Genomic DNA, 65,463 nt, shown 5'->3' with positions numbered 1-65,463 from the left:
ATATAGGAGTATATAGAATATAGACTGCAGTGTTGTGGATATATATAGGAGTATATAGAATATAGACTGCAGTGTTGTGGATATATAGAAGTATATAGAATATAGACTGTGGTGTGGATATATAGGAGTATATAGAATATAGACTGCGGTGTTGTGGATATATAGGAGTATATAGAATATAGACTGTGGTGTTGTGGATATACATAGGAGTATATAGAATATAGACTGCAGTGTTGTGGATATATATAGGAGTATATAGAATATAGACTGCGGTGTGGATATATAGGAGTATATAGAATATAGACTGCGGTGTTGTGGATATATAGGAGTATATAGAATATAGACTGTGGTGTTGTGGATATATATAGGAGTATATAGACTGCAGTGTTGTGGATATATATAGGAGTATATAGAATATAGACTGCAGTGTTGTGGATATATAGGAGTATATAGAATATAGACTGCGGTGTTGTGGATATATATAGGAGTATATAGAATATAGACTGGTGTTGTGGATATGTATAGGAGTATATAGAATATAGACTGCAGTGTTGTGGATATATATAGGAGTATATAGAATATAGACTGCAGTGTTGTGGATATATATAGGAGTATATAGAATATAGATTGCGGTGTTGTGGATATATAGGAGTATATAGAATATAGACTGTGGTGTGGATATATATAGGAGTATATAGAATATAGACTGCGGTGTTGTGGATATATAGAAGTATATAGAATATAGACTGCGGTGTTGTGGATATATAGGAGTATATAGAATATAGACTGTGGTGTGGATATATAGGAGTATATAGAATATAGACTGTGGTGTGGATATATATAGGAGTATATAGAATATAGACTGCGGTGTTGTGGATATATAGGAGTATATAGAATATAGACTGCAGTGTTGTGGATATATATAGGAGTATATAGAATATAGACTGCGGTGTGGATATATAGGAGTATATAGAATATAGACTGCGGTGTTGTGGATATATAGGAGTAAATAGAATATAGACTGCAGTGTTGTGGATATATAGGAGTATATAGAATATAGACTGTGGTGTTGTGGATATATATATAGGAGTATATAGACTGCAGTGTTGTGTGTGTATATATATATAGGAGTATATAGAATATAGACTGCAGTGTTGTGGATATATATAGGAGTATATAGAATATAGATTGCGGTGTTGTGGATATATAGGAGTATATAGAATATAGACTGCGGTGTTGTGGATATATATAGGAGTATATAGAATATAGACTGGTGTTGTGGATATATAGGAGTATATAGAATATAGACTGCAGTGTTGTGGATATATAGGAGTATATAGAATATAGACTGCAGTGTTGTGGATATATATAGGAGTATATAGAATATAGACTGCAGTGTTGTGGATATATATAGGAGTATATAGACTGCAGTGTTGTGGATATATAGGAGTATATAGAATATAGACTGCAGTGTTGTGGATATATAGGAGTATATAGACTGCGGTGTTGTGGATATATAGGAGTATATAGACTGCGGTGTTGTGGATATATAGGAGTATATAGACTGCGGTGTTGTGGATATATATAGGAGTATATAGAATATAGACTGCAGTGTTGTGGATATATAGGAGTATATAGAATATAGACTGCAGTGTTGTGGATATATAGGAGTATATAGAATATAGACTGCAGTGTTGTGGATATATAGGAGTATATAGACTGCGGTGTTGTGGATATATAGGAGTATATAGAATATAGACTGCAGTGTTGTGGATATATATAGGAGTATATAGAATATAGACTGCAGTGTTGTGGATATATATAGGAGTATATAGACTGCAGTGTTGTGGATATATAGGAGTATATAGAATATAGACTGCAGTGTTGTGGATATATAGGAGTATATAGACTGCGGTGTTGTGGATATATAGGAGTATATAGACTGCGGTGTTGTGGATATATAGGAGTATATAGACTGCGGTGTTGTGGATATATATAGGAGTATATAGAATATAGACTGCAGTGTTGTGGATATATAGGAGTATATAGAATATAGACTGCAGTGTTGTGGATATATAGGAGTATATAGAATATAGACTGCAGTGTTGTGGATATATAGGAGTATATAGAATATAGACTGCAGTGTTGTGGATATATAGGAGTATATAGACTGCGGTGTTGTGGATATATATAGGGTATAGATGATAATGGACTTGATCTGGATTAGTGTTCCAAAACCTTGAGGTTCACCACATAGGAGTTGTAGTCTTGCAGTCCAAGGATAATAGACTTGGTCTGAATACTATTGCAAAACTACAACTCCCATCAGGCCCTGACATGGGAGTTGTAGCAGTATGAGCATGAGGAACCATTCCCACCGCTTAATGTTTTGGCTTCACATTCAGATGAATATATATATGTGAATGTATTTACTGTAGTCCACACACTTCCGCACTCCCGCCATAACCTTTTTACGGATCACGTGACTGACAGAGCCCCGCGCCAACAACCAAGGTGATTATTATTATTAAAAAAAATTCTCAATTTGGCGCGCTGCCGCCTTGACCGCCTCCTATTGGCTGGGAGAGCTTACACAACGTTATCCCATCCAATCAGCGCCGGCTTCATTGTCACACGTGCCTGCGCGCCAAACCTCGCTTTCGGCTTGGGGCGGAAGTGAATTTTATTGAATGTTTTTCCCGCGTACTCCCGAGTGAAAAAATAATGTTAGACCTGCCGCCTAAGTGGCGCACGTAGGTGAGGAAGGTGGTAGGGTGGGGAGGGGATTACTTGGGGTCCTATATAATTATTATTATTATTTTTTTTTAATCGTCAATGGAAGGTGCAGGATCTGAGGTCTTTTATGGTTAATTCCTGTTGAAAATAGTGTGTGTGGATTCTAGTCTAGTGCTGAGATAACTCCAGCTGTTGCAAAACTACAACTCCCAGCATGCCCGGACAGCCTTTGGCTGTCCGGGCATGCTGGGAGTTGTAGTTTTGCAACAGCAGGGGGCACCCTTGCTGGGAAACCCTGTCTAAAGAATGTGAAGCTTTCACATTTGAAGAATTGGAATGAAAACCCCTCTAATATAAGGGTATAGTCACATATATCCGCTGGCATTCCGAAGAAAACGGAATGCCAATGTATACAGTGGAGGCCATTTATTTTAATGGCTAAATAGTCACCCACTGAAAGGGGAGGCTGATATAAACAGTAAGGGTGCATGCACACCGCGTTTTTGTTATATAGTTCCCGTATACGGTTTCAAGTTAAAAACCGTATGGAACTGTATAGAAAACCGTATGCATTCACTTAACATTGTAAACTGTATGTCAAACACATTATCCGATTTAGTTCGTTTTGCGTCTTATACGGTTTTGTCTGTTTTTTTTTTTTTACCCGTACCCAAAACTGTAGTCTACTACGTTTTTTGGTCCGGGTGAAAAACTGTGTTAAACTATACGTTTAAAAAAAAAAAAAAAAAAAAAAGTTTTTACTTGGGAGTCATTGAGAACCGTACAGAACTGTATGTGTCTACGGTTCCATCCGGTTTTAGACTTTGCACAGTTTTTTGTTCTTGGAATTTCAATCAAACAAGTGAAACTTTATTCAAAATGGAGTGAAAAGTTAAAAACGTATACGCTTTTTTCTTTAAAAAAAAAAACGGATGCAACCGACATTTTTCAAACCGTATATGGTTTTCAACTGTGTATGGGTTAAAATTTGTACACACGTTTTGATACAGTTTAGTCAGGTATGGAGGAATCCGTTTTACATCAAAAACCTGATACTGGATTGCAAAAACGTGGTGTGCATGCAGCCTAACGCAGGGCAGCGAATGCCATTCGTTGCAATGGCCGAACAGAGTCGACAATCCGGTCTTATGCGACATTCCGCAGATTGCGGATGCGAGTAGCACATGCTGGCGATAGACTGCACGAGTATGGGCCGTCTGGTAGACGGCTATGCATTCCGTGCGGAGTCACTTCAACGGGACTCTCTGCAGAAATACAATGTGGAATTCTGGACGGAAATTCTGTGGCGTGAACATAGCCTTAAAGTGTGTGTCTGCATCCTGTTTTCGTCGGCGGATACGTTTAAGGCTGGGTCGACACCACGTTTTTGCAATACAATTCTCGTATACGTTTTCAATTTGAAAACCGTATGCCAAACAATGCTTCCTGTTGTGTCCGTTCCGCATTCTGTACGGTTTTGTCAGTTTTTATTCCCCGTACCCAATACCGTAGCCTACCGCGGTTTTTGGTCCGGCTGAAAAACCGTATTAAACCGTGTGTGTGTGTGTGTGTGTGTGTGTGTGTATATATATAGATAAATTATATATATATATATATATATATATATATATATATATATATATAGATAAATATATATATATCTATATATCTATATATAATTTATCTATTTAAGCTTTTGACATTAATGATGCAGAATCTCTCGGGGAAGTCATTAGAGATGAGTGAACTTACAGTAAATTCGATTTGATTACTTATCCTGCATAAATTAGTTCAGCTTTCCGGTGCTCCGATGGGCTGAAAAAGGTGGATTCAGTCCTAGGAGACTCTTTCCTAGGAATGTATCCACCTTTTCCAGCCCACCGGAGCACCTGAAGGCTGAACTAATTTATGCAGGAAAAGTCATCAACTGCCGAGCCGAGAAGTTTGTGACGAATCGAATTTACTGTAAGTTCGCTCATCTCTAGAAGTCATGTTACTTTATGTACGACTTTCAGATACAAAGAGTTATTTGTTACATGGTAGACAAAATTACTTGACCTAACCCAATGCTGCAGGGGTGTTGGCAGTATGTGGCTGTGTGCTGACATTCCCCAAGGACTGGGATGTGTTTATTATTTCTTGCATGTGAGCTGCATACCGGCTTATTATGGTGAAACAGCACAGATCCTTCTCCCTTCCCCCTCCTCTGCCTTCCCTCCCCCAGTTTGCATAATGCTTTAGTGTATAGTGCTCCTTTCATGTGTTTTGTGTTCTGCCCTTCCATGGTTTTAGACTTGCATGTGTGTGTTTTTATTTTAAAAAAAAATAAAATAAAAAAATATATATACGCACGTGTGTGTATATGTATGTATGTGTGTGTGTATATATGTATATATGTATGTGTGTGTATATATATATATATATATATATATACATATATATAAAATTACATACACACACACAACGTACAGCTGTAGCAGCCCTGAATTACAGTGAAATCTCCAAGACAGTTCCTCTTTGGTAAGACCCCCTTCCTTATATAGACCAGATTATGTGACAGATTTTTAGTCCACCATATGTATATATAGACCAATCTTGCCTTCTAGGAATTTCCCTATGCACTATGTCTGCCCCTGGATTGCAGTTCCCCCCCCCCCACCACACCACCACCACCACCACCACCACCACCACCAAACAATCCATATAAACAGGACACAAGTTACCAAATAGATAAAAATAAAGTTTATTAAGTACAGTAAAACTCATTCATGTATGAAAAATAAGATCCAGAAATAAGGAGTGGGGGAAGACTCTGGGTGCAAGGACAATAAATACCGTATATACTCGAGTATAAGCCGAGTTTTTCAGCACGATTTTTCGTGCTGAAAACACCCCCCTCGGCTTATACTCGAGTGAACTCCCCCACCCGCAGTGGTCTTCAACCTGCGGACTTCCAGAGGTTTCAAAACTACAACTCCCAGCAAGCCAGGGCAGCCATCGGCTGTCCGGGCTTGCTGGGAGTTGTAGTTTTGAAACCTCCGGAGGTCCGCAGGTTGAAGACCACTGCGGCCTTCAACATCATCCAGCCCCCTCTCACCCCCTTTAGTTCTGAGTACTCACCTCCGCTCGGCGCTGGTCCGGTCCTGCAGGGCTGTCCGGTGAGGAGGTGGTCCGGTGAGGAGGTGGTCCGGGCTGCTATCTTCACCGGGGAGGCCTCTTCTAAGCGCTTCGGGCCGGGCCTCAGAATAGTCACGTTGCCTTAATAACGACGCAGATGCGTCGTTGTCTAGGCAACGGCTCTATTCCGGGCCGGAAGCGCGGAGAAGAGGCGCCCCCGGTGAAGATAGCAGCCCGGACCACCTCCTCACCGGACCACCTCCTTACCGGACAGCCCTGCAGGACCGGACCAGCGCCGAGCGGAGGTGAGTACTCAGAACTAAAGGGGGTGAGAGGGGGCTGGATGATGTTGAAGGCCGCAGTGGTCTTCAACCTGCGGACCTCCGGAGGTTTCAAAACTACAACTCCCAGCAAGCCCGGACAGCCGATGGCTGCCCGGGCTTGCTGGGAGTTGTAGTTTTGAAACCTCTGGAGGTCCGCATGTTGAAGGCCGCAGTGGTCTTCAACCTGCGGACCTCCGGAGGTTTCAAAACTACAACTCCCAGCAAGCCCGGACAGCCGATGGCTGCCCGGGCTTGCTGGGAGTTGTAGTTTTGAAACCTCTGGAGGTCCGCAGGTTGAAGACCACTGAGGGCGAATGATGAGAAGAGGATGATGAAGGGGGGTGTGTGGGATGATGAAGGGGGGGTGTGGGGATGATGAAGGGGGGTTTGTGGGATGATGAAGGGGGGGTGTGGGGATGATGAAGGGGGGTGGGGATGATGAAGGGGGGGGGGTGTGGGATGATTACAAGGGGATGATGAAGGGGGGATGTGTGGGATGATAAGGGGATGTGTGGGATGATGACAAGGGGATGATGAAGGGGGGATGTGTGGGATGATGACAAGGGGATGATGAAGGGGGGATGTGTGGGATGATAAGGGGATGTGTGGGATGATGACAAGGGGATGATGAAGGGGGGATGTGTGGGATGATAAGGGGATGTGGGGGATGTGTGGGATGATGAGGATGTTAATGACGGGTCTGGATGATGACAGGGGGGGATGAGGTATTTCCCACCCTAGGCTTATACTCGAGTCAATAACTTTTCCTGGGATTTTGGGTTGAAATTAGGGGTCTCGGCTTATACTCGGGTCGGCTTATACTCGAGTATATACGGTAAGCCAAAAAGGGGAGATGCAATGAATAAATAAAAGTATACCCATAAAAATATGCAAAGGGATTAAACAGCTAAAAAAAAAAAAAAAAAAAAAAAGTCAGAGCATATCCTATAAAGGAAATCCATACAAAAGGCGGCCAAAAGTGCATAAGTGGATATCAATAAAAGAAACCACACAGAAACCTACCACCCCCCCTGGATTGTGTTCAGCTTTAGAACATAAGGATGCAGCAGTGTTTCCCAAACAGTGTGCCTCCAGCTGTTGCAAAACTACAGATCGACCGATATTGATTTTTTTAGGGCCGATACCGATAATCTGTGACCTTTCAAGCCGATATTCGGGTATAAGTTATCGGCTATTTCTCCCCCCGGCCTCACAGAAGCCATTGCAGATCAATGATTTAAAGCGGCGCTTTAAATCGATGAACTTCAGCGGCTTTTGCAGGGCCAGCATATCGGCAAGGTAATTCCTGATACCGATAATGTCCAAAATCATGAATGTCGGCTGATAATATCGGCCAAACCGATAATCGGTCGATCCCTACTGGGCATGCTTCAACTCTTTAAACGCCTTTTAAAAAAAAAAAATATATATATATATATATATATATATATATATATATATATTTTTTTTTTTTTTCCCCATGTATGTATTTTAATGAATTTTAACTGTGTGTCTGTTTTCTTTACTACGGTATATTAATAAAGTATTAGATTTTTGATTCATAAAACACCCTTTTCTGTTTTTCTAATATTCACACACAGAGAATTTCCACTGCAGCAAATCCCATTGCTGTGAGTAAAGGTGAATGTGCTGGCAAGTAGAATTTCTGTGACTGGTGCCGACCAGGACTGATCTGACATTTGCCATCTCCATTTACAGAAATGCACGTCCGAGCGAATTCCGCGGAAAGAATAAACCTGTTCGGATTCTGCTGTGTGCGCTGTGCAGCACAATCCCATCGGAATTTCCAAGCAGAATTTTGCACAAAATGGTGGCAAAGGCCACAGAAAGCTTAAAAGCGGAATGTATAACCAGGGCCAGACGCTGTGTATCAGTCCTGGATATTATACAGACTTGTGTAACATCCTGAATGAGATTCTGCAGAAACCTAATGATGTCTAAAAAGGCCTTTAGCTGGAGGCAGCTGCTGCACAATGTCTGCTGTGCCCAACCCTGCTGGGGGGAGGTAGAGACAGCAGCCACCTGTCCGGGTTATATAACACATTGTTCCTGCTTCTAGAACTATTCATGGTTTTGTGTTAAATAATCTTCTCATTACAGATGCTGTGGATTTTGGGACACATCCCCCGGCTCATCTGTTTTAAGAAGCATCTGGGACTTTCTCGCTGATGAGAAATATAAAGAAATTCATGGACGAGCTGCAGATACAACCCCCATTCAGATAAATGGAACTAATTTAAAGTCACAAAAATTTGTCAACATATCAGCTGCATGTGAATTAATCTTAAGGCCCCATTCACATGGCAACAATTCCGCAGGCACTGGCAGAGCAAGTCGGCACTAGGACTGCTGGAAATGCGTCATCTCTATAGATGGCAATGCATTTCTGAGTGGATTCCGACAAAATATTTGACTTTGTTATTCTTTTTGCCATGGATTTCGCTTAGGCTGGGTTCACATCACGTTTTTCAACTATGGTTCCCGCATACGTTTCTATCAAAAAACGTATGGGGAAAAAAAACCGGATGGAACAGTATGGGAAAAAGTAAACCGCATGCGTTTTTAAACCGTATACTGTTTTAAAAGTGCATACAGTTCCGTCCGTTTTTATACTTTAAAAAAACCATACGTTTTTGAAAATTCTGTCCATTTTTAACGAGAGGGGTCTTGGGTGGGGACTTTAGGATGCAAATGCGCATGTGCAAAGAAAAAACGCATACGGTTTCGCAGTATGGAACCGTATACATGTGCATTTCCCATTGACGTCCATGTTAAAAAAATAAATAAAAAAAAAGGTATGCTATTGCAATATGGTTTTTAACCCAGATTCAAAACTGTTGTTGAACACGGTTTGGAGTACTGTTAAAAACCGTATTGCAAGCAAACGTACGCAACTGTATGCATCAGGATGCATACGGTTTGCAATGCTTTGCCTATGTATACCATTTTCAATACCGTGCGGGAACCTTAGTTGAAAAACGTGATGTGAACCCAGCCTTAGAAATACGCAGTTTATGAGGTGACTCATTTCCGTGCGGTCCTAGCACCCCCTAAAAGTTGCGAGCATGGGAGAACAATCAGTCTGGAACAGCTACCTGAAGGGGCGACAGTAGGGCAGATGGAGGAGGGAGCTTCGCCACCACTAAAGGTTATGCTGGAGCAGTCAGCAAGTGTTATACGTCAATGGATGCACTAGCTTGACAAGTAGCCTCGATTGGGGTAGAAATATCCCTGATGAGGGATGGCCTTACAAATATAAGGGAGAGATACTCAGAAGTGGAGACTAGAGTTAAAGGGGTTATCCACCATAAGGTGATTTTAGTACGTACCTGGCAGACAGTAATGGACATGCTTAGGAAGGATCTGCGCTTGTCTTGGGGATAAATGGCTATGTTGTGAGATTACCATAACACTGTGGCTAGCTTTTTGCGAACTGTTATTTCCTGTTTGAGTTTTCTTCTTTTCCTACAAGTCCCATAATTCCATTTTCCTCCCTCCCACACATCATCCACCCCACCCATTGAAACATAAATGAGCTGCATCCATTCAAAAGACCTGTGGTTTTCAATCAGGGTGCCTACAGCTGTTGCATTAGTTGCAGATTGATCTCTCTCCCACCAAGCGATCCCTCCACCCATTGAAGCAGACAGGCTCCCTGTCATCAGCTGACTAGTGATGTCAGGTCTCGGCCGCTTTGCAACCTGGGAAAAATCTGAGACAAGTCATTTTGTATGCTGATAAAAATAAATATTGGGGTGAAAATCACAGAAGAATTGTGAGAAAACCGTCACACACAGGTACAGACACTATATTGTGAACTACACTAACTTTACAGCCCCTGTAGCATAGTCACAGTGTTTTCACATCAACTTGTGCCAGAAAGTTAAAGGAGTTGTGCGCTGCCCTGCCTTTTGGAGCTCCGCTCACAGCGTCTGGAAGTTCATTACTCCGAACACTGTGTGCGGGCTTCCGTGTTCGCGGCCGCCGGGTGTGACGTCACGCCCGGCCCCTCGTGATGTCTTGCCCGCCCCCTCTACCAAAGTCTATGGGAAGGGGGCGTGACAGCGGTCGCGCCCCCTTCCCATAGACTTTCGTTGAGGGGGCGGGCGAGACGTCACGCCCAGCGGCCGCGAACACGGAAGTCCGCACACAGCATTTGGAGTAATGAACTTCCGGACGCTGTGAGCGGAGCTCCGAAAGGCAGGGCAGCGCACAACCCCTTTAAAGATTTGTAAATTACTTCCATTTAAAAATCTTAACCCTTTCAGTACTTATCTGCTGCTGTATACTACAGATAAACTACAGAGAAATGTGTGAAGTTCTTTTCAGTCTGACCACAATGCTCTCTGCTGACACCTCTGTCCATGTCAGGAACTGTCCAGAGCAGGCGAGGTTTGCTATGGGGGTTTGCTTCTAATCTGAACAGTTCCTGATATGGACAGAGGTGTCAGCAGAGAGCACTGTGGTCAGACTGAAAAGAACTACACAATTTTTTCTGTAGTATACAGCAGCTGATAAGTACTGGAAGGATTAAGAGTTTGAAATAGAAGTAATTTACAACTCTGTTTAACTTTCTGGCACCAGTTGATTTGAAAACATTTGTGCTCCACTTGTTTAAAGGGGTATTCCGCTCCTAGACATCTTATTCCCTATCCAAAGGATAGGGCCTCAGATGTCTGATCGCGGGGGTCCCGCCTCTTGGAACACCTGTGTTCTCTCCTGCAGCAGTATCGTGACGTCAAGGCCCCGCTCCCTTGTGACGTCACAATACTCCGGCCCTTGTATCGCCCGTCATCAGGCACGGAGCGAAGTTCGCTCCATGCAGTAGATAACACGGGGTGCTGCAGGAGAGATCACAGGGGTTCAAAGAAGCGGGACCCCCGCGATCAGACATCTGAGTCCCTACGATTTGGATAGGGAATAAGATGTCTAGGAGCGGAGTACCCTTTTAAAGAAGAAAATCAATATTTAGTACAAAAATTGACCAACTTGGAGGATCGCTCGAGGAGGAGCAACTTAAAGCGCAACTGTCATGAAATTTTAGTGTAATAACCTGCACACAGCCTTTGTACTGTGTGCAGGTGTTGTGTACAGCAATTATTTTCGCTCATATTTGCAGACTTTCGCTCCCGCCGCCGTCGTCCTCCTCAGTGCGCCTGCGCAGGGCTAGGTGCAGAGAGCGCGGGAGCGATCACCCGCTGGATGACACACAGCAGCGCGCACGTTACATTAGTTGAAGGTCAATCACACAGCTGTCCCAGCACTGAGATACAAGGTGGGTGGGTGGGCGGGCGTGCCGGTGGCAGGGCATCACGTACCTCGCACCACGCCTATCCGACCGTCAGTGGCTTTGATTAAAAGCCCTTTTTAGCGTCACGAAAGCCTGCAAATATGATGTAAAATAATTGCTGTATACAACACCTGCACACAGTACAATGGCTGTGTGCAGGTTATTACACTAACATTTCTTGACAGTTGCACTTTAAAATCAATTGACTCTCCAGACGGTGGAGAGGGAAAGATCCCCATTTTTATTTTTTAAGATTTTAAACCCTCCTTTTTTGGCCATTTTATATCTCAAGAAACAGCAAAAAAAGATTCACCGTTTCCCTGCAGAGCAGCATTGCCTGCCATATGGTGACCTGCAACACTTCTCCATTCAGGTGAATGGGCCCTAGTTACAGCTCCCTGCATTTTTTGCTGACCCCTATAATAGAAGGTTAGGGCTATGAAATGATACTTTTGACTATTACCTTTTGCTCAAAAATGTAGCTGACAATTTTGACCCTTGATTCCTTATCTTGTAAGACATGAGATTATGATGTTTGTAAAGTTTAACCCCTTAACGACGCAGGACGTAAATGTACGTCCTGGTGATGTGGTACTTAACGCACCAGGATGTACATTTACGTCCTGAGCATAACCGCGGGCATCGGATCGATGCTGGCATTATGCGCGGCAGGTCCCGGCTGTGGATCGCAGCCAGGGCCCCGCCGGTAATGGCGGACACCCGCGATCCCGCGGATGTCCGCCATTAACCCCTCAGATGCCGTGATCAATACAGATCACGGCATCTGCAGCATCGCGGTCACTTAACAGGATGATCGGATCGCCCTCAGCGTTGCCGCGGCGATCCGATCATCCTGCATGGCAGACGGAGGACCCCTCACCTGGCTCCGCTGCCTTCCGGGAGTCTTCTGCTCTGATCTGCCTTCCCGCAGACCAGAGCAGAAGATGACCGATAACCCTGATCAGTGCTGTGTCCTATAAATAGCACTGAACAGGATTAGCAATCGAATGGTTGCTATAAATAGTCCCCTATGGGGACTATTAAAGTGTAAAAATAAAATAAAAGTAAAAAAATAAAGTAAAAAATATGTGAAAAACCCCCTCCCCCAATAAAAACGTAAATTGTCCCATTTTCCCTATTTTACCCCCAAAAAGTGTGTAGTAAAAAAAAAAAAAAAAAAAAGTTATATACATATTTGGTATCGCCGCGTGCATAAATATCCGAACTATTAAAATAAAATGTTATTGATACCGTACGGTGAACGACGTGAACGTAAAAAAAAGGTCCAAAATAGCTGCTTTTTTTATAACATTTTATTCCAAAAATTTTTTTATAAAAAATGTAATAACTTTTGTGTAAGCAAATATGGTATTAATAAAAAGTACAGATCTCGGTGCAAAAAATTAGCCCTCATACCACCGCTTATACGGAAAAATGAAAAAGTTATAGGTCTTCAAAATAGGGGGATTGTAAACGTACTAATTTGGTTAAAAAGTTTGTGATTTTTTTTTTAAGCGCAACAGTAATAGAAAAGTATCTTATCATGGGTATCATTTTAATTGTATTGACCCAAAGAATAAAGAACACGTCATTTTTACCGTAAATTGTACGGCGTGAAAATGAAACCTTCCAAAATTTGCAAAATTGCGGTTTTCTTTTTAATTTCCCCACACAAATAGTATTTTTTTTGGTTGCGCCATACATTTTATGGTAAAGTGAGTGATGGCATTACAACGGACAACTGGTCGCGCAAAAAACAAACCCTCATACTAGTCTGTGGATGAAAATATAAAAGTTATGATTTTTTGAAGGGGAGGAGGAAAAAACGAAAACGTTAAAATAAAAGTCCTTAAGGGGTTAAAGGATAACTTTGGTTTAGGGTATGCCCAAAGTATGTATGGTTATTGTTTCTTGGAAGAAATATGGTAGTATATGGGGGAGATTTATCAAAACCTGTCTAGAAGAAAAGTTGCTGAGTTACCCATAGCAACCAATCAGATCGCTTCTTTCATTAAAGAGGATTAGTATACTTATACTTGTCCTGGGTTGTTAACCGGTTAAGGTTTATCGGGTACTCTGCTGCTCAGCGTTTGGAGCAAACTGTTCTGAACACTGGACCCGGGAGCTTGTGATGTCATAGCCCCGCCCCCTCATGCTGTCACACCCTGCCCCCTCAATGCTAGTCTATGGGAGGGGGCGTGGCAGCTGCCACGCCCCCTCCCATAGGCTTGCATTGAGGGGGTGGGGCTATGACGTCACAAGCTCCCTGCTCCAGCGTTCGGAACAGTTTGTTCCAAACGCTGAGCAGGGGAGTACCCCTTTAAGAGTATGAGTCCCGAAGCTTCTGTTAGAGCCGAGCAGCGGTCATAGGTGTGTACCACCACTCCATTTATTGTCTGTGATGGTTACCAGAGATAGCTGAGCACTGTACTTGCTAATAGCTGTATTGCTTTTGATCTGAGCTGCAATAAATAGCGCACCGCTGCATACAGTACCGGATCCCTGACCCCATCACTTTACTAAAAAGAGTCCGTGCTCCTAGCAGGATTGAGCTTTGCCTGGTGCTATACAGCCACAGGTGCAGTTGGCACTTGGTAGGAGGTGTACATTGTATACCTCCTGCCCAGTCAGGAACGTGTTAAGTAGTGATGTTGTAATAGTTGAAATCTTGCCTAAAGATGAATCATTTTAGGAGGTTTAAGCAAAAGTTTATCTGTAGAAGATTTTGTAAGACCTGTGTACAGCAGACTGCTGTGTGCATAAGGCGTATAATCACAAGATGTAGAAATGTTTGTGAATGTCTTATTCGTCTGAGTGAGTCTTAAATGGACACTGTCAGAATCAAAAACTTTTTGATTGTTGTACAAAACATTAACCTCTTGGGGACGCAGGGCGTATGCATGTGCCTTGCATCTCCGATCCTTAAGGACTCAGGGCGTACCTGTGCGGTGAGCGGCGGAGACCGGACCGGGATGCCAACTGAAATCACTCAGCAGGCATTCCGTGACAACGCCCAATCAATTCAGATCGTTGATTTGCGGCATTTCCGGGTCAATCGGGTCCCCAGTAACCCCGAAAAATCGGACAGCACCTATCACCCTTGAGCAGCAGGAGTGAGGTAGCATTGGTGCCACCTCACGATCGGCCTGAATCAGGACACCTGCTGTGTGGCTGTCCCTAACTGCACCCGCTCCGCCCCTGTTCCGGAGGGCACGAGCGGGTGCCGGGAGGCCTTACCGGAGGTTGGGGCCCCCCATCCCCGCCATCGGCGGCGGTATCGGGGCCCCAGGAGCGGCGGCAGGTGGATCATCACAGCAGCAGGAGGTAAGGCTGGCCGCCTGCTGTTGCTTAGCAACAACTCCCAGCATGCACAAAAGTGCATGCTGGGAGTTGTTATGCAACAGCAGACTACAACTCTCAGCATGCCCTTTGGTTGTTTGTGCATGGTGGGGGTTGTAATTATGCAAAAGCTGGTGGCATTTTTGTGCCTTCAGTTGTTGCATAACTACAACCCCCAGCATGTACGGACAGCCAAAGGGCATGCTGGGAGATGTAGTAGTGTACCTCCAGCTGTTGCATAACTAAATGTCACAGCATGCCCTTCGGCTGTCAATGCATGCTGAGAGTTGTAGCCTTGCAACAGCTGAAGGCACACTGTTTGCGAAACAGAGTTTGTTACCTAACTCAGTGTTTAGCAACCAGTGTGCCTCCAGCTGTTGCATAACTACAACCCCCAGCATGCACGGGCAACCAAAGGGCATGCTGGGAGTTTTTGTAGTATGCCTCCGGCTGTTGCATAACTACAAGTCTCAGCATGCCCTTTGGCTGTCCGGGCATGCTGAGTTGTAGCTTTTTGCAACAGCTGAAGGCACACTGGTTGCAAAACACTGAGTTTGTTACCTAAATCAGTATTTCACAACCAGTGCCACACCAGCTGTTGCAAACTATAACTCCCATCATGCACTGATAGACCGTATATGCTGGGAGTTGTAGTTTTGCAACAGCTGGAGGAGCACTGGTTGCGAAACACTGAGTTAAATAGCAAACTGTTGTGCAAACAGTGTGCCTCCAGCTGTTGCATAACTACAACCCCCAGCATGCACGGACAGCCAAAGGGCATGCTGGGAGTTGTAGTTTTGCAAAAGCTGGGGGTTTGCCCCCATGTGAATGTACAGGATACAGTGAGTTTCTCGCTGCAAGTTTATGATGCAGCTCAAACTCCCAGCGGAAAACTCTGTGAACCCCCGCCCGTGTAAATGTACCCTTTTTAGGTTTTTACCACTACACTACACAAAATAAAAAGTAAAACACCACATATACACATACCCCTACACAGTTGCTCCCCCCCCCCCCCAAATAAAAAAGTCTGGTACGGCACGGTTTCCAAAACGGAGCCTCCAGCTGTTGCAAAACAACTGCCAGTATTGCCGAACAGCCATTGACTGTCCAGGCATGCTGGGAGATTTGCAACAGCTGGAGGCACCCTGTTTGGGAAACCCTGCCAAAGGGTAATTCTTGCATCTGGGTCCGCCCCTAAGCAAATCCCTCATTTAGGCCTCAAATGCACATGGCGCTCTCTCACTTTGGAGCCGTGTGGTATTTTTAAGGCAACAATTTAGGGCCACATATGGGGTATTTCCGTACTCGGGAGAAATTGCCTAACAAATTTTGGGGGATTTTCTCTTTTTACCCCTTATGAAAAGGTAAAGTTGTGGTCTACACTTGTATGCTATTGTAAAAATTACACTAATATGCTGGTGTTGCCCCATTTTTTTCCTTTTACCTCTTGTGACAATGGAAATTTACAGAAATACCCCATATGTGGGCGTAAAATGCTCTGCGGACATACAACAAGGCTCAGGAGTGAGAGCGCACCATGTACATTTGAGGCCCAAATTGGTGATTTGCAAAGGGGTGGCTTACAGCAGTTCTGACATAAACGCAAAAAAAATAAATACCCACATGTGACCCCATTTTGGAAACTACACCCCTCACGGAACGTAACAAGGGGTATAGTGAGCCTTAACACCCCACAGGTGTTTGATGATTTTTGCTAGAGCTGGATGGGAAAATGAAAAAAAAAAGGTTTTCACTAAAATGCTGGTGTTACCCTAAATCTTCACAAGGGGAAAAAGCCCCCCAAAATTTGTAACCCCAATTCTTCTGATTTGTGGATGTAAAGTGCTCTGCCCCAATTCTTCTGATATGTGGATGTAAAGTGCTCTGCGGGCAAACTACAATGCTCAGAAGAGAAGGAGTGCCATTGGGCTTTTGGAGAGAAAATTTGTCTGGAATGGAAAGCCACGTGTTTACATCTAAGTGTCAGTGACATACCGCACCATTGTTTCGGACATTTCTGGATATATGATGGTAGAATTGACATCCTGTATCAGTACAGGCCAAGAGCCTTGTGTTGCATTCATATGACTTCTGTTATGAGTCTTTTTGCTTCGTTGGTTTGATAACATTTCACTTATTTGTTATCCTTTTGGGAGAGGCTTGTAAATTTTTAACACTCATTATCATTAAATCAACAATGTAAAACCTGCCGGGTGGAAGGGAAGAAGTGATTCCAGTATTTGCCTAAAGTTTTCTGGCCCTATTCAAAAAGCGACTGCCTAGTAGGTAAGAACCACAAGACATAAAATACATGCTTGCATAGTATGGGGAGGAGAGATTTCACTCAGGTCCAGATTTATAGGATAACAACATGGTTGATAAATAATAGAGACGGTCTTCTGGGGGACAGGAAGATGATGCGGTTGTTGTATATGGAGATGTGAAGACAAGTCTAAGTGCCCATACAGACCCCTGTCCACCAACATAAGTGCCTACAGTGGGTACATGAGCATCAGAACTGGACCTATGGAAGAAGGTGACCCAGTCTGATGGATCGCGTTTTATTTTACAACATGTGTGTCACTTATCTGTGGAAGAGATTGCACTATGAGAAGAAGATGGTGGAGGCAATGTATGGCTGGAAACCTTGGTCCCTGGTATCATGTGGACGTTACTGTGACATGTACCACTCCCCTAATAACTTTACAGACAAAGCAGTGGGATTCTTTAAAGGGGTACTCTGCTGCTCAGCGTTTGGAACTAACTGTTCCCAATGCTGGAGCCTGGAGCTCGTGATGTCATAGCCCCGCCCCTTCATGACGTCACACCCCGCCTCCTCAATGCAAGTCTATGGGAGGGGGCGTGACGGCAGTCATGCCCCCTCACATAGACTTGCATTGAGGAGGCGAGGCGTGATGTCATGAGGGGGCGGGGCTATGACATCATGAGCTCCCGTCTCCAGTGTTCGGAACAGTTTGTTCCAAGCGCTGAGCAGCAGAGTACCCCTTTAATGTCTGGTCTTTTTCAGCAGGATAATTCCTGGCCCACACTGCAACAATTGTCCAGAAATAAGGAATGTGACAGAGATAAAAGTGGAGACTCTGCTTCCAAATTCCCCAGAACTCAATTCGATTGATCATCTGTAGGATGTGCTGAAAGAAAAAGTCTGATTTGTGGAATCTGCACCTCACAGTGTACAGGACTTAAATGGGCACTGTCACTTGAAAAAACGTTTGACCTGCCCTAGAGACAGGCGGAGTCTGAGTTTAGGCCCCCACCAATCAGAATTCCACCCTATGGCTAGGATTCCACTGAGGTTTTTTTCCTACTAGCAAAAATGCCAGGAAAAACTGCCAGTGAAACTGCCACAGATTTTTTCTGGCGTTTTTCCTGGTGTGTGGAAACAGACAATTTTGCCACCTGTGGCAGTTTTCTCACTGTCTTCAGGTACCACTCTGTGGGTTGGATGCTGAGCGTAAGGAGTGATGAACAGCATCACTACTCTCCTCCCCCGGCCGTATAGTATTCAGGGGGGCATAGTGTACCCATATATACTATACAGGAGCCGGGAATCCCGTCACCAGACTGACAGGACTCCCTGCTCCTATAGCCCCTTTGGGCAGTGTACACTATATACAGCTATCTATACAGGGTGGGCCATTTATATGGATACACCTTAATAAAATGGGAATGGTTGGTGATATTAACTTCCTGTTTATGGCACATTGGTATATGTGAGGGGGAAATTTTTCAAGTTGGATGGTGGCCATTTTGAAGTCTGCCATTTTGAATCCATCTTTTGTTTTTTCAATAGGAAGAGGGTCATGTGACACATCAAACTTATTGGGAATTTCACAAGCAAAACAATGATGTTCTTGGTTTTAACGTAACTTTAGTCTTTTTTAGTCTCTTCTCCCACTCTTCACACACTGATCGCAACACCGCAGGAGAAATGCTAGCACAGGCTTCCAGTATCCGTATACACTGCTATATACTACTATATACACCGCAGGAGAAATGCTAGCACAGGCTTCCAGTATCTGTATACACTGCTATATACTACTATATACACCGCAGGAGAAATACTAGCACAGGCTTCCAGTATCCATATACACTGCTATATACTACTATATACACCGCAGGAGAAATGCTAGCACAGGCTTCCAGTGTCCGTATACACTGCTATACACTACTATATACACCGCAGGAGAAATGCTAGCACAGGCTTCCTGTATCCGTAGTTTCAGGTGCTGCACATCTCGTATCTTCACAGCATAGACAATTGCCTTCAGATGACCCCAAAGATAAAAGTCTAAGGGGGTCAGATGGGGAGACCTTGGGGGCCATTCAACTGGCCCACGACGACCAATCCACTTTCCAGGAAACTGTTCATCTAGGTATGTTCGGACCTGACACCCATAATGTGGTGGTCACCATCTTGCTGGAAAAACTCAGGGAAGGTGCCAGCTTCAGTGCATAAAGAGGGAAACATCATGTAGCAATTTGGCATATCCAGTGGCCTTGAGGTTTCCATTGATGAAGAATGGCCCCACTATCTTTGTACCCCATATACCACACCATACCATCAATTTTTGTGTTCCAGCAGTCTTGGAGGGATCTATCCAATGTGGGTTAGTGTCAGACCAATAGCGGTGGTTTTGTTTGTTAATTTCACCATTCACATAAAAGTTTGCCTCATCACTGAACAAAATCTTCTGCGTAAACTGAGGGTCCTGTTCCAATTTTTGTTTTGCCCATTCTGCAGCACCTGAAACTACAGATACTGGAAGCCTGTGCTAGCATTTCTCCTGCGGTGTATATAGTAGTATATAGCAGTGTATACGGATACTGGAAGCCTGTGCTAGCATTTCTCCTGCGGTGTTGCTATCAGTGTGTGAAGAGTGGGAGAAGAGGGTTGCATTGACAATCCAACACAATGGGCAGCACATTGAACACATTTTATAAATGGTCAGAAACTTGTAAGTAACTCATGAAAGAATAAAGTTACGTTAAAACCAAGCACATGACCCTCTTCCTATTGAAAAAACAAAAGTTGGATTCAAAATGGGCGACTTTAAAATGGCCGCCATGGTCACCACCCATCTTGAAAAGTTTCCCCCCTCACATATACTAATGTGCCACAAACAGGAAGTTAATATCACCAACCATTCCCATTTTATTGAGGTGTATCCATATAAATGGCCCACCCTGTAGATAGCTGTATATACGGGGAGATTTATCAATATCTGTCCAGAGGAAAAGTTGCTGAGTTGCCCATAGCAACCAATTAGATTGCTTCTTTCATTTTGCAGAGGCCTTGTTAAAAATGAAAGAAGCGATCTGATTGGTTGCTATGGGCAGAGAACATCCCCTTTCCTCCCTCGCTCCCTGTCGGGTCTGTGGAGCCCCGCCCCCTGGTGATGACATAATCAGGGTGCGGAGCTAAAGATGGCAGGCAGAGTGGTAAGTGAGAGGCTCTGTTCACATTGTACGTTTTGGATAATGTGAACAGACCCTTCTGCCAGTGTCTTCCCAGACGGAGACTCCAGCTGTTGCTAAACTACAAATCCCAGCATGCTGGACGTTGTAGTTTTGCAACAATTGGAGGCTCTCTGTTTGGGAAGACATTGCATTTTGGGCGCTCTCCCCTGCAGACAGCGCCAAAAATGTACTAACCCATTTTTTGTGTTTCTTTTTTCTTCTCGTTTCAGATCTGTGTATGCAGAGGATTACGGCAGATTCGGTGGACTACTGCGGATGAACAGGATTTTTTTCCATTTTAATAAAATAGCTAATGAGGGCTGTGGGGAAGTGTTTTTTTTTTTTTTTTTTTTTTTTATAATTTTTCCAATGTGTCTTTTTTTTAATTGAATTTTTAGGCTTAATTGTGGAAGCCGTCAGAATCCATTACTAAGGCTGGGTTCACACTACGTTTTGTCCCATACGGGAGCGCATACGGCAGGGGGGAGCTAAAAGCTCGCGCTCCCGTATGTGACCGTATGCGCTCCCGTATGCCATTCATTTCAATGAGCCGACCGGAGTGAAACGTTCGGTCCGGTCGGCTCATTTTTGCGCCGTATGCGCTTTTACAACCGGACCTAAAACTGTGGTCAACCACGGTTTTAGGTCCGGTTGTAAAAGCGCATACGGCGCAAAAATGAGCCGACCGTACCGAACGTTTCACTCCGGTCGGCTCATTGAAATGAATGACATACGGGAGCGCATACGGTCACATACGGGAGCGCGAGCTTTTAGCTCCCTCCTGCCGTATGCGCTCCCGTATGGGACAAAACGTAGTGTGAACCCACCCTAAGCCGGGCTTAGCATTAGCCCCAAAAACAGCTAGCGCTAACCCCCAATAATTACCCCCATACCCACCGCCACAAGGGTGTTGGGAAGAGCAAGTACCAACAGGCCTGGAGTGTCAAATATGGTGCTCCTGGGCCTAGGCGGTAACAGACTGGTGTTATTTAGGCTGGGGAGGGCCAGTAACAATGGTCCTCACCCACCCTGATAACAACAGGCTGTTGCTGCTTGGTTGGTATCTGGCTGAGAATAAAAATACGGAGAACCCTATGCGTATTTATTTATGAAAAAAAAACACGCATAGGATTCCATGCAGCAACGTCTTGACGTTGTTACTGGCCCTCCCCAGCCTATATGAAGCCTGCCTGTTAGCGCCTAGGCCCAGGAGCGCTATTTTTTGACGCCCCTGGCCTGTTGGTACCGGCTCTGCCCAGCACTCCTGTGGCGGTGGTTACTGTGGTAATAATTGGGGGTTAGCGCTAGCTGTTTTGTTTTTGGCTAACACTAAGCCCCGGCATAGTAATGGATTCTGTCAATAAGCCTAAAAATTCAATTAAAGAAAAAACAGGACACATTGGAAAAAATATATATTTAAAAAAAAAAAACACTCCCCCACAGCCCTCGTTCACAATTTTATTAAAGGAACAGAGCCTCATACTTACCAGCCTGGCTCCTGTCTGTAGCTCTGCCCCCCTAATGATGTCATCACTAGGGGGCGGAGCTGCACAGACCCAGCCAGGACTGGAGTGAGGGAGGTAGGGGTACTTCGTCTTCTGTATACACTATATACAACTATAGATAGCTGTATATTCTGTATACCGCCCAAGGGTTAACCTACATTGTCTAGCAGTGTAAGTTAACTCTTATATTGCTGGGCTGGTGCATAGCACACAGCTCAGCAAGGGGTTAAGTGAGCCAACAGTAGTATACACACCTGCTCTTCTTCCTTCTCTTTCTAGTTACAGGTACATTTTAATGATTCACTGCAAAGATCTTGATGCCAGATACCACAGGACACCTTCAGAGGTAAAAGCTACATATTTCAGTGAGTGAAGGCTGTCCTCTATATTAGGCAGGGGTTTTTAACCCCTTCAGGACCAAGCCCATTTTGGCCTTAAGGACCAGAGCGTTTTTTGCACATCTGACCACTGTCACTTTAAACATTAATAACTCTGGAATGCTTTTAGTTATCATTCTGATTCCGAGATTGTTTTTTCGTGACATATTCTACTTTAACATGGTGGTAAATTTTTGTGGTAACTTGCATCCTTTCCTTGTGAAAAATCCTAAAATTTGATGAAAAATTTGAAAATTTTGAATTTTTCTAACTTTGAAGCTCTCTGCTTGTAAGGAAAATGTATATTACAAATAAAAAAAATTTTTATTCACATATACAATATGTCTACTTTATGTCTGCATCATAAAAGTGACGAGTTTTTACTTTTGGAAGACACCAGAGGGCTTCAAAGTTCAGCAGCAATTTTCCAATTTTTCACAAAATTTTCAAACTCACTATTTTTCAGGGACCAGTTCAGGTTTGAAGTGGATTTGAAGGGTCTTCTTATTAGAAATACCCCACAAAAGACCCCATTATAAAAACTGCACCCCCCAAAGTATTCAAAATGACATTCAGTCATCATTTTAACCCTTTAGGTGTTTCACAGGAATAGAAGCAAAGTGAAGGAGAAAATTCACAATCTTCATTTTTTATACTCGCATGTTCTTGTAGACCCAATTTTTGAATTTATACAAGGGGTAAAAGGAGAAAATGTATACTTATATTTGTAGCCTGATTTCTCTCGAGTAAGCACATACCTCATATGTCTATGTAAAGTGTTCGGCGGGCGCAGTAGAGGGCTCAGAAGGGAAAGAGCGATAAGGGGATTTTGGAGAGTATGTTTTTCTGAAATGGTTTTTGGGGGCATGTTGCATTTAGGAAGCCCTTATGGTGCCAGAACAGCAAAAAACCCTCACATGGCATACCATTTTGGAAACTAGACCCCTTGAGGAACATAACAAGGAATAAAGTGAGCCTTAATACCCCACAGGTGTTTCACGACTTTTGCATATGTAAAAAAAATTTTTTTTTTCCACTAAAATGTGTGTTTCCCCCCAAATTTCCCATTTTTCCAAGGGTTAATAGCAGGAAATACCCCCCAATATTTGTAACCCCTTCTCTTCTGAGTATGGAGGTACCCCATAAGTTGACCTGAAGTGCACTATGGGCGAACTACAATGCTCAGAAGAGAAGGAGTCATATTTGGCTTTTTGAGAGCAAATTTTGCTCGGGGGGCATGTCACATTTAGGAAGCCCCTATGGTGCCAGAACAGCAAAAAAAAACACATGGCATACCATTTTGGAAACTAGACCCCTTGAGGAATGTAATAAGGAATAAAGTAAGCCTTATTACCCCACAGGTGTTTCACGACTTTTGCATATGTAAAAAAAAAAAATAATAATTTCCACTAAAATGTGTGTTTCCCCCCTAATTTCACCTTTTTGCAAGGGTTAATAGCAGAAAATACCCCCCAAAATTTGTAACCCCATCTCTTCTGAGTATGGAGGTACCCCATAAGTTGACCTGAAGTGCACTATGGGCGAACTACAATGCTCAGAAGAGAAGGAGTCATATTTGGCTTTTTGAGAGCAAATTTTGCTCGGGGAGCATGTCGCATTTAGGAAGCCCCTAAGGTGCCAGAACAGCAAAAAAAAAACCACATGGCATACCATTTTGGAAACTAGACCCCTTGAGGAACGTAACAAGGGGTACAGTGAGCATTTGCCCCCCACTGGTGTCTGACAGATCTTTGGAACAGTGGGCTGTACAAGTTTTCATTTTCATGGACCACTGTTCCAAAGATCCGTCAGACACCTGTGGGGGGTAAATTCTCACTGCACCCCTCATTACATTCCGTGAGGGGTGTCGTTTCCGAAATGGGGTCACATGTGGGGTTTCGTTTTTTTTGCGTTTGTCAAAACCGCTGTAACAATCAGCCACCCCTGTGCAAATCACCTCAAATGTACATGGTGCGCTCTCCCTTCTGGGCCTTTTTGTGCGCCCCCAGAACACTTTACACCTACATATGGGGTATCTCCGTACTCGGGAGAAATTGCGTTACAAATTTTGGGGGGCTTTTTTCCCTTTTACCTCTTGTGAAAATGTAAAGTATAGGGCAACATCAGCATGTTAGTGTAAAAAATAAAAAAATTTTACACTAACATTCTGGTGTAGACCCCAACATTTCCTTTTCATGAAGGGTTAAAGAAGAAAAAGCCCCCCAAACCTTGTAACGCAATTTCTCCCAAGTACAGCGATACCCCATATGTCGCCCTAAACTGTTGCCCTGAAATACGACAGGGCTCCAAAGTGAGAGCGCCATGTGCATTTGAGGCCTAAATTAGGGATTTGCATAGGGGTGGACATAGGGGTATTCTACGCCAGTGATTCCCAAACAGGGTGCCTCCAGCTGTTGCAAAACTCCCAGCATGCCTGGACAGTCAACGGCTGTCCGACAATACTGGGAGTTGTTGTTTTTCAACAGCTGGAGGCTCTGCTTTGGAAACAGTGGTGTACCGGACGTTCTTATTGGGGGAGGGGGGCTGTGTAGGGGTATGTGTATATGTAGTGTTTTTAACTTTTTATTTTATTTTGTGTTAGTGTAGTGTAGTGTTTTTAGGGTACAGTCACATGGGCGGGGGATTACAGCGAGTTTCCCAGCGCAAAATTTGCTGCATCTCAAGATGCGAGAAACCCACTGTAAAAGCCTGGCCCATGTGAATGTACCCTGTACATTCACGGGGGTGGCGGGGCGGGGGGGGCTTGGGGGGGGTTGCATCAGCTGTTGCAAAACCACAACTCCCAGCATGCATGGTCTGTTAGTGCATGCTGGGAGTCATAGTTTTGCAACAGCTGGAGGCACACAGGTTAGGAAACACTGAGTTAGAAACAGACAATGTTTCCCAACCAGTGTGTCTCCAGTTGTTGCAAAACTACAACTCCCAGCATGCCCAGACAGCTGAAGGGCATGCTGGGAGTTGTAGTTCGGCAACATCTGAAGGGCCAGATGTTGCTGAACTAAAACTCCCAGCATGCCTGGACAGTCAGTGCATACTGGGAGTTGTAGTTTTGCAACAGCTGGAAGAGCACAGATTGGAGACCATTATACAATGGTCTCCAAACTGGGGCCCTCCAGATGTTGCAAAACTACAACTCCCAGCATGCATGGTCTTTTAGTGCATGCTGGGAGTTATAGTTTTGCAACAGCTGGAGGCACACAGGTTAGGAAACACTGAGTTAGAAACAATGTTTCCCAACCAGTGTGTCTCCAGCTGTTGCAAAACTACAACTCCCAGCATGCCCAGACAGCTGAAGGGCATGCTGGGAGTTGTAGTTCGGCAACATCTGAAGGGCCAGATGTTGCTTAACTAAAACTCCCAGCATGCCTGGACAGTCAGTGCATGCTGGGAGTTGTAGTTTTGCAACAGCTGGAAGAGCACAGATTGGAGACCATTATACAATGGTCTCCAAACTGGGGCCCTCCAGATGTTGCAAAACTACAACTCCCAGCATGCCCAGACAGCCAAAGGCTGTCTAGGCATGCTGGGAGTTGTAGTTTTCAGACTCCTAGAAGCAGCAGTGAAGATCTTCACTGCTGCCTCTGAGGACTACATACTTACTTGCTGGTCCCGTCGCTGCTCGTCCACGTGGCTGGTCCTGCCGCTGCTCCTCGGTCCTGTCGCTTCTCCAGGTAAGTCCGCCGGTCCCCCCGTGTGCCGCAGGTCCCCGCGAGCCCCTGCAGCCTTCGTCCCCCGTTCTGCCCGACTTCCAGGGGCGGGCAGTGCGGGGAATATCCACAGGGACCAATCACAGTGATCGCTGACCAGGACCATCAATGGATGGTCCTGGGGGTGAAGCAGAAGTTGTCCCCTGCTGGAAACAGCGGGACTTCTGCCAGTTAACCCGTGCGATGCTGCGCATCGCCGGGTTAACTGAATGTCATTTATAAACGCCGGGATGCGCGAACGCACTGCACAACCCGGCGTTTATATATGACATTCTGCGGGAAGGGGTTAATGTTATGGCAGTGAAGGGGAAGCTGTATAACTATTAAAATATATATAAATAACTGGCATCACAAATCATTAGTGCCTAAAATACATGAACCATCAAAGGGCATTCTATGAATTGCAATTCCTCCATACTACCAGCAGAGGTCACAGTTTCCTGTAAAGTCACTTGGTGACCTCCAATATCATATTTATTTATTTTTTTCCTGCTCCATAGCATCCTAGTTATTAAATGATCACTCTAATTAAAAAAAATGTTTGCTATTGCACTCCTTATGGTAAGTAAAAAATATTTCTAATATACTTTGTTTAAAAAAAAAAATGAATTTTTCTATGTTTTATTTTTGCTTAAAAAAGCTCAAGAGCACATTTTCCCCCATCTCACACACAGACTTTGGACTGAAGCCCAAACACAGGAAGTGCAGCCTGGAGTGCTGAGGGGGGGGGGGTGTTCAACCAACAGCATATGGCAGTTAAGTGTGAGAGGAGCTATGATTGGATGAGGCTGGAACCCCCCCCCCCTCAGCACTCCAGGCTGCACTTTATGTGTTTGGACTTTTCCTTTTATATTCTATGGTTTCCTGTCCCTAAGGAAGCCGAAGTATGTCCAGGTCCATAGTGGCCAAAATATTGAGATAGGTAGGTGACTGCCATGGAAACTGCAGAGCCCCTCGGTATAGATGGCTAACGGATCTCGATATAGCTCCTGGTGAGGTAGCTTGCTGGCTCACTCCTGTGCTCTGATGTATGTTGCAGTCTGCTTATTGTTCGGAGCCATAGCTGCAGATCCAGGCCACTTACCTATGATGGCCTGGGAAGAATTTGAATTCAAGTCTGCACTTGTGCACCACGGGGCAGCAGGATCTGGGCAACCTCCATGTGGTTGCATGTGGAGTCCGATGGTTGTGATCATGTTGGAGGCAGAGCTTGGTTGCGTATCTGGCGCATGAATCCCAGATGTGATGTGACAGCGAGGAGGAGGATGACTGGCGTGCTGGACATTACATCAGATGCTGAATTTCTCGCAAATTTGCAGAGCAACAAGTATACAAGATGGTGTCTTTCTGCTTCTCTGCTTACATTTAGTGAGCTGGCCAATCATTTAGCTTTCCAAGTCCCGGAAGAAGGATTTTCATCTGTTGTAGGGGTGGGCATCAGTCTTGTGTCCCTGACAATCCATGATGTGGGTATATTGACTGGCTTTACTGATTGTTTACCCATACCAGGGGAACCCCTCAGAAAATAAAAATTCTGTGGGGTACCCCTACTGAATTTGACAAGCAAGAAAAAAAAAAGGGGGGGGGGGGGAGGGAAACAGCCGCAATGCACAACATCAATTTATCTGTTGGCTATGTAGATTACAGTGCTGCTTTATACAGCAACTCACAAGTGGCGTCTTCTAAAATCAGCGTTGTTTTCTTCTCTTCTCCAGGTCCGGGTCATCCGGGTGTAGAATAGTGTACATGGGTGACAGGTGTGTAGAGGAGTGTACATGGGTGAAAGATGGTTTTAGAAGAGTACATGGGTGACGGGGGCGTAGGGGGTGACAGGTGTACATTGGTAACGGGTGTAGAGGAGTGTACACGGGTGACAGATTGGTGTAGAAGAGTGTACATGGGTGTAGGGGGTAAAAGGGGTGGACAGAAGTGACAAGGTGGTAACAGAGGGGTGAATAGTGGAAGTTGGACATTGGTGATGGGGGGTAGTCAGAGGGGTGGTGAACATTGGTCACAGGGGCGGACATGGATGAGAGGAAAGTGGACAAGGGTGACAGAGGGAAGAGGGTTCAGTACCTTAATGAAGCTGAGCTGTTTTTCAATGTCCGTCTGCAGGGGGCCGGGAAGATGGTCCTGGGGCCAGTGTAGTGTCATATATTTTGTGTTTTGCCGTGGATTGTGTTGCATGACTCAGCACTTTCCAGTGCTGGACAAAGACAGCTCCATTGGCTGACAACGCGCACACCCGCCCCCTAACATTAGTCCCTGGAGGGGGGTGTGCGCATGTCACGTGACCACAGATATGCTGTCTCAAAACACTTCCCTTCAGTGTGAGTTCAGCTGCCACAGCAAGAGGATGTCTCCTGCTGTGATAGCCAAAGCGATCCACCCCACTAGCCCACCAGGGAGCATTCACATTTCCCTTTAGACGCCGCTGTCAGCTTTGACATTGGCGATCTAAAGGGTTAATAGCCACCCGCAGTGATCGCCGCATGCTGGCTATTAGCTGCGGCCCCAGCTACTGAAAACAGCCAGGGGCTGCAGAGTATGAAGTGGGCAAGAGTCAGGAGCCCTCTCCAAACAGACTGTTGAGCACCGCCGTGCTTGTCAGGTCCGGCCCTACTTGCCCGAAGCAGGACTAAGGCTAATATATGATCCACTACATCGTTGGTATAAAACAGCATGTGAAGCCACCTCACTTACCCATAATAAACACCTGTCCACACTGTCCCAACGTACGTTTCGTCACCCGGACTTTCTCAAGTCTGGGTGACGAAACATACGTTGGGACAGTGTGGACAGGTGTTTATTTTGGGTAAGTGAGGTGGCTTCACATGCTATGTTTTATACCAGCGATGTAGTGGATCATATATTAGCGAGCAGTCAGCTAGATACTAGGTAGTGGGTTGGTTGTTCGACCCCCCCCCCCCCCCCCCCCCCCCACCTTATTTTCCACTATAAATTCTATTGAGCCTTCAATTACTGTTTCCACCTCACAGATTATGTGTTATACTGTTTACCACTTGGCTGGAGACCTTTTTCACGTGTCCCGCCATCGTATTTGGGTTTGATACTCTGTACACATTCATTGCATTGCTTTGTATTTTATATCTGTTTTTTCTGACTTTTCACTTGTTTCTCTTCTTTTTGGTTTAATCATAGTTCTTTGTAGGTTTAGCATTTCATCATTGCTTTAGGCAGCATACACTAAGCTCTTCAATTATCAGCAAGGGTTATTTAGGATTGGCGTCCCCTCTTTTGGTGTGTACCCCCCTACCCTCTACAGCTATTTGGTTTGCTATTGGGTGTGTACTGTTTTTGTAAATAATAGGCAAGGAACTACTAGAAGTTGAAATGAGAGCTGACTACCAGGGTGGACTGTCTAAGTCAACATTGTGGGCAACAAAGAGAGTAGTGTCCAAATCCGGGCAGTGGACGCCCTGTGTCAGAAGTCGGTCGAATGCATTCCCTCTGCCGGGACACCAGAGCTGAAACTTAAAGGGGTACTCCACTGCCCCAGCGTTCGGGACATTTTGTTCCCAACGCTGAGTGAGGGCTACGGGGGTCGTGACGTCACTGCCACGCCCCCTCAATGCAAGTCTGTGGAAGGGGGTGTGGCAGTCGCCACACCCCCTTCCACAGACTTGCATTGAGGGGGCGTGGCAGTGACGTCACGACCCCCGCAGCCCTCACCCAGTGTTGGGAACAAAATGTTCTGAACGCTGGGGCAGTGGAGTACCCCTTTAAGTGATAAATCCCAGATACAGCTGAAATTTGCAAGTTCGTTGGGGAGACGTGACCCGGAGGTGGAAAATCATTCCGAGAGTTGTTTACTGTGTATGCGATGAGACTAAACCTGAACTTACATGTATTGTTCTGAAACATATACGGTGAATCACTGCATAGGAGGCCAAACACTAGTAACATCACACAATTGATCTAATAACATTTTCCAGCTCACTACCTCATACCCGTCTGTCTCCATAACTGGTTTAATATTAACCTGTGTTATAATACTGACCGTCACTTAGGCCCCCCCTGTCCTTGTGAAATTACACAGTGAAGCATTGTGGTATGGACTATATTTAGCTCTGTACAATCTGTGTCCAAGATTAGTCCAGATAAAAACATTTTCAGACCTGATGCCTTTTTATGTTGCTTCACTGAATTTTGCTGCTAGAAACAATGCAATGTATGAAGAAACTGCAATATATAGTGACTTCATGCACATTATCCCAATATAGTGACTTCATGCACAGATGGCTGGCACAGGTTGTTACCCGTTCTGTTATAAATGAAGGGTAAATGTCCCACAGAATTTACCTTTTACATCTATTGCTGATCAGTGCCTGATTGCGATTAAAGCAGCTATGGTGCAGACCTGGTGCTGTGGTAACGTGTGTTGTGTGATTTAACCCCACCAGGACCAAGGGCGTACCTGTACGCCCTCGCATCCTGGGACTTAAGGACCCAGGGCGTACCTGTACGCCCTCTGCGTTTGTTCATCACCGTTAACCAGGCGGTGAATGGAACGGGATGCCTGCTGAAATCGTTCAACAGGCATCCCGTGCAAAGCCATGGGGGGGTCCTGAGACTCCCGTATGCCGGCAAATTCAGATCTCCGGTGTCAATCAGGTCTCCGGTGACGGGGAAAATAGGGTGACTGGTACTGTCCGAGACAGCGCCAGTCACCCTTGCCCAGCAGGAGTGAGGTGGCACGGGTGCGCAGTGATCGGCGGCAGCGGAGGTCCCTTACCTGATCCGACAGGCAGTGGCATCCCTGGAGGCGGCTGCGAGGGTCCCTGTCGGTGGCGGCAACAGCGGAAGCACACAACAGGAGGTAAGCGCAGTTTACCTCCTGCTATTGCTTAGCAACAACTCTCAGCATGCACAGCCAATGCTGGGAGTTGTAGTTTTACCACAATTGGAGGCACAACTACAACTCCAAGCATGCCCTTTGTCTGCCTGTGCATACTGGGAGTTATAGTTATGCAACAGCTGAAGGCACACTTTTTCATAGAAATGTGCCTCCAGCTGTTGCATAACTATAACTCCCAGCATGCCCTTTGGCTGTCAATGCATGCTGAGAGTTGTAGTTTTGCAACAGCTGAAGGCACACTAGTTGTGAAATACTGAGAGTTAGTTACCTAACTCAGTGTTTCCCAACCAGTGTGCTGCCAGCTGTTGCAAAACTACAACTCCCAGCATGTACTGACAGACCGTACATGCTGGGAGTTGTAGTTTTGTAACAGCTGGAGGCACACTGGTTGCAAAACACTGAGTTAAGTAACACTCTTCAGTGTTTCACTGAATGTACCCTAAAAACACTACACAAAATAAAGAGTAAAACACTGCATCTACACATCCTCCTCCCCAGCCCCCCCCCCCCCTAATAAAAAAATAAAATGTCTCGTACAGCAGTGTTTACAAAATGGAGCCTCCGGCTGTTGCAAAACAACAACTCCCAGTATTGGCGGACAGCCACTGACTCTCCAGGCATGCTGGGAGTGTTGCAACAGCTGGAGGCACCCTGTTTGGGAAACACTGCCGTAGGGCATTTTGGCGGCGGAGGCAAGTGTGACGCTTGCATCCGGGTCCGCCCTTATGCAGATGCCTAATTTAAGCCTCAATTGTGCATGGCACTCTCTCACTTTGGAGCCCTGTCGTATTTCAAGGCAACAGTTAAGGGCCACATATGGGGTATTTACCTATTTGGGAATTTTTTTTACAAACTTTGGGGGGCTTTTTCTCATTTTACCCCTTATGAAAAAGTAAAGTGGGGGTCTACACAAGCATGTTAATGTAAAGAAATAAAATGTTTACACTAACATGCTGGTGTTGCCCCATACTTTTCATTTTCACAAGAGGTAAATGGAAAAAAAAAATAATTTGTAACGCAATTTCTCCTGAGTACGGAAATACCCCACATGTGGACGTAAAGTGCTCTGCGGGAGCACAACAGCGCTCAGCAATGAGAGCGCACCATGTATATTTGAGGCCTAAATTGGTGATTTGCACAGGGGTGGCTGCTGGAAACTACACCCTTGATGGAACGTAACAAAGGGTGAGGTGAGCATTTACGCCCCACAGGTGTCTGACAGATTTTATTTTTCATTTGCACAGCCCACTGTTACAAAGATCTGCCAAATGCCATTGCGGTGTAAATGCTCACCCCTTGTTACATTCTGTGAGGGGTGTAGTTTCCAAAATGGGGTCACATGTGGGGGGATCCACTGTTCTGGCACCACGGGGGGCTTTGTAAATGCACATGGCCCCAGACTTCTATTCCAACCAAATTCTCTCTCCAAAAGCCAAGTGGTACTCCTTCTCTTCTGAGCCCTGTAGTGCGCCCGCAGAGCACTTAACATCCACACATGGGGTATTTCCATACTCAGAGGAATTGGGGTTATAAATTTTGGGGGGCATTTTCTCCTATTACCCCTTATGAAAATGAAAAATTTGGGGTAACACCAGCAATTAAGTGAAAAAATCTAATTTTTCACTTTCACATCCAACTTTAGCGAAAATTTGTCAATCACATGTGGGGTGTAAAGGCTCACTGTACCCCTTGTTACGTTCCTTGAGGGGTGTAGTTTTCCAAATAGTGTGCCATGTTTTTTGCTGTTCTGGCACCATGGGCGCTTCCTAATTGTGACATGCCCCCCAAAAACCATTTCAGCAAAATTCGCTTTCCGTCGCTCCTTCCCTTCTAAGCCCTCTAGTGCACCCACAGAGCACTTTACATCCACATATGAGGTATTTACTTACTCAAGGGAAATGGGGTTACCAATTTTGGTGGGCTTTTTTTTTTCCTATTACCCCTTGTGAAAATGAAAAATTTGGAGTAACACCAGCATTTTAGTGAAAAAATCAAAAATTTTTTTTTCACATCTCATTTTAACAATAGTTTGTCAATCACCTGTAGGGTGTTAAGGCTCAATATGCCCCTTGTTACTTGCCTTGAGGGGTGTAGTTTGCCAAATATTGTGCCATGTGTTTTTTTTTTTTTTTTTTTCCTGTTCTGGCACCATGGGGGTTTCCTAAATGTGACATGCCCCCCCCAAAGACCATTTCAGCAAAATTCAGTCTCCAAAATCCCATTGTCGCTCCTTCCCTTTTGAGCCCTCTAGTGCACCCACAGAGCACTTAACATCCACATATGAGGTATTTCCTTACTCGAGAAATTGGGTTACACATCTTGGGGGGCTTTTTCTCCTTTTACCCCTTGTAAAACAGAAAAGAAACTGGGTCTACAAGAACATGTTAGTGTAAATAATGAAGATCTTGAATTTTCTCCTCCACATTACTGCTATTCCTGTGAAACACCTAAAGGATTAACAAACTTTCTGAATGTCATTTTGAATACTTTAACCCCTTAACGACGCAGGACGTATATTTACGTCCTGCGCCGGCTCCCGCGATATGAAGCGGGATCGCGCCGCGATCCCGCATCATATCGCGTCGGTCCCGGCGCTAATCAACGGCCGGGACCCGCGGCTAATACCACACATCGCCGATCGCGGCGATGTGCGGTATTAACCCTTTAGAAGCGGCGGTCAAAGCTGACCGCCGCTTCTAAAGTGAAAGTGAAAGTGACCCGGCTGCTCAGTCGGGCTGTTCGGGACCGCCGCGGTGAAATCGCGGCGTCCCGAACAGCTGACCGGACACCGGGAGGGCTCTTACCTGCCTCCCCGGTGTCCGATCGACGAATGACTGCTCCGTGCCTGAGATCCAGGCAGGAGCAGTCAAGCGCCGATAATGCTGATCACAGGCGTGTTAATGCACGCCAGTGATCAGCATTAGAGATCAGTGTGTGCAGTGTTATAGGTCCCTATGGGACCTATAACACTGCAAAAAAAATGTAAAAAAAAAAGTGTTAATAAAGGTCATTTAACCCCTTCCCTAATAAAAGTTTGAATCACCCCCCTTTTCCCATAAAAAAAATAAAACAGTGTATAAAAAATAAACATATGTGGTATCGCCGCGTGCGTAAATGTCCGAACTATAAAAATATATCATTAATTAAGCCGTACGGTCAATGGCGTACGCGCAAAAAAATTCCAAAGTCCAAAAAAGCGTATTTTGGTCACTTTTTATATCATTAAAAAATGAATAAAAAGTGATCAAAAAGTCCGATCAAAACAAAAATCATACCGATAAAAACTTCAGATCACGGCGCAAAAAATGAGTCCTCATACCACCCCATACGTGGAAAAATAAAAAAGTTATAGGGGTCAGAAGATGACATTTTTAAACGTATAAATTTTCCTGCATGTAGTTATGATTTTTTCCAGAAGTGCGACAAAATCAAACCTACATAAGTAGGGTATCATTTTAACCGTATGGACCTACAGAATAATGATAAGGTGTAATTTTTACCGAAATATGCACTGCGTAGAAACGAAAGCCCCCAAAAGTTACAAAATGGCGTTTTTTTTTCGATTTTGTCGCACAATGATTTTTTTTTCCGTTTCGCCGTGCATTTTGGGGTAAAATGACTAATGTCACTGCAAAGTAGAATTGGCGACGCAAAAAATAAGCCATAATATGGATTTTTAGGTGGAAAATTTAAAGGGTTATGATTTTTAAAAGGTAAGGAGGAAAAAACGAAAGTGCAAAAACGGAAAAACCCTGAGTCCTTAAGGGGTTAAGGAGTGCAGTATTGATAATGGTGTATTTCGAACATAAAGAACCTCAAATTCCCTTCAAAACTGAACTGGTCCCTAAAAAATTCAGATTTTGAAATTTTCGGGAAAAATTGGAAAATTGCTGCTAAACTTTTAAACCCTGTGATGTCTTCAAAAAGTAAAAACATGGCAACTTTACAAGTAAATATATTGTATATGTGAATGAATATATAATTTATTTGGAATGTCCATTTTCCTTACAAGCAGAGAGCTTCAAAGTTCAAAAAATGCTACATTTTCTAACTTTTCATGAAATTTTTGGAATTTTTCACCAAGAAATTATGCAAGTATCGCTAGAAATTTACCACTAACATAATGTAGAATATGTCACAAAAAAACAATCTCGGAATCAAATTCATAATTAAAAGCATCTCAGAGTTATTAATGCTTAAAGGGGTACTCTGGTGAAAACCTTTATCTTTTAAATCAACTGGTGGCAGAAAGTTAAACATATTTGTAAATTACTTCTATTAAAAAATCTTAATCCTTCCTGTACTTATTAGCTGCTGAATACTACAGAGGAAATTCTTTTCTTTTTGGAATGCTCTCTGATGACATCACGAGCACAGTTCTCTCTGCTGACATTATTATTATAATAATAACACTTTATTTATTGTTGTCCTTAGTGGGATTTGAACCCAAGTCCCCAGAGCTGCAAGGCAGCAGTGCTAACCACTGAGCCACCATGCTGCCCTTAGCATACATCTGCTATGCATGGTTGCTAAAATGGACAGAGATGTCAGCAGAGAGCACTGTGCTTGTGATGTCATCAGTGTTCCAAAAAGAAAGGAATTTCCTCTGTAGCATTCAGCAGCTAATAAGTACTGGAAGGATTAAGATTTTTTTTAATAGAAGTAATTTACAAATATGTTTAACTTTCTGCCACCATTTGATTTAAAAAAAAAAGGTTTTCACCGGAGTACCCCTTTAAAGTGACAGTGGTCAGACTCAGATTTGCAAAAAATGCTTTGGTCCATATAGGTGTTTCCAGGGGTGTGCATACAAGGTCGCAGTGACAGAGCTGGGCCTCCTATTGCAGACATATTTATATTCATTTACCGTATATTCACTTAGGGTGTATTCACATATACAGTAACCTGCACAGATTTGAAGCTGTATTTAATCATTTAGGGTATGTTCACACTACCCGCGGTGTGAACTTAACATTAGTGTGAATGGGTCTCCGCGAGACCCGTTCACACTGTGGAATTGTTCATTCTTTGCGTGGAAGTCTGCGAGCACTGCATAGCCGTCAATGGTGACGCGCAGTGCCGCGCGGTCCTTCCGCCGCCGCCGGCTGCCAGTCTGAAACTGCGCTCGCTGAATTCAGTGTGAACATACTCTTAGTATACACTGAAATCTGAGCTTCAAATCTGCAGCATCAAGAGTCCCACGTAAGGGTTGGAGGTGGGGGCAGTGTGCCAATGTGACTGACGTGCAGGCCGTACTCCAATCCACACTGCACACAAAGCTCTGCCAGGGGAGGAGTCCTGTGTGTCTGCTCATAGGAGAATATGCACCACATTTCCCGCTATCCAAAGAATAGGGGATACGATGTCTGACCGCAGGAGATCTGGGTGCTGGGACCCCCCGGAGCAGTCACCCGGCCTTCTGAACATTATGTTCGGGCGGCTGTGGTCATGACGTTGTGCTACGCCCCCTCCATTCATGTCTATGGGAGGAATAATTTCCCCAATGTCATTGCTCACTTTAAATTACTCGGAGTGATTATGAATGGTCCAACTGTTGCCTCACTTTTGTACTTTAAAGGGGGGACCCCCGCAATCTCGGTGCAGCCCCCGGCATTCTGTGCAGGACGCTGCCTCCGAGACGAGGATGTGATGTCACTAGGGGGTGTGGCCGTGATGTCACGTCCCCGTCTCGGAGGCAGCGCCCTGCACAGTATCCTTTGGATAGGGGATTAGATGTATAAAGCCGGATTACCCCTATAACTTCTAGATGGTGTTTATGTTATGTATCTTTGCCACGCCACCTGTGTTATACGCTGTTCGATATCTGTATGAGGTGATATTGCCTTGAAACACCCTCTTTCAGTCGCTGTGTTTGTTCTTTTAATTACTTTTAATTTAATTCTTTCATTAGTAAAAATTGTATTTTGCATGTTATGGTAGTCCCATATGCATTGTTATTGAAGGTTTTTTTTTTTTTTTTTTGCCCCAAAGACTCGGCAATCTGACAACCAACAAGCAAGTGCTGAACGCTGAGAGTGTGGCGCTAAAATTTTGCTGTTCCAAACACAGGCTAGAAAAGTAGCAGAGACTCAAATCAAATAAATCTTTATTCACACTTGTGTCATGACTGATCCTTAACCACAATGATGGTAAATATGCTATTCTTGCTGGAAGTTATAAGGAATTTATATATATATATATATATATATATATATATATATATATATATATTTTTTTTTTTTTAATAGCCAAAACCCTACCGACTCTCTGCTCTTGCCTTCTGAAAAAATAGTCCACTACACTACGGGGGAGATTTATCAAAACCTGTGCAGAGGAAGAGTGGTGCAGTTGCCCATAGCAACCAATCAGATTGCTTCTTTCATTTTCCACAGGCCTCTAAAGAGGCCTGTGGAAAATGAAAGAAGCAATCTGATTGGTTGCTATGGGCAACTGCACCACTCTTCCTCTGCACAGGTTTTGATAAATCTCCCCCTACGAGACTTTTTAAGCCCCATTATGTTTTGGCTTGAGCCATCTGCAAACTGTAGACAGATGCACCATTTTTGCTACCTGCAGCCATCAGTAGAAGGAGCTTAGGCAGTGAAGTTAATATGAATTCAATAATACAACTTAAAGATGAGAGTTAAAAGTGGTATTCCAGAGTGGGGCGTGTGGATTCAAATCTACAGGTGCCAGAAAGTTGTTTTTTTTTTTTTACAGGTTTGTAAATTGCTTCTTTAAAAGAAAATTAAAAAAAACTACGCTTTCAGCTGTTGTATGCCCTGGAAGAAGTCATGTAGTCTTTCCTATCAGACATGGTACTCTCTGCTGCCACCTTTGTCTCTGTGTTCAGAACAGTACTATCCCCATAGCAAACAACTCCTGGTCTGGACAGTTCCTGACACGGACAGATGTGGCAGCAGAGAGCACTGTGGACCTACTGAAAATAGTACATGACTTCCTCCAGGGCATATAGAAACTAATAAGTATGGGAAGGATTAAAGGGGTACTCCGCCCCAAGACATCTTATCCCCTATCCAAAGGATAGGGGATAAGATGTCTGATCGCGGGGGTGCCGTCATGACCCCTCCCATAGACTTGCATTGAGGGGGCGTGGCCGTGACATCATGAGCCTCCGGAACTCCGCCGCTGCACCCAGCGCTCTAAACGAGCACCGAGTGCAGCAGGGAGATCGCGGGGGACCCACGCGATCAGACATCTTATCCCCTATCCTTTGGATATGGGACAAGATGTCTAGGGGCAGAGTACCCCTTTAAGTTTTGTGTTTCCTTTTCTTTTTAAATTCATCTATTTTTCAGATCTGTATAACGTTATGTCACCAGCTAATTTGAAAACTAGGGCTGCAGTTAACAATTATGTGCAAAATCAATTATGTAGCCGATTATTGGTTCAATTAATCAGATAAAAATCAAAACAGGATTAGGGGACAATGGAAAGGTTAAAGGGAGGAAGTGGGGACCATGTTGTGAAGAGTTAAAGGGGTACTCCGGTGGAAAACATGTTTTTTTAAATCAGTTTCGGTTTCTTTTCCCGTCTCTGTTTGCAACGAAAGTTTCTCAGAATCGCGAATGAACTCTTTTTATGACCCTTCAAAACTTTGAACGTAAGATTGATTCAATTGTCAACATTTTATCCCCAAAGTTGATCTTCCAATCAGTCGTCCAGTAGTGGGTGACGGCTGCTATGTGCACGGAGTAAACCTTAGTCTGGCTGGAACCAATACAAGACTTGTGTACTCAGCGGACACACTCCAGAACTGTAAAAAGGGCACACTACAAGCTGTCCTTACAAACCACATGCAGAGGATCCAGCTATGGGGAACGGATTCACCCCTAAATTTCTCTGCTTGAGGTATAGAACATCATATATATATATATATATATATCAAGTCTTCCAAACAACTTCCCTCCATGTAATAGCCTAAGGCTAGGTTCACACTATGGAATCTCTGGGCAGAATTTATGCTGGAGATTTAGCCGGCGGAACTAAGACCGCACGGACTGCACTGCCATCCCCATAGACCGCAATGCATTTCTGGCTGGATCTTTTGGGAGATCTGCTCAGAAATTCATGGACATCTATTGGGACGGCAATGCAGTCCGCGCGGTCTTAGTGCCGCCGGCTTTATCTCCAGCAGAAATTTCATAGTGTGAACCTAGCCTAAGGATCTATTCACGTGGCGGAATTGCGCCTCAAATTAAAGCCCATAGACTTCTATGGGATTCCGCACTCCTATTCAACCTTCTGAAATTCCGCAAGCGGAATTTCAGAAGGTTGAATGGGAGTGCGGAAACCCATAAAAGTCTATGGGCTTTAATTTGAGGCGGAATTCTGCTGTGTGAATAGACCCTAAGTAACCTGTAACATATACTACATGGTATGGGTAAATGTTTTGGGCCATATTGATCGATTAACATTCTGTATTCAACTTCTTTAATCCAGTGCTCTTTCTTCTTGTCATAGCAGAGGGAAGTGGATGCTGTCCTATGAATGTACAGAGAAGTACAGCAAGATCCAACAACCCATTATTGATTGCAAATAGTGGCAAATTGCCTACACCAGTTAGAGCACTAGGGTTTACATGTAGGACAAGCAAAAATAAATATAAATTCTAAATTCATTTTATACATAAGGTCCCTCAACATACAATGGTCTTTTCTGGACCATTGTAACATGAAACCAGACTCACCATACAATGCTACAGACAATCCAGATCTGTGATACGTGTCAATGGCTGGAAGAACCGACCAATCAGAATGGACATTCACTGGTAAAACCCCTGTATTACTGAAGTGTATGCACTGACTGGCTGTCTGGTAACGCCCCCTACAGTACAGGGAGGTATTACATGTTCTGTACTCTTTACCTCTACCAGGTATAGCTGCTCCTTTGGACACCAGTTGAAGACGGCCCCGTATTTCTTTTTTGGGACACTGTGTATAGAACCCTGAAGAAGATCCTGTTCTCTACATAGACAGTGATTACAGCTCCCAGCAGATCTTTATTACTTTTATATGTAAGGACTTTCTTTATCTGTATTAGTTATCTACTTATTTCTTTTTAATCCTCACTTTTTCCTATTTTTGGATGACATTTTGGGGCTTCAGAACCAATTACCAGGTTTCCATAGAGTTATGGTCTCAACATACAATGGTCGTCCTGGAACCAATTAATATTGTAACTTGAAGGGGTACTCCAGTGGAAAACATAACTGGAGCCAGAAAGTTAAACAGTTTTGTAAATTACTTCTATTTAACCTCTTAAGGACCCAGGACATACTAGAACTTCCTGGCACCCTGGGCTTTAAGGACCCAGGACGTACTAGTACGTCCTGGTGTTTCTCCGGTCTATGCCGCGCCCCGGGCAGAGATCGGAATGGCTGGCCGGCTGAAATCTTTCAGCAGGTTTGCCGTGCATATGTCGAGGGGGGTCCCGGGCGATCGCCGGAGATCGCTTGCGAATTCACGCAAGCGATCTTCTGCAATTCGGGTCATTCAGGTCACTTGTGACCCGATGACCGCGAAATACAGGGTGATCAGGGGTGTACCATACACCACCAATCACCTGCCGTTGCTGGGGAGCGGTGACAATACTGTCACCGCCCCAGCAACGCTACTATTGGCCAGCGATCGTCTGGCCAATAGTAGCGCGGCAGAGGAGGGGTTAACGGTCCTTCCCGCCGCTGTACCCGCTCGCTGCGTTCAGTCAGCGGGTACAGCAGCGCAGAGAGGACCGTGGATCCCCCCTCAGAGCTCCGGAGCCCCCTCAGGAGCCGTTAGAATAGGGATAGTCTCTTGCAGGGACAAGTAGGTGAAAAAGTGTCAATAAAAGTTATTAAAAGTGAAAAAAAAGAAAAAAAAAAGTAACCCCCCCTGACCCCCTAATAGGTCCCCAAGGGTCCTATTAGGGTCTGATCCCTGACCCCGGGCCCTATTAGGGGTTCAGGTAGCTGCGTGCGCCATGGTTTTTTTTTTTTTTTTGGCCGCAGCTTTTTTCGGTAACGGAGGCTTACGCTTTTTTAGCCTCCGACTCCGAAGCTGCCAGTGAGGACGATGAAGATCCAACTTTTTTGTGTTCTTCATCGCCCTCCTCATCATCTAGTAGTGATGATGAGCCCCCTGCACGGCGGCGGAGACGCCGCCAGGCGAGGCCACGCACCCCCCATGAGAGTGACCCAGTGGCCAACACTAGTACGAGTGGCAATGCCGCTCGTAATAGGAGTCCCGCTCCCCAGACAAGTACACTGGAGCCCCCTTCCGATAACCCTGTGTGGAGCCCCCCAGAGGGTTATCAGCCACGGATTCCTGAGTTTGTTGGCGACTCAGGAATCCGGATTGACATGGCTGGCTTCACTGATCTGGACTTTTTAAAGTTTTTTTTCAGTGACAGCCTGGTCAATCTAATGGTGGAGCAAACGAACTTGTACGCCCAGCAGTTCATTGCCCACCACCCCGATTCCTTTTTGGCCAGGTCCAATGAATGGCGCGCCATTGATGCAGCGGAAATGAGGACATTTTGGGGCCTCTCGCTGCATATGGGCCTGGTCAAAAAACCAAGTGCTCGTCATTACTGGAGCGTGGACGTCCTCTATCAGACCCCGCTTTACAGTATGGCGATGACACGGAAGCGGTACGAGGTGATTCGGAAATGCCTGCATTATGCAGATAATGCAGCATGTCCGCCCTAAGGTGATTCCGCCCATGACCGGCTTTACAAAGTGAGGCCGGTCATCCATCACTTTGGGGCCAAATTTTTGGAGGCCTACGTACCGCTCAGGGACCTCTCGGTAGATGAGTCTCTCATCAGTTTTAAGGGGAGACTCATCTTCCACCAGTATATTCCCTCAAAGCGAGCGCAGTATGGCGTGACGCTCTATAAACTCTGCGAGAGTACCTCCGGGTACACTTGCAGGTTTAGAGGGACTAGATTCCCGTATTGAACCCCCAACGGGAAAATTGTTTGGGACCTTATGCACCCATTGCTGGATAAGGGTTACCACGTATACGTGGATAACTTTTAAACCAGCATCCCTCTGTTCACATCCCTTTCCGCCAGATCCATGTCCGCTTGTGGGACCATGCGGAAGAACCAGAGAGGCCTCCCTCTAAATTTGGTCCAGACGCCTATCCCCAAGGGTGAGTCCCGTGCCCTGACCCATGATAACCTGTTGTTGGTGAAGTATAAGGATAAGAGGGATGTCCTTATACTCACCACTATTCATGGGAATGGCAGCACCCCTGTCCCTGTGCGAGGTACCGCGGGACCGGTCCTCAAGCCCGATTGTATTCTGGACTACAATCGGTATATGGGGGGAGTTGATCTCTCAGATCAAGTCCTCAAGCCATATAACGCCATGCGGAAAACACGGGCATGGTACAAAAAAGTTGAGGTCTACATGGTACAGGTTGCCATGTACAACGCTTTTGTACTATCCCAGTACGCTGGCAACACAGGGACATTCCTCCAGTACCAAGAAGAAGTCCTAAGGTTCCTGATCTTTGCTGACCGGGAAAGATCAAGCCGGACTTCCCAAGGGTCTGGAGTTATAGGCGCCAGGATCATCCCAGGCCAGCACTTTCCAGGTGTGATCCCCAACACTGGAAGGACGGGACGATCCCAGAAAAAATGCAGAGTGTGTCACAGGAAGGGGAGACGGAAGGACACCACCTAATAATGTGACACTTGCCCAGATAATCCGGGCCTCTGCATGGGCTGCTTCAGGGAGTATCACACTTCCATGGAGCCTTAAATTTTCCCTTTTCATTTGAATTTTCCATAATTTGACCAATGTACCAAGTCCAGAGTACATTCCAAAATTTAACCCCCATAAATCACTAAATTGCCCCAAAAAACCTGAGAAAAAAAAAAAAACCTGATAAGACCTCTGGGGGTGTTTTTTTCAGAAATGTGTCATAGGTCACTGAGTCACTATCATCGGTTGCCTGAAATGCGCAGCGCTCTCTCTCCACCTGAGCTGGGTGCGCATTTGAGGCAACAGATTAGGGACGGCCACACACATCACATTCCCAGAATGATGATTCAGAGCATGGGGTTTGGGGCGGGCATATTTTTTTTTGTTTTGGCTATGCTCTGGGTCATCATTCTGGGAATATATCCTTTTTTTTAATTATGATTTAGAATTTTCTGGCCCACTGTACCCCATATTATGGGCCTCTGTACCCCACCTGTCTACCCCAGTTACGGCCCGTTGTCCCCCATAGTGTTCCCCTATTTTAGGGCTCAGTGCTCCCCCCCCATTAATGCTCTTTGAGGGGGGTCCCACATCCTGGCTCCATATCAAGCTCAAGGTCCCTGACTGCGCTCCCACTCAAGCAAGACCTGCTGTGCACCCGCCATGCCAAATTCATCAAAAAATAAGGTATGTCCTTACTCCAAATAAATGTATTTACAAATTGTGGGGGGTCTTTTCTGCTATTAACCCTTGTAAAAATGTAAAATTTTGGGGAAAACCCACATTTTAGTGAAAAAACAAAAAAAAAATGTTGACATATGCAAAAGGCGTGAAACCCCTGTGGGATATTAAGGCTCACTTTACCCCTTGTTATGTTCCTCAAGGGGTCTAGTTTCCAAAATGGTATGCCATGTGTTTTTTTTTAGCTGTCCTGGCACCATAGGGGCTTCCTAAATGTGGCATTTCCCCACCCCCCCTATTTCAGAAAAGTTTGCAAATGTGACTCCTTCCCTTCTGAGCATTGTGGCGCCCCTGCAGTGCACTTGACGTCCACTTATGGGGTACTTCCATACTCAGAAGAGATGGGGTTACAAATTCTGCAAATATGTGAAATTTGGGGGGAAACACACATTTTAGTGAAAAAATTAAAAAAAAATTTTTGCATATGCAAAAGTTGTGAAACCCCTGTGGGGTATTAAGGCTCACTTAATTCCTTGTTACATTCCTCAAGGGGTATAGTTTCCAAAATGGTATGCCATGTGTTTTTTTTTTTTTTGCTGTCCTGGCACCATAGGGGCTTCCTAAATGCGACATGCCCCCCTAGCAAAATTTGCTCTCAAAAAGCCAAATATTACTCCTTCTCTTCTGAGCATTGTAGTTCACCCATAGTGCACTTCAGGTCAACTTATGGGGTACCGCCATACTCAGAAGAGATGGGGTTACAAATTTTGGGGGGTCTTTTCTGTTATTAACCCTTGCAAAAATGTGAAATTTGAGGGGAAACACACATTTTAGTGACATTTTTTTTTTTTTTTACATATGCAGAAGTCGTGAAACACCTGTGGGGTATTAAGGCTCACTTAATTCCTTGTTACATTCCTCAAGGGGTCTAGTTTACAAAATGGTATGCCATGTGTTTTTTTTTTTTGCTGTCCTGGCACCATAGGGGCTTCCTAAATGCGACATGCCCCCCTTGCAAAATTTGCTCTCAAAAAGCCAAATATTACTCCTTCTCTTCTGAGCATTGTAGCTCGCCCGTAGTGCACTTCAGGTCAACTTATGGGGTACCGCCATACTCAGAAGAGATGGGGTTACAAATTTTGGGGGGTCTTTTCTGCTATTAACTCTTGCAAAAATGTGAAATTGAGGGGAAACACACATTTTAGTGAAATTTTTTTTTTTTTTTTTTTTTACATATGCAGAAGTCGTGAAACACCTGTGGGGTATTAAGGCTCACTTAATTCCTTGTTACGTTCCTCAAGGGGTCTAGTTTCCAAAATGGTATGCCATGTGGTTTTATTTTTGCTGTTCTGGCATCATAGGGGCTTCCTAAATGCAACATGCCCCCCTAGCAAAATTTGCTCTCAAAAAGCCAAATATTACTCCTCTTCTGAGCATTGTAGTTCACCCATAGTGCACTTCAGGTCAACTTATGGGGTACCGCCATACTCAGAAGAGATGGGGTTACAAATTCTGCAAATATGTGAAATTTGGGGGGAAACACACATTTTAGTGAAAAAATTAAAAAAAAAATTTTGCATATGCAAAAGTTGTGAAACCCCTGTGGGGTATTAAGGCTCACTTAATTCCTTGTTACATTCCTCAAGGGGTATAGTTTCCAAAATGGTATGCCATGTGTTTTTTTTTTTTTTGCTGTCCTGGCACCATAGGGGCTTCCTAAATGCGACATGCCCCCCTAGCAAAATTTGCTCTCAAAAAGCCAAATATTACTCCTTCTCTTCTGAGCATTGTAGTTCACCCATAGTGCACTTCAGGTCAACTTATGGGGTACCGCCATACTCAGAAGAGATGGGGTTACAAATTTTGGGGGGTCTTTTCTGTTATTAACCCTTGCAAAAATAATGTGAAATTTGAGGGGAAACACACATTTTAGTGACATTTTTTTTTTTTTTTACATATGCAGAAGTCGTGAAACACCTGTGGGGTATTAAGGCTCACTTAATTCCTTGTTACATTCCTCAAGGGGTCTAGTTTACAAAATGGTATGCCATGTGTTTTTTTTTTTTGCTGTCCTGGCACCATAGGGGCTTCCTAAATGCGACATGCCCCCCTTGCAAAATTTGCTCTCAAAAAGCCAAATATTACTCCTTCTCTTCTGAGCATTGTAGCTCGCCCGTAGTGCACTTCAGGTCAACTTATGGGGTACCGCCATACTCAGAAGAGATGGGGTTACAAATTTTGGGGGGTCTTTTCTGCTATTAACTCTTGCAAAAATGTGAAATTGAGGGGAAACACACATTTTAGTGAAATTTTTTTTTTTTTTTTTTTTTACATATGCAGAAGTCGTGAAACACCTGTGGGGTATTAAGGCTCACTTAATTCCTTGTTACGTTCCTCAAGGGGTCTAGTTTCCAAAATGGTATGCCATGTGGTTTTATTTTTGCTGTTCTGGCATCATAGGGGCTTCCTAAATGCAACATGCCCCCCTAGCAAAATTTGCTCTCAAAAAGCCAAATATTACTCCTCTTCTGAGCATTGTAGTTCACCCATAGTGCACTTCAGGTCAACTTATGGGGTACCGCCATACTCAGAAGAGATGGGGTTACAAATTTTGGGGGGTCTTTTCTGTTATTAACCCTTGCAAAAATGTGAAATTTGAGGGGAAACACACATTTTAGTGACATTTTTTTTTTTTTACATATGCAGAAGTCGTGAAACACCTGTGGGGTATTAAGGCTCACTTAATTCCTTGTTATGTTCCTCAAGGGGTCTAGTTTCCAAAATGGTATGCCATGTGGTTTTATTTTTGCTGTCCTGGCACCATAGGGGCTTCCTAAATGCGACATGCCCCCCTTGCAAAATTTGCTCTCAAAAAGCCAAATATTACTCCTTCTCTTCTAAGCATTGTAGTTCGCCCGTAGTGCACTTCAGGTCAACTTATGGGGTACCCCCATACTCAGAAGAGATGGGGTTACAAATTTTGGAGGGTCTTTTCTGCTATTAACTCTTGCAAAAATGTGAAATTTGAGGGGAAACACACATTTTAGTGAAATTTTTTTTTACATATGCAGAAGTCGTGAAACACCTGTGGAGTATTAAGGCTCACTTAATTCCTTGCTACGTTCCTCAAGGGGTCTAGTTTCCAAAATGGTATGCCATGTGTTTTTTTTTACTGTCCTGGCACCATAGGGGCTTCCTAAATGCGACATGCCCCCCTAGCAAAATTTGCTCTCAAAAAGCCAAATATTACTCCTTCTCTTCTGAGCATTGTAGTTTGCCCGTAGTGCACTTCAGGTTAACTTCTGGGGTACCGCCATACTCAGAAGAGATGGGGTTACAAATTTTGGGGGGTCTTTTCTGCTATTAACCCTTGCAAAAATGTGAAATTTGAGGGGAAACACATTTTAGTGAAATTATTATAATTTTTTTTTTTTTTTACATATGCAGAAGTTGTGAAACACCTGTGGGGTATTAAGGCTCACTTAATTCCTTGTTACATTCCTGAAGGGGTCTAGTTTCCAAAATGGTATGGCATGTGGTTTTTCTTTTGCTGTTCTGGCACCATAGGGGATTCCTAAATGCAACATGCCCCCCAAAAACCATTTTAGAAAAACGTACTCTCCAAAATCCCCTTGTCGCTCCTTTGGTTCTGAGCCCTCTACTGTGCCCGCCGAACACTTTGCATAGACATATGAGGTATGTGCTTACTCGAGAGAAATTGGGCTACAAATATAAGTATAAATTTTCGCCTTTTACCAATTGTAAAAATTAAAAAGTTGGATCTACAAGAACATGCCAGTGTAAAAAATGAAGATTGTGAATTTTCTCCTTCACTTTGCTGCTATTCCTGTGAAACACCTAAAGGGTTAAAATGCTGACTGAATGTCATTTTGAATACTTTGGGGGGTGCAGTTTTTATAATGGGGTCATTTGTGGGGTATTTCTAATATGAAGACCCTTCAAATCCACTTCAAACCTGAACCGGTCCCTGAAAAATAGTGAGTTTGAAAATTTTGTGAAAAATTTGAAAATTGCTGTTGAACTTTGAAGCCCTCTGGTGTATTCCAAAAGTAAAAAACACGTACATTTTATGATGCAAACATAAAGTAGTCATATTGTATATGTGAATCAAATTTTTTTTTATTTTGAATATCCATTTTCCTTACAAGCAGAGAGCTTCAAAGTTAGAAAAATGCTAAATTTTCAAATTTTTCATCAAATTTGGGGATTTTTCACCAAAAAAGGATGCAAGTTACCACAAAATTTTACCACTATGTTAAAGTAGAATATGTCATGAAAAAACTATCTCGGAATCAGAAAGATAACTAAAAGCATTCCAGAGTTATTAATGTTTAAAGTGACAGTGGTCAGATGTGCAAAAAATGGCCGGGTCCTAAGGTGTAAAATGGCTGGGTCCTTAAGGGGTTAAAGGGGTATTCCAGGAAAAAACTTTATATATATATATATCAACTGACTCCAGAAAGTTAAATAGATTTGTAAATTACTTCTATTAAAAAATCTTAATCCTTTCATTACTTATGAGCTTCTGAAGTTAAGGCTGTTCTTTTCTATCTAAGTGCTCTCTGATAAAACCTGTCTTGGGAAACGCCCAGTTTAGAAGAGGTTTGCTATGGTGATTTGCTTCTAAACTGGGCGGTTCCCAAGACAGGTGTCATCAGAGAGGACTTAGACAGAAAAGAACAACCTTAACTTCAGAAGCTCATAAGTACTGAAAGGATTAAGATTTTTTAATAGAAGTAATTTACAAATCTGTTTAACTTTCTGGAGCCAGTTGATATATTTAAAAAAAAGTTTTTTCCTGGATAACCCCTTTAAAAATCTTCAACCTTCCAGTACTCATCATCTGCTGTATAATACAGAGGAAGTTCTTTTCTTTTTGAATTTCCTTTCTGTCTGACCACAGTGCTCTCTGCTGACACCTCTGTCCATATCAGGAACTGTCCAGAACAGGATAGGTTTTTTATGGGGATTTGCTCCTACTCTGGACAATCCCTGACATGGACAGAGGTGTCAGCAGAGAGCACTGTGGTCAGACAGAAAAGAAATTCAAAAATAAAAGAACTTCCTCTGTATTATACAGCAGCTGATAAGTGCTGGAAGGATTAAGATTTTTAAATAGAAGTAATTTACAAATCTGTTAAACTTTCTGGCACCGGTTAATTTAAAAAAAATGTTTTCCACCGGAGTACTCCTTTAAGGAACAAACTGCAACTCCAGGATAGGTAAGTTATATGTGTGTATTTCTGTTTTGTATTTTAAGTAACACAGGAATGTTTAAAAACAAATCATAATCAATACCCCTGCTGTGATGTTGGGCCTGCCTGTCATGTAAAGTTGACTCAGAGCAGTAACTCCCTCATACTCTCTTGTTAAAGTGATGGCTGAATGAGGTTTTGTTTCCTGATCTCCAGGATGCTCCAGGTCCCCGGGATGGAATGCACCAATTTAACAGCACACAATGGGAATTTCAATCACCTACCTCTGGGATACCGAGCAACATATGCATGTGAAAGTGATAGTGTTGGAAAAGATCATTCCTTGTATCCGTTTGCTGAAAGGATCGAACGTGGGTCAAGATTTAGAAACAGTGATGTCTTCTATCTGGAAGCCAAATAAGTTTATGCCAAGATTATAATGTATCCCCTATACAGAGGATAATGAGATGGCTGATTGCTAGTATTTCCCAACCAACTTGCCTCTAGCTGTTGCAAAACTACAACTCTCAGCATGCCCGGACAGCCTTCGGCTGTCCGGGCATGCTGAGAGTTGTAGTTTTGAAGCAGCTGGAGGCACCCTGGTTGAGAAACACTGTCTTAAAGGGGTAGTCCAGTGGTGAAAAACTTATCCCCTATCCTAACGATAGGGGATAAGTTTGAGATCGCGGGGGGTTCGACCACTGGGGCCCCCTGCGATCTCTCTGTACAGGGCCCCGGCTCTCCGGCCAGATAGCGGGTGTCGACCCTCCGCACGAAGCGGCGGCCGACACGCCCCCTCAATACATCTCTATGGCAGAGCCGGAGATTGCCGAAGGCAGCGCTCCGGCTCTGCCATAGAGTTGTATTGAGGGGGCGTGTCGGCCGCCGCTTCGTGCGGAGGTCGACACGCCCCCTTCCCGCGAGCTGTCGGGGCTCCGTACAGGAGATCGCAGGGGGCCCCAGCAGTCGGACCCCCCACGATCTGCAACTTATCCCCTATCCTTAAGATAGGGGATAAGTTGTTCACCACTGGGTCACCACTGGACTACTTTAAGAAAGGGACCGGCGGCAGCACAGACGCACACATGTCCTCTGACCAGCTCTACAGTACTACCACAAGAATCTACTTGGGCACTGTAAGTGGACCTGAGGAAGGTATGAGTTCATGCCGAAACGCGTTGTCCCCGATATACCAATAAAAATTTTATTGTCCTGTGCTTCTTGAGTCCTCGCTTCATGTTCTTGTTGTGCACCGTTTTTTTACGCCTCACCTGTCTACCATTACCATCGGCCCCCATTATTGGGGCTCGATACCGGTAGGAGCACAGTAGCCAACTAATACCATTGATCCAGCCCGTGCTTATCGCCGTACCATTCAGTTCACGGCTATACAAGGTGGGTATCTCACTGTGGTGTGGTGTAGGGCACACATCAGCAGATACCCCTCATCAGGGAGCGCCCCCTGTGTTTTTTATCCTTCTCCAAGCATCTTAAGAAATTTAAGATGCTTTATCTTTTAAAGGGGTACTCCCCTGGAAAACATTTTTTTTTTAAATCAACCGGTGCCAGAAAGTGAAACAGATTTGTAAATTACTTCTATCAAAAAAAAAATCTTAATCCTTCCTGTACTTATCAGCTGTTGTATGGTCCACAGGAAGTTATTTTCTTTTTGAATTTCCTTTCTGTCTGACCACGGTGCTCTCTGCTGACACCTCTGTTCATTTTAGGAACTGTCCGGAGCAGGATAGGTTTGCTATGGGGATTTGGACAGTTCCTAAAATAGACAGAAGTGTCAGCAGAGAGCACTGTGGTCAGACAGAAAGGAAATTAAAAAAGAAAAGAACTTCCTGTGGAACATACAACAGCTGATAAGTACAGGAAGGATTAAGATTTTTTAATAGAAGTTACAAATCTGTAGTTGATTTAAAAAAAATATATATATATATGTTTTCCTGGGGAGTACCCCTTTAAGTGAAAAGATTGATTTCCTGCCATTGCTGGGAGCTGTACCCTTGTACCAACGTTAAATTTTTTTTTTATATATATATATATATATATATATACTCTTACATTGTTGGCTTATACTTCTAGATGGCCCACAACATCTGGCACCATTACCATCAACAGAGCAAAGACCAGTATAGTTGTGGCCCCTTCATTCAGGTACCAAACAATGTCCATGTGGCTGAGCCACGTACTGCAGTGACCATTCTGCTAAGTAGGGGTCCCAGGCATCAGACCCTCACCAAAAGACCATAAAGGTAAAGTGCCAGAAAACTCATTGACTATCATTCTGTTTTAAAGGGGTATTCCGCCCCTAGACATCTTATCCCCTATCCAAAGGATAGGGGATAAGATGTCAGATCGCCGCGGTCCCGCTGCTGGGGACCCCTGGGATCCCCGCTGCGGCACCCTGCCATCATTACTGCACAGAGCGAGTTCGCTCTGCACGTAATGATGGGCGGTACAGGGGCCGGAGCATCGTTACATCACGGCTCCACCCCTCATGATGTCACGGCCCGCCCCGTCAATACAAGTCTATGGGAGGGGGCGTGGTGGTCGTCACGCCCCCTCCCATAGACTTGCATTAAGGGGACGGGCCGTGATGTCACGAGGGGCGGCGCCATGACGTCACGCTGCTCCGTCCCCTGTATCGCCCGTCATTACGTGCAGAGCGAACTCGCTCTGTGCTGTAATGATAGCAGGGTGCCGCAGTGGGGATCCCCGGGGTCCCCAGCAGCGGGACCGCGGCGATCTGACATCTTATCCCCTATCCTTTGGATAGAGGATAAGATGTCTAGGGGTGGAGTACCCCTTTAAGCTATATATATATATATATATATATTTTTTTTTTTGCAAACATCCACAATAATTGACCACATAGAAGAACACAGTGTTTCCCACATGTTCTACTTTCATCACAGGCAATACACTCATTGCACAATTGCAGCCAAATGTATTGTCATCTGTCTGCTCCCCACATCTAGTCTTCTGTACTTAAAGGGGTACTCCGGTGGAAAACAAATGTTTTCAGATCAACTGGTGCCAGAAATTTAAACAGATTTGTAAATTACTTCTATTTAAAAATCTTAATCCTTCCAGTACTTATCAGCTGCTGTATGCTCCAGAGGAAGTTGTGTAGTTCTCTCCAGTCTGTCCACGGTGCTTTCTGCTGCCACCTCTGTCCATGTCCAGAGCAGGAGCAAATAAATCCCCATGGCAAACCTCTCCTGCTCTGGACAGTTGCTGACAGGGACAGAGGAGGCAGCAGAGAGCACTGTGGTAAGACTGGAAAGAACTACACAACTTCCTCTGGAACATACAGCAGCTGATAAGTACTGGAAGGATTAAGATTTTTAAATAGAAGTAATTTACAAATCTGTATAACTTTTTGACAGTTGGTTTGAAAACTTTTTATTTTTATTTTTTAAACCCGTTTAACCCCTTAAGGACAATTTTATTTTTTACATTTTCGTTTTTTCCTCCTCGCCTTCAAAAAATCATAACTCTTTTATATTTTCATCCACAGACTAGTATGGGGGCTTGTTTTTTGCGCGACCAGTTGTCCGTTGTAATGCCATCACTCATTTTACCATAAAATGTATGGCACAACCAAAAAAATACTATTTGTGTGGGGAAATTAAAAAGAAAACCACAATTTTGCCAATTTTGGAAGGTTTCGTTTTCACGCTCTACAATTAATTGTAAAAATGACATGTGTTCTTTATTCTTTGGGTCAATACGATTAAAATGATACCCATGATAAAATACTTTTCTATTACTGTTGCGCTTTAAAAAAAAACGTAAACTGTTTAACCAAATTTGTACGTTTAAAATCCCCCTATTTTGAAGACCTATAACTTTTAAATTTTTCCGTATAAGCAGTGGTATGAGGGCTAATTTTTTGTGCTGTGATCTGTACTTTTTATTGATACCATATTTGCTTAAATAAAACCTTTAATACTTTTTTTTATAAATTTTTGGGGGAATAAAATGTTATAAAAAAAAGCAGCTATTTTGGATTTTTTTTACGTTTACGCCGTTCACCGTACAGGATCATTAACATTTTATTTTAATAGTTGGGATATTTACACACGCGGCGATACCAAACATGTATATAAAATATTATTTTTTACACTTTTTGGGGGTGAAATAGGGAAAATGGGACAATTTACGTTTTTATTGGGGGAGGGGGTTTTCAAATTTTTTTAACTTTTATTTTTTTACTTTTATTTTTACACTTTAATAGTCCCCATAGAGGACTATTTATAGCAATCATTCGATTGCTAATACTTTTCAGTGCTATGCATAGGGCATAGCACTAATCAGTATTATCGGTCATCTTCTGCTCTGGTCTGCTCGAACGCAGACCAGAGCAGAAGACCAGTGGAAGGCAGCGGAGGCAGGTAAGGGGAGCTCCGTCTGCCGTTATGGATGATCGGATCGTCACGGCAGCGCTGCGGGCGATCCGATCATCCATTTTAGTGCCTGCGATGCTGCAGATACTGTGATCTGTATTGATCACGGCATTTGAGGGGTTAATGGTAGAGATCCGCACGGTCGCGGATGTCCGCCATTACGGGCGGGTCCCTGGCTGCTATCAGCAGCCGGGACCTGCCACGCATGACGCGAGCATCGTACGTCCTGGTGCGTTAAGTACCAGCTCACCAGGATGTACATTTACGTCCTGCATCGTTAAGGGGTTAATAAAGCATAAGACTTTCCTGAGCCTGATTCTAGTTGTTGTACGTCATTTGTCTGGTTACGGCAGGAACACAAATACAAACGAATAAATTCAAATACAGGTTTCACAATCATAGTTGTTCTTTTTATTGCTCTTTTTGGTATTATGATTACAATTTTTTTTAGTTGTTGTTATTTGTTGCAACAGTACAGAGTGTATTGTTCTGCATTCTAGTGATGCTGCAGCTGCCGTGATGAGATGCACCTGGAGAGGGAGCTATGAGGAAAGTTTAAAGGGGTACTACCATGTTGACAACTTATCCCCTATCTAAAGGTTAGGGGATAAGTTTCCTGATCGCGCGGGGTCCCGGCACTGGGACCCCCGTGATCTAGCACGCAACACCCCGCTATCATCAGGCCCCGGAGAGAACATCCGCTGTGGGTCTGATGACTGAGCCGGTGATCATGACGTCACAGCTCCGCCCCCGTGTGATGTCACGCTCTGCCCCCTCAACAGCTGTCTCGCCCCCTGCCATCGACTTACATTGAGGGGGCGGAGCCGTGAGGTTACCATACTACGGCCCCGTGATCGGCAGTCATCAGACCCGGAGCGATGTTGGCTCCAGGGCCTGATGACAGCGGGGTGCTGCGTGCGAGATCGCGGGGATCCCCAGCGGATAAGGATAGGGGATAAGTTGTCAGCACGGTAGTACCCCTTTAATACCGATTCTTCTTCTTGGATCTGATCTTGGTTGTCACAAATGAAAAACAAAGGCAGAAAATCTGTCCCACTGCTCCCCAACTGGGATGGACTGTATATACCTGGCTACACTTATTCAGCACCTGGTGATTTTTTTCATGCCCTTAAATATTTCCTTTTCAACTGCATGGGAGCCCAGATGGGGAAGGGGGATAGTCCCTAGACACAGTATTTCCCATCATTATAATATACAGATAAGGCCCCTTTCACACTGCCGTTGCTCCCTTTCGTGCAGCTCAAAGAGGTGGGTGCCAAATGCAAGATTGTGGGACCCCCGTGGTCAGACATCTTATCCCCTATCCTTTAGATAGGGGATAAGATGTCTTAGAGCTGGAGTACCCCTTTAAAGTCTTTTTTTTGTGTGTGACCTTAAAGGAGATATCCAGTGGTGACTCAGTGGTGAGTAACTTATCCCCTATCCTAAGGATAGGGGATAAGTTGCAGATCGCGGGGGGTCCGACAGCTGGGGCCCCCTGCGGTCTCCTGTACGGAGCCCCGACAGCCTGCGGGAAGGGGGCGTGTCGACCTCCGCACGAAGCGGCGGCCGACACGCCCCCTCAATACAACTCTATGGCAGAGCCGAAGCGCTGCCTGCGGCAATCTCCGGCTCTGCCATAGAGATGTATTGAGGGGGCGTGTCGGCCGCCGCCTCGTGCGGGGGTCGACACCCGCTATCTGGGCCGAGAGCCGGGGCCCCGTACAGAGAGATCGCAGGGGGCCCCAGCGGTCGGACCCCCCGCGATCTCAAACTTATCCCCTATCCTTAGGATAGGGGATAAGTTTTTCACCACTGGACTACCCCTTTAACGGCCATTCTCCTGACGGGGAACAACGAGTCCCGATAGCTTCCATTTACTATTATGGGGGCCGTCGGGACCCGTTGTTTTTTTGATGGGAATAGCACGAGAAAAAGACGGCTCTTGTAGTAATTTTTCTCCCGCTATTCTCTCCGGCTCCCCTGACGCCCATCACACTGCCATGTCGTAACGGGTGAAAGTAGCCTTATACTTCATCCCCCAGTTAGCCAGTCACCTTATTAACCCCTGTACTTCTTTAGCCCACCATGAATGATGATCTGGACACATTCACTGTCCTAGACCATAGATGATATTGATATTATTAGTTTATTCCCTGCCCTATCCCACCAGGGAGGTTCTCATATAAACCTTCACTGCCCTAGACCACATGGATGATATTGATTTTAACTTATTGACTGCCCTAGCCCACCATGGATGTTTTCATATACACCTTTTCTGCCCTAGCCCACCATGGATGTTGAAATTGACTTATTCACTAGCCTCGCCCTTTGGGGATTTTTTTATAAACTCTCTATCCCGGCCCTAGCCCACCATGGATATATTCCTGACTCATTCACTGCCTAACCCACCAGGGATTTTCTATGTACACCTCCACCATTCTAGACCACCATGTATGATACGATCAACGTATTTACTGCCAGGGCCCATAAGGGATATTATTGTAAACAACTTCTCTGTCCTAGACGACCATGAATGTTATTTTTTCCTTCCTCATCCTTGTTGGGGAGGAAAGTCAACAAAGGAGGAAGCTTTTGACTTCATATCCTGTTCTCATATATTGTTGTCATATCCCAACCCCATATCCCGTCTCCATATTCCGTCCTCATATCTCAACCTCATATCCCGTCCTCATATCCTGTCCTCATATCCCGTCCTCATATCTCGACCTCCAATCCCGATCTCCAATCCCGTCCTCATATCCTGTCCTCATATCTCAACCTCATATCTCAACCTCATATCCCAACCTCCTATCCCGTCCTTATATCCCGTCCTCATATCTTAACCTCATATCCCGCTTCAAATCCCGACCTCATATCTCGACCTCATATCCCATCCTCGTATGCCGTCCTCATATCTCAACCTCATATCCCAACCTCCTATCCTGTCCTCCTATCTTGGCCTCCTATCCCGTCCTCATATTCCGCCCTCATATCTCAACCTCATATCCCATCCTCATATCCGTCCTCATATCCCATCCTCATATCCTGTCATCATATCCGACCTTATATCCCGTCCTCCTATCTCAACCTCACATCCTGTCCTCATATCCCGTCCTCATATCCCATCCTCATATCTTGTCCTCATATCCTGACCTCATATCTCAACCTCCAATCCCGATCTCCTATCCCATCCTCATATCTCGACCTCCTCTCTTTGTGACATGGGGTGTGGCTTGCAAGCCAGATTGACGCATTCACCAGGAGATGCAGAGCGGAGCTTGTGGAGTAAGGTACTGGAAATCCCATATACTCGCATGGGACTTGAAACAAAAACCCATCTTTTATATAAGGGTGTAGGTAAGGGTTAATTGAACTATCATATCTTTTTATTTGACATATAAGTAATATGTATAGCAGGTATTAGTGAAATATCTCCAGCCGTACTAAAGTTATGTGGGAACATACATTTTCCATTGATTTGCATGGAACTTTAACCCCTTAACGACCAAGGACGTATATTTACGTCCTTGACCAGCTCCCGCGATAAAGCGCGGGGTCACGCTGTGACCCCGCATCATATCGGGTTGGTCCCGGCATGTATCTGATGCCAGGACCCGGGGCTAATAGTGCGCGGCAGCGATCGCGGTGCCGCGCGCTATTAACCCTTTTAGAGGCGGTGTTCGAAAGTGAAAGCTGCCCGGCTGCTCAGCGGGGCTGATCGGAACTACCGCAGTGAAAATGCGGTGTCCCGATTAGCTGAGACACGAGCGGAGGTCCTCTTACCGGCCTCCGGCGTGTCCCCTCGGCGATTGATTGCTCCAAGCCTGAGATGCAGGCTTGAGCAATCGACCGCCGATAACGCTGATCATTGCAAAGCTATGGCTTTGCAGTGAACAGTGCTGGCAATCAGTGTGTGCAGTGCTATAGGTCCCCATGGGAGCTATAACACTGCAAAAAAAAGTGTAAAAAAAAAAGTTAATAAATGTGATTGAACCCTTTCCTTAATAAAAGTTCAAATCACCCCCCTTTTCCCATAAAATATAAAAAAATATATCATTAATTAAACCACACGGTCAATGGCGTACGCGCAAAAAAAATTCCAAAGTCCAAAAAAACGCATTTTTGGTCGCTTTTTATGTCATAAAAAAAATGAATAAAAAGTGATCAAAAAGTCAGATCAATACAAAAATGCTACCGCTAAAAACTTCAGATCACGGCTAAAAAAAGTTATAGGGGTCAGAAAATGACAATTTTAAACGTATAAATTTTTCTGCATGTAGTTATGATATTTTACAGAAGTGCGACAAAATCAAACCTATATAAGTAGGGTATCATTTTAATCATCGTCATATGGACCTACAGAACAATGATAAGGTGTCATTTTTACTGAAAAATTTACTGCGTAGAAACGGAAGCCCCCAAAATTTACAAAATGGCGTTTTTTTTTTCAATTTTGTCGCACAATGATATTTTTTCTGTTTTGCCATATATTTTTGGGTAAAATGACTGATGTCACTGCAAATTAGAATTGGTGGTGCAAAAAATAAGCTATCATATGGATTTTTAGGTGCAAAATTGAAAGGGCTATGATTTTTAAAAGGTAAGGAGGAAAAAACAAAAGTACAAAAACGGAAAACCCCCCGGTCCTTAAGGGGTTAAACAAAGCCCCCGACCCTCACAAATGGGGGTAGTTATGGGTTGAATTAACTATATATTTTAAGTGGACTTAAAAGTAACATGTGACCAAGTATTATCGAAATATCTCCAGCCGTTTGGAAGTTATGCAGTAACATATATTTCCCATTGACTTGTATGGGACTTTAAACAGAAACCCCAACCCTGGCAAATGGGGGTGAGTAAGGGTTAAATCACCTATACTATGTTTGTTGTTGACATATAAGTAACATGTGTGCCAAGTTTCATTTTAATATCTTTAGCTGTTTGGACGTGATGCTGGAACATACACACATTCACACATACATACACACATACATACACATACATACACACATACATACACACATACATACACATACATACACACATACATACATACATACATACACATACATACACACATACATACATACATACATACATGCATATACACACATACACACACACATACATACATACATACATACATGCATATACACACATACACACACACATACATACATACACACACATACATACATACACACATACATACACATACATACACACATACATACACATACATACACACATACATACATACATACATGCATATACACACATACATACACACACATACATACATACATACATACACACACACACATACATATATACACACATACATACACACACACACATACATACACACACACATACATACATACACACATACATACACACACACATACATACACACATTGAGTTTTATATATATATATATATATAGAAATTCAGAGTGGATACAGCACCAAATAGCTGAGGACTCAGGCTGGTAGATGGAGCAAGACTTTATTTGCCATCCATGTGCAACGTTTCGGCAATAAACTGCCTTTTTCAAGCATATAAACTGCCTTTTTCAAGTATATATATATATTTACAAGTGGTATCATTCAGTGGTTAATAATCTTTTGTAAATTAATTTAGGTGGAAAACATCTTTACTTTTCCTTTACTGGGGCACATAATACATACATCAGGGGTGGTAATAACACTGTGAATGAACTATGTTTGTGATTGGCGGATGGGTGTGGGAGGGAAGGAGATCATAAAGCCCACAGAAGTCTTATACTAATTGGACCCATTGTAGAGGGTACAAAGACCAATTGTGAAGTCATGTTAAGTCTTTATTCTCTTGCACACATGATTCCAAACCAATAGACACTAAAATACTATACATTTATAAATGGCTGCAAAAGAGACAGGTACATGAGTGTTATATATGCTTATTAGTAAATGTGCTTTATTTACAGTGAAATGGATCCAGTAAATTTTCTAATAAGGTTGGTAAAAACACTGTGCATCTAAGTTAATTAAATCCCCTAATTCTGACCACAAAATGGTACACTTTATGTTCATTCCCAGAATACACTATATACACTAAATGATCATTTGCTCAGTTTCTCGTGTGGCGGCACATGTGTTGCTAAAGCTATTGATAGACTGGTCTTCCCAGTGTGTGATTTATCATTTGTTAGACGCCTCGTCTACTTCATGGCAAGTGTGCCGATAGATTCCCCTTCCCTGATCTAACAGGTATGAGGAGGTGCCCATATGCATGTATATGAGGTAGCGGTAGATAGCTCTTAGATGATCAGTTTGTATGGATGATAGTTATCTGAAATGTGGGACAAGCTTAGAGGAGATCTCCGGCAAAAATAAATTATCCTCTATACACAGCATAGGGAATAAGTAGCTGATCATGAGGCCCCCACAATCACCAGGATGGGACCCAATGCAGCCGGCATGCGCTCTATTTATTTCTATGTGAGCGGTGAAAAGACCCGAGTACAGCTCTTGGGCATCATCGGCGCTCCCATAGAAATGAATTGTGCGTTCCGACAACATGCTCCTCACTGAGCGCGCCAGGGTCCTATCCCCAGCTGCTGGACCCCCCCCCCCCCCCTGTGACCAGCTACTTATCCCCTATATACACCGTGGCGTAACCATTCAGTTTATCAGACCAAAAGTAGTCTCCATATCGCAGTGTTCGGTCTGTTTTGGAGCATATAGATGTATACGCTCCAGACATGTCAACAATGCCTCATGATGATGCAAAATCTATATATGTGTGTGTCGGAAGGAAAGAACATTGTGGACAGGACAGATGTGAATGGTGACAACTTCTGTACATCGCTGTAAACTTCATGGGATAGGGACCGCCCCACCACCCCGCAAATTTACCTCAAATAAATAACCACACCATACTCAATTTGGGGTAAAAGGCCACGGCCGTTTAATGAGGGTAATTAGGGTAATCATTTTATTAATAAATAACCAATAACTTAATTCATAAATAAATAACCAGATAAACAATCTTCCAACATGTAAACACCAGTGAACTCATTCACCACAGCTGTCCACCCAGAAAATCTGGGTGACACCCCCTTTTAACTATAATATATATATATATATATATATATTTATCAAACTGTCCACCATTGGTGACACCCTTAAAAACAGACCGTGACAGGGAGGGAGGGAAGGGCCGCTGTCTTTACTTCAGGTAGATCTTCTGACTAGCAGCCCGCTCTGTCCAGCTGGATCTTAAATATCCTTCAGGGTTCCTGCCGTGGCTTGGGCTGGCCAATCGGAATCCTCTTCAATTCTGCCCAGCAACACCCGAAGACCTATGATAGAAGCTCAGCCAAAAGTAAATAATTTTGTTAACTGTTTAAATACTGTATATTGACTGTTTAATTTATATTGCAACTACCTCAGTAATTCCTACCTAATAGAGCGAAAGGGGGGGGGGGGGGGGGGGTGACCCATCCCATGAGGCCCTTCCATTATCCTCCAGGGCCTATACATTGGTGATATATAAGCCACAAGAATATAAATGAAGAGCAAGTATCTATCACAGCATGCAATTTAGATGTGCAATTGTGAGACCGTTCACATTGTAAGCTACGACACTGTGCTGGATCTTTCGTAGGATGGATCCTACTGGTGCCCAATGGAATTCATTTTATTATAATGGAGCCTGTCAAGGTTATATCAAGGTTTCAGTCATTTTAACAGCAAGAATATCAGTGTATATATTTGGTGTCCCAGCAACAATAGCTGTCCTGTGGCTTTGGACTGTCTTGGGCAGCTTGGCAGCACAAGGTGTTGGGCCCACCAGAGTTCTATAGTTAAATTAATTATGTGTGTATTATAATGTCAGATAATATATTTTCTTACATTAACCCCTTAAGGACACATGACGTTCTCATACGTCTCCATTTCCGAGTCCTTAAGGACACATGACGTATGAGAACGTCATGTGTTTTACCGGCCCCCCGCAACCATCTGGAGCGGAGCCGGTCCCCGATGCCTGCTGAAATCGTTCAGCAGGCATCGGGGCATATCGTCCAGGGGGGTCATTATGACCCCCCATGTCGGCGATGGCCGCAGATCGCTGGACAATTCAGTCCAGCGATCTGCGGCGGATTCCGGGTCAATCGGGTCTCCAGTGACCCGGTGACCCGGAATTATTGGCTGATCGGGGCCGTCGGAGACGGCCCCGAACAGCCATAGCCAGCAGGGGTGAGGTGGCACTGGTGCCACCTCACGATCGCCCTGATTCGTCGGCCGGATTACCGGCCGACCAATCAGGGCGCCTGCTGCGGGTGTCACTCCCGCAACCCGCTCCGCCCCTCTTCCGGAGGACGCGAGCGGGTGCAGGACGTGCACCCCGGGTGCTGGGGACCCCGATCCCCGGCGCCCCTGTTGGGATCGGGGCCCCAGGAGCAGCTGCGGCGGCGGAGACGACGAGGGACTGACCTGTGCGGCGAGGATCGTTGGAGGTGAGTGACAGCCTCCTGCTGTTGCTTAGCAACAGCTCCCAGCATGCAAAAAGGGCATGCTGGGAGCTGTAGTTATGCAACAGCAGGAGGCAGACCACCACAACTCCCAGCATGCCCTTATGGGCATGCTGGGACTTGTAGTTTTGCAACAGCTGGAGGCACATTCTTTCTATGGAAAAGTGTACCTTCAGCTGTTGTGTAACTACAACTCCCAGCTTGCACAATCAGCTAAAGTGCATGCTGGGAGTTGTAGTGGTGCATCTGGTGGTTGCATAACTACAACTCCCAGCATGCCCGTTGGCTGTCGGTGACTGCTGAGAGTTGTAGTTTTGCAACAGCTGAAGGCACACTGAGTTAAGTAGCAAACCAGTGTGTCTCCAGCTGTTGCATAACTACAATCCCCAGCATCCCCAGCCAAAGTAGTATGCCTCCAGCTGTTGCATAACTACAACACCCAGCATGCCCTTCCGCTGTCCGTACATGCTGGGGGTTGTAGCTTTTGCAACAGCTGAAGGCACACTGGTTGCAAAACACTGAGTTTGTTACCAAACTCGGTGTTTCACAACCAGTGTGCCTCCAGCTGTTGCAAAACTACAACTCCCAGCATGCACTGATAGACCGTACATGCAGGGAGTTGTAGTTTTGCAACAGCTGGATGTTCCCCCCCCCCCCCCCAATGTGAACGTACAGGGTACACTCACATGGGCGGAGGATTACAGTAAGTATCCGGCTGCAAGTTTGAGGTGTGGCAAAATTTCTGCCGCAGATCAAACTGCCAGCGAGAAACTACTGTGAACCCCCCGCCCGTGCGACTGTACCCTAAAAACACTACACTACACTAACACACAATAAAATAAAAAGTAAAAAACACTACATATACACATACCCCTACACAGCCCCCCTCCCCAATAAAAATGAAAAACGTCTGGTACGCCACTGTTTCCAAAACGGAGCCTCCAGCGGTTGCAAAACTACAACTCCCAGCATGCACTGATAGACCGTACATGCTGGGAGTTGTAGTTTTGCAACAGCTGGATTTCCCCCCCAATGTGAACGTACAGGGTACACTCACATGGGCGGAGGATTACAGTAAGTATCCGGCTGCAAGTTTGAGCTGCGTCAAATTTTCTGCCGTAGCTCAAACTGCCAGCGAGAAACTACTGTGAACCCCCCGCCCGTGCGACTGTACCCTAAAAACACTACACTACACTAACACAAAATAAAATAAAAAGTAAAAAAACACTACATATACACATACCCCTATACAACCCCCCTCCCCTCCCCAATAAAAATGAAAAACGTCTGGTACGCCACTGTTTCCAAAACGGAGCCTCCAGCTGTTGCAAAACAACTACTCCCAGTATTGCCAGATAGCCGTTGACTGTCCAGGCATGCTGGGAGTTTTACAACAGCTGGAGGCACCCTGTTTGGGAATCACTGGCGTAGAATACCCCTATGTCCACCCCTATGCAAGTCCCTAATTTAGGCCTCAAATGCGCATGGCGCTCTCACTTTGGAGCGCTGTCGTATTTCAAGGCAACAGTTTAGGGCCACATATGGGGTATCGCCGTACTCGGGAGAAATTGGGCTTCAAATTTTGGGGGGTATTTTCTGCTATTACCCTTTTAAAAAATGTAAAATTTTTGGGAAAACAAGCATTTTAGGTAAAAAAAATATATATTTTTTTACATATGCAAAATTCGTGAAACACCTGTAGGGTAATAAGGTTCAAATTACCCCTTGTTACGTTCCCCGAGGGGTCTAGTTTCCAAAATGGTATGCCATGTGTTTTTTTTTTGCTGTCCTGGCACCATAGGGGCTTCCTAAATGCGGCATGCCCCCAGAGCAAAATTCGCTTTCAAAAAGCCAAATGTGACTCCTTCTCTTCTGAGACCTGTAGTGCGCCAGCAGAGCACTTTTCACACCCATATGGGGTGTTTTCTGAATAGGGAGAAATTGGGCTTCAAATTTTGGGGGGTATTTTCTGCTATAACCCTTTTTAAAATTGTAAAAATTTTGGGAAACCAAGCATTTTAGGTAAAAAAAAAATATATTTTTTTTACATATGCAAAAGTCGTGAATCACCTGTGGGGTATTAAGGTTCACTTTACCCCTTGTTACGTTCCCTGAGGGGTCTAGTTTCCAAAATGGTATGCCATGTGTTTTTTTTTTTTGCTGTCCTGGCACCATAGGGGCTTCCTAAATGCGGCATGCCCCCCAAAAACCATTTGTCGCTCCTTCCCTTCTGAGCCCTCTACTGCGCCTGCCGAACAATTAACATAGACATATGAGGTATGTGCTTACTCGAGAGAAATTGGGTTTCAAATACAAGTTAAAATTTTCTCCTTTTTACCCCTTACAAAAATTCAAAAATTGGGTCTACAAGAACATGCGAGTGTAAAAAATGTAGATTTTGAATTTTCTCCTTCACTTTGCTGCTATTCCTGTGAAACACCTAAAGGGTTAATACACTTACTGAATGTTTTTTTGAATACTTTAGGGGGTGTAGTTTTTATAATGGGGTCTTTTATGGGGTATTTCTAATATGAAGACCCTTCAAATCCACTTCAAAACTGAACTGGTCCCTGAAAAATAGTGAGTTTGAAAATTTTGTGAAAAATTTCAAAATTGCTACTGAACTTTGAAGCCCTATGGTGTCTTCCAAAAGTAAAAACTCATAAATTTTATGATGCAAACATAAAGTAGACATATTGTATATGTGAACCCCAAAAAAATATATTTTGAATATCCATTTTCCTTACAAGCAGAGAGCTTCAAAGTTAGAAAATGCAAAATTTTCATTTTTTTCATCAAATTTTGGGATTTTTCACCAAGAAAGGATGCAAGTTACCATAAAATTTTACCACTAAGTTAAAGTAGAATATGTCACGAAAAAACAATCTCGGAATCAGAATGATAACTAAAAGCATTCCAGAGTTATTAATGTTTAAAGTGACAGTGGTCAGAATTGCAAAAAACGCTCCGATCCTTAAGGTATAAAATGGCCTGGTCCTTAAGGGGTTAATTCCACTATTGTTATATGTATATATGTTTTTCCATGTTACTGTACCTTTAATTGAGAGCAGTGAACCCCATGTGACCCTGCCTGCCAATGGGAACACGAAAAGTCTCCCCTGTATAGTGTGGTGCAGGGGAGGAGTTTCTCAGTCCAGTGCTAGTTCACACTAGTGTGGCTCCTGAGCAACAGCCTAGCTCAGGTGTGCTGTGTGTCATGTGCTCTGAGGAGAGGCCTGGCTCAAATCTAATCTCTCAACTGGTCATCCTGCAAAGATTACTCGCCAGAAGGAAATTCATGCCCCTGTGGACAAGTCTTCAGTACCTTGACAAGACCCTAGCTACCATGATCCAATCTTCCGTCACACAAGTCAGTATTAATCTGTTTGGTGTAAGTACTACAAGTCCCAGCAAGGCAGCAGGGCTCCCAATGGATTACACTGCACTCTCTCACCTAAAGCCAGCTGTTTGTGTATTAATTACCATCTGCACCTGCTCAGTAAAGACAGTTATCCGTAACCTGACATCGGTGTGTTCATTTAATCCCCTTGTCTGGCCCAGGAAAAGCTGTCTCCAACCTCAGACCGTGTATAGGATAACGGTGCCCTGGCATCACGAAGTGATCAGGTATTCTTACTAACACCTAGTGGACACCACATGTAATGCTTTCCTTGACGTGAAACTGCTGACAGAGGCTTTGGAACACCAAAAAGCAGTGAGAAAAAACTTTGAGCTATATGGTGACATTGTTTAATTACTTTCCCACTACACTATATCCCAATGGCGAAAATCATTGTAAGTCATCAGTGGCGTACATAGAAGAAAGGGGGCAAGTATCTATATGGGCCTTTTATAGCTTCTGATTTTATTTCCTCATACTTGCCATGACCCATTGGTCAATACCCCTCTCCAATTATTTGCTGACAATGGAGATACCTGGAGAGAGAAGTTCTGTAAAGTTTCTTAAAGGAGAATTCCAGGATGTAACAGCATATCCCCTATCCTAAGGATAGGGTATAAGTTTCAGATTGCATGGGGTCTGACCGGTGGAACCCCCTGCGATCTCCCGCACTGCGCCCCGGCTCTATGGGAGAGCATGAGCGCTTCTCTCGGCTATC

General features: G+C 44.2%; 1 long non-coding RNA gene across 1 annotated transcript; it reads left to right on the top strand.

Annotated features, from left to right (window-relative positions):
* Window positions 1–26,745: 26,745 nt before the first annotated feature.
* On the top strand, window positions 26,746–48,907 carry LOC130361328 (uncharacterized). The gene is made up of 3 exons (XR_008890964.1): window positions 26,746–26,839; window positions 36,788–36,945; window positions 48,623–48,907. It is a non-coding gene; the product is annotated as an uncharacterized LOC130361328 (long non-coding RNA).
* Window positions 48,908–65,463: the final 16,556 nt, after the last annotated feature.

This window comes from Hyla sarda, chromosome 3, assembly GCF_029499605.1.
Source record: "Hyla sarda isolate aHylSar1 chromosome 3, aHylSar1.hap1, whole genome shotgun sequence".
In the NCBI taxonomy this organism is placed as follows: domain Eukaryota; kingdom Metazoa; phylum Chordata; class Amphibia; order Anura; family Hylidae; genus Hyla; species Hyla sarda.
This window is presented reverse-complemented; position numbering and strand designations above follow the sequence as displayed.